Source organism: Ammodytes marinus (genome assembly GCF_949987685.1).
Source record: "Ammodytes marinus genome assembly, chromosome: 13".
In the NCBI taxonomy this organism is placed as follows: Eukaryota; Metazoa; Chordata; class Actinopteri; order Uranoscopiformes; family Ammodytidae; genus Ammodytes; species Ammodytes marinus.
This window is the reverse complement of record NC_137217.1, coordinates 11,980,602-12,052,491: the sequence shown is the minus strand read 5'-3', so window position 1 is coordinate 12,052,491 and position 71,890 is coordinate 11,980,602. Positions and strand designations below refer to the sequence as shown.

The following is a 71,890-nucleotide window of genomic DNA, read 5'->3' as shown; positions in this document are numbered from 1 at the left end:
TCAGCTTTTGTATTGTCTGAAATGTTTTAATAGACTGGAACTCAATAAAGGCTATACACTAGAGATTGTGTTTCTATTTTCCTTCCATATTTCTAGTATAAAAAAGGTTGTCCGTTTGCATCTGTATATTTCGCCATTACAACCATCTTTAACTGCTAACATTAGTTTTTATTTCAATACTCTGAACCAGAAATCCCAACTTCTCAAGCACTTCACCACATCAACTACACTTTCCAAAATCATTCTTAGCACTATTCTGAAGGTTATTACATGATTATTTATTATATGTTGTTAATTGTTAAATGAGTTATAATACATTTTGTTCTTAAAGACATGCCCAAAATGTAATTTTAAGACATCTACAAAGTATTGTTTGATTTATGAAATGAAAAAAACAGCTGGAAATTTGTTCTGGAAAAACTGTAATATGTTGTAAAAAATGTAATACAGATTTTAACTCTGGCTTTATCCAACATCTAAAATTAAAATAAACAAAAGAGATGCAAATGTATTCATAACGAGTAAGATATTACCAATTTGTACATTTATGCAAACTCTTCCGAACAAATTGTATAATAATTTGTATTTCTGTTTTAATGTAAGTATTCAACTGACAAAATTTCCTGATGATACGTTTATAAGTTAAAATTTGTTATTCTTTTTATCTGCAGTGTCTTGCATTATAAGAGACTCCAACACATTGTCACGACTCACGATGGACAGTTTGAGATAAAGGATCCAAATGGATGCAGCAGAACTAGAGGTATCGTCTTTTTATTACACTCATTCTTCTTTGGCCTCAAAACCTGGCACCTATATTACCCAGAATACAACACGAGCACAGACAGTTCAGTCTTATATTTGAGTGTGTTGTTACGCTCTTAGCGAATAGACTCACGCAGGAAAGAGGAGCGGGTTACAGAGGTCTGCTGAGCTAAATTCTTTCCAACTCCACACCCACTGATTTTTATTTTTTCAAGTTTTAAACGTATATTTTTCAGCCTCAACAGACTCAAGTAGCATCTCGTGAGCCAATTTATCAGATATTGATAGCCCCTCTGAAGCCCTAAAAAGTTTTATCTAACTTTTTGTCGCATGTGCAGCGATTCTCTCAAAGACCTGCAAACCATTTGATGTGTATAATCGGTGGAGCATCAGTCAGCTCTGCTAACCTTGATTCAAATCCCTACCCTCAGTCTTACAAGACAAACTAAAAATAAAATCCAAATAGGTGGAATAAAACTTTGGCCGCATTTTTTTTTGCAGAATTATTTTGTATTACATTTGGATGAACAGTTGGCTCCAACATTCATATATTGTGGTTTTGACAGAGGAGAGAGCAACTCGCTGATGCTATTTTTCATACTATACACCTGTATCTAACCAGTTTCTGTCACGCAGCTTTACTTCATTCCCCCACACAGGATATAGATTTTCTGCCCACTCTAGATGATAAATAGCCCCTATTGGAGTGCGTTTTATCAGACTGCCAAACAGTCAAATCCATTGCTGATGCAGCTCCAAAGAAATTTGAGAGGAGTTGGTTGCACAACATCTTGTTTGCTTCCACTGTATAAAAACCAAGCCAAGGTATAAGGAAAGTGGTAAAAAAAAATGGCACAGTCCTACACAACCGCGGAGGCTGATTGTTAGAGTTATTGCAGCAGGCAGTCCATCTCTCAGGTAGACAACACTTTGAGAAGGACTTCTTCACAGACTGGTTTGAGAGCCAACTGTGTTTGTAGGAAGCTGCCAATTCCAGGTTGAGGATTCTTTAGATCAGATTAACAGACATCCTACTGCAGCCTCCAAGGTAAACAGAACGCTGTGCTGTGATGAGGTGACACATCCAGTCCCTCTGTGCCAGGACAACAAGGCATGATGGGAAACGCTGGACAGGAAGTGGAAGAGATAGATATACAGCAGGGAGACAGGTAGGTATAGGGAGGAAGGTAGGAATGTATAGTTGACGGACACATTGATTGATTCTTCCCTCTGCTCACTGTGTAACATCATAAGATAATTCATAAATGTTGGAATTAGATATTTTGATGTCGAGTCAAACAAATGCAAAGCAAAAACAACAATACACACTCATTATACAATGCAAATACATCAAATACACAACAAGCTGATTAAGAGAAAAAGAAAACAATTGAAACATTTAGACAGCGATGTAGAATGGCTGCAATTAAAATGAAAGTACAATATAGCCTAATTAAAACTGATAGAGGAAGAGTTCGGCAGATTTAAGATAATATGTCTGAATGTGTTAAAGGATATAAAGGTTTGTATTTGAATTTGTTGCTCTAAATTATTCTAGGTCAGTCAGAAGCACTGATTTTGAAATCTAATTGATGTTATTTTTGTTATTTATAGAGCGCTTTCTAGGATACTCAAATATGCTTTAAATGACAAATGACATGGTTCACATGGTAATAAAAATGCTACCGTTTTCTTTTTACACTTTTTATGCATCTTGTCACTATATTTGCTTCACAGACAATACAAAATGAATAAGAATAAATGTAGAAAGACAGACAAATAAAACACTTTATTTGCCTATAATTTCTACTATCTTTTTCCAATGAGATTTGTGCACATGTTGTTAATTGTCTGAGTTATGATACATTTCACATACAAAGGCAGAGGCAATCAAATTCATTTAAACACAATAGACGTTAATGGACGTACTTGAATGTGATGTTTAAGAATATTTTAAGAGAGATTTTAGTTACAAAGTTTTTTTAGACTAATTTAGTTCGGTTTTCCAAGCTTGGTGTGAATATTTGGTAGAGCTAAAGTTGTAGTAAAATCTCCTGTGACAGGACATCATAAAATCCTTTATTTAAAGAAAGCCAACATTACATTCATTTCATAATTTAACCTGAGCTAAACTTGCCATCTGCTGTTTTCCCCCATTTCCAATACAGGTGCAGTTTTAGGAACTGCATGTTTATGGAAGATTTTCAACACCTAAATGGAAATAAAATTTAATACAATTAAAAGTATTTATTTTGATATTTATGATTTAAAACATCAGTTAAATGCCAATTATTTAGCATTTTCTTTAAAAACTGAATGAGTCATTTTTCATCGTGACTTCTTCCACGTTTGAAATCAAATCAAAACTCAAAAAAACTAAATACGCCTGTGTATTTAATTTCAGTTTTTCCAGCACAAATGTATTGGCTACTTAAATGTCGATCGTAGGCTAACACAGGTTCCTGTCCCCACCCACTACTCCTCCACAAAAGCTGTGATTGGACAGTTGATTGTTTTTTTATTTTGTAATTGACATTGTGTTATCATTGTAACCAAAGTCCCTTCCACTTTCTTATTAAACCTTATAACAGTGCTTAACAGGTGTATGCTGCTCTCTGCTGGACAACAATGACATGATACATCTCTTCACTTCTTTGAGATTTTGTGCGTTGTGATTTTATTTTACTGTGGAATGGAAAGGTCATATTGTGAGGAATACATTTCTTTGTTATTAAAAGGAAAAGGCTAAACAACTGTTGATTTCCTTATGAAGAGAGATTAAATGCAGACTATTGTGCAATGCTTCACATTTGATGTATTTATCGTTTGTGCATTTGCTTTCATTTGGGCATTACAAATGATCTATAAATTGGAGCTAAAACACTGTTTTTGAGAGCACAACTTGATGTAAGCTGTACAGTCTCCAGCAGAGTTACTTAGCCAGCCCAAAGTATTCAAGCCTTCACCCTTACCTTCAAGCGGTCCCTTTGGCTACCGTTGCCTTCCACCATTTCCTTGCTTTGACAGAACGTTTGGAAAATACTGGAAATGCTTCAGCCCCAGGCGCACACTATGTGTAAGTGATGACAGGGTTATAAATCTAACTAAAGATGGCTTTTGCTGTATTTCATCCCCTATCCTTCCCCATCGTATCCTTTTACTTTCCACCATGTACTTCCTTAAAAGACAGATACGCCATAAAAAATAATTGTTATAATGAATGTTTTAACTTTGGCTAAAACCTGGCACTCTGGGCTCTCCATCCAGACGTTGTGGTTTACTGATGCTAAGCAGCACTTGGCATGAGTGTAACATTGCGATTAGTGCCCCTTTAAACACTTATAATTCACAGCTTATGAAAATATTATCAGAGAGGGCCAGCTCTCTGCCTGAGGGGGTCAGGAGGTTGTTTTAATGGTACCATGGGCTCAGTGTGTTGAACTGTTCAAGCTCACTGCATTAGAGTTGTCTTAAATCACTTCCAGGGGGTTGAGAATGTGAAGAGAAACTACCGGAGATATAATCATATGTGTACGAAGTAATGTAAACGTGAAAATTAGGCATAATGCTCTGGCTATTGAAACCTTGACAGAACTGCAACATATGGAAATTATTTTAAAAATGTTGAATAGCAATGACAAATGGTTTGTTTTTCCAATGTTGTGTATCAGCGAAAGGCTGGATTCTCATATGCTCACATCTGCACACACCCCCACACACCTCCGCTCAGACCGAAATTTCCTGTTAAGTGGTGGTAGGAGGTGTATTATGAAAGATTTGTCATCTGGCTATAGTGGCTCATTTCAGCTGACAGTTTATATAAGGAAGTTTCAATATCAATAAATACTCTGTTCTGCTACACAGATGCTTTCCGTTTCCAAGATATGATCTATGGTGTGCTGATGAAAGAAATAATGAAAAATAACCATGAGCAGTTGGCTTTATGAATGAAGTGCAGTGCAACAAAAATAGTGCAACGGTTTTTACTAAGTTCATTCCATAACAGATTAATAACAAACTGTCATAGTCTGCAAACGTATCTGCTAAACTTTGGTTAAATATGTTTTTTTCTGTTCTTAATTCCTACGAACTCCCAAATGTGAAGTATAATCTGTTTACAGTCTGTTTTGTCAAAGTTTAAAAAGTGTTTTAACCCACCGATGATGAAGCGATCCCACATTGGACACACAGCAGGGTGTCCAAGAGGAGACCAAGTGGAGTTTGGGAGGAGGAAAAGTCTATTAAATAAAAACAAAAAGTGCACAGTTATGAAAACGTTAAAATACAGCTATCTTTTTGAAGCTTTTAAATGATTACACAAACATAACGACGCTCACAGATAGGCCTATTCTTTCAATGTGTTTCCTAATAGCCCAAACAACAGAGAATTATCCATACCTTTTACGTCAAACCCGGTAAATGATTTACATTTTATTCATATTCACATATGAAATAGATATGGTAGTTAATAAATGCATTACTACGAGACACTGGCTTTTTAAAATGTATTCTTAAACTATTCTCAGATAGATAAAATACTAATACACACAAATATTTCAACTGAAAGTGAATAAAGGCAAGTTCACCCCCTGTTGCACATACAGGAAATTACACGAGTAGTGCATTTATTTATTTATTTCCACTTTCACAGTGATAGTGTTGTCATACAAATATACAGTTGACATATTTATATTTTTTGACACTGGGCAAAACTAGGGAATATTAATAAAAATACCCATCATCATCAACCTGTTATCATACTTAAACCAGGGTTCTCAAAGCCCAATGTGCAATTAATATGTTTCATGAATTTCAACTTCCTGTGAAGCTGCTTCACTTTACTAGAAGGGAAACGGTTATTTAGCATAGCTTTTGCTTTCATAGGAAATGGATCTGCAAAGGCTATGGATCAAGTGATTGTTCTGTAATAGCAGATGTGTCCTAGTGCCTCCTGGTATTGTACCCAGCACAACTCTCACCAAGTGTTCCATATTGCCTGTACACTTCCCTGCAGCGCTTGTTCAGAACTATTTAGTATTACAACAGGGCCTCTTTGCAGTGCTGTTACCCAGTGAGACCATACATAATGATAGGTTCAGCGTCTAATGTCCCAACTGATTTTTGCAACTATTTCCAATCTTTGCCAATCTGAAGACTTTCCCGAACATTCCATGGATAAACTAAAAGGTTTTCACTGCGCTGAGCAAAACAAACAGGAGAGTTCCACTGTGAGAATAAACAAGAACAGGTCCTCCAGAAAACCATCTCAAAACTTCATCTATGCCTCATCGAGTATAAACTTTGCTGACAGTCAACAGAAACAGTCAAAACAATCAACATTAGTGTCACAACAAGACAAAGGGTTGGTTGCCCTTTTACAGTTTTTCTCTATTGCTTAAAACACAAAACCCAGTACTCTAAACCAAATGACCAGTTGCCTAAACACATTTGGTAAAACTACCCCCCCATTTGCCACAACCACAAACACAATTCACCTGTAGACACTGTTCACAAAACCCATCCCCTTTTTCTCAAAACTCGAAACACATTTTGCCTTGCTAAAACACATTTTGCATATATCTCTGCTCCAATATGCATTGTGAAGCTCATGCGATGCAAAATGCCACCCACACTCAGCAAAACTTGAACACAATGAACATACCTGGTGTCATTCAGTAAACACAACGACTCGTAATTGAAAACACTTGTTGCAAATTATGTGACCACACCTATATAAGTCAGTGCAGTTTGCTGAAGGTTCCAAACAAAATTGGATGATCAAGGCAGAAGAAGAGGAGTTTGTGTCAGAGGAGCAGGGAGAGGAGCAGGCCAAGTAGGGAGAGGAGCAGGCCAAGTAGGGAGAGGAGCAGGCCAAGGAGGGAGAGGAGCAGGCTGAGGAGGGAGAGGAGCAGGCCAAGGAGGGAGAGGAGCAGGCCAAGGAGGGAGAGGAGCAGGTAAAGGAGGGAGAGGAGCAGGCCAAGGAGGGAGAGGAGCAGGCCAAGGAGGGAGAGGAGCAGGTAAAGGAGGGAGAGGAGCAGGCTGAGGAGGGAGAGGAGCAGGCCAAGGAGGGAGAGGAGCAGGCCAAGGAGGGAGAGGAGCAGGTAAAGGAGGGAGAGGAGCAGGCCAAGGAGGGAGAGGAGCAGGCCAAGGAGGGATAGGAGCAGGCCAAGGAGGGAGAGGAGCAGGTAAAGGAGGGAGAGGAGCAGGCCAAGGAGGGAGAGGAGCAGGCCAAGGAGGGAGAGGAGCAGGTAAAGGAGGGAGAGGAGCAGGCCAAGGAGGGAGAGGAGCAGGCCAAGGAGGGAGAGGAGCAGGTAAAGGAGGGAGAGGAGCAGGTAAAGGAGGGAGAGGAGCAGGCCAAGGAGGGAGAGGAGCAGGCCAAGGAGGGAGAGGAGCAGGCCAAGGAGGGAGAGGAGCGGGCCGAGGAGTGGGCCAAAGAGGGCGAGAAGCAGTCCAAAGAGGAGCAGGCCAAGGAGGGAGAGGAGAAGGAGGGCGAGCAAGACAACGTATTTTCATTACAGATGAAATGAGAGCAACAGTCATTGACCACGTCATTGTCCACGGCATGACAATGACCGAAGCGGGACAACGAGTCCAACCAAACCTCAGCAGATTCTCAGTGGCCACCATTATTCGGGTCTTCAGAGAACACAACAGGTACTGTATGTAGTAGTTTTTTAGTCACTACACTAGATGTTTACAGTATACAGTAGTAGTGGAGTGCACCTACATACAGACAAGTGCAATCATGGTTACAGTAAAAGTGTGTACTGCAAGGACCATTTCTGACCAAATTACTGAATGTTTGTTTCTCTAGAGTTGAAAGATTGCCATGTGCAGGTGGGAGGGCTTCCAGATTCACACCAGCCCAAGACGTCCTCATTGTGGATATGGTTCGGGAGAACAATGTGATGAGACTGTGGGAGATACGGGAGAGGATCATTGGTGACAATTTGAACTTTCCGACCATTGACACTGTCAGCCTGACAACCATAGACAGAGTCCTCAAGCTCCAGAGAGTACGCATGAAGCAGGCCTATAGGTACCCTTTGAGCGCAACTCTGACAGAATAAAACACTTCCGTCACCAGTATGTGCAAGTAAGTACAGTACAATCCATGTACACGGTGGCCTACAGTACTTTACATACAATACTATACTATCATACTGTAATGTGCTGTATTGACTGTCTTTCTGAACACCTGAAAACGCTATTTGTTTCCACAGAGGATCTTCGAGTTGGAGTCCATGGCCAGACCCCATGAATTTATATTTGTGGATGAGGCTGGCTTCAACCTCACAAAAAGGAGGAGGAGAGGCCATAACATCATAGGACGGAGAGCTATCGTTTATGTGCCCGGCCAACGTGGAGGAAACATCACTCTCTGCGCTGCCATGAATTCTAGAGGGCTTCTCCACCGGCATGCTGAACTACAACACTGAGCGTCTGCTCACCTTCCTAGGAGAGCTCAGAGGTGTTTTGCATGACCATGACCATGACCACCCGAATGCTGGGCCAGCTGATCACCACGACCAGCAGAATCCTGGGCCAGCTGATCTTCCCATATATGTCATCCTCTGGGACAATGTTAGTTTCCATCGCAGCATCCAGGTCAGAGCGTGGTTTAGTTTAGTTTAGTTTATTTATTTAGCACACATTAACAATTAATGGTGCAAGGAGAGTTCCACCCCTATCAATAATCACAATGAATTCATATTCAGGCTAACAAATAAACTCTAGAAATTAAGGAGACAAGGTACATAAATACTCAAAATAATCTAAATTAGATGGAAAAAGATAATGAAATAAATTAGAAAGAAAAAGAAAAAAGCAATGGAGAGGACAGGAGGTGATTAGAAGATTCACAGAAAGATAAGATGTTTTTTAAGCTGTTTTTTAAAGAGTGAGTGGGATGATATGGATCTTAAAAGGGGAGGTAAAACATTCCATAAAGCCGGGCCTCTATAATATATATATACTAAATTGATGATGTGATGTGCGGGAAAAGGGTAAAGATAAGTTGTTATTGTTGCTCTGTCTAGTGCGATGTGAATGTATGTTACAGTAAATTAATAAGTAAACAAAGTCTGAAAGCTTTCCGGGAGATCTTGGTTTCTGTAAATAAACTTGTGAATGAATAAACATATGTGATAGATATTCAATTTGTGAATTGGAAAAATATAAAAATTTATAAAAAATTTAACATCAACCAGCAATTTATTAAGGTGTGTCTGCCACCCTACTCTCCATTCCTAAACCCAATAGAAGACAAGAGATCTTCTCATCATGGCGGTGGAAGGTCTATGACCGCCAACCTTACACCAGAGAGAACCTTCTCAGAGCTATGGACCTGGCCTGTGATGATGTGGCTGTGGAGGCGTTCCAAGGCTGGGTGCGGCATGCCAGGGCATTCTTCCCACGTTGTTTGGCTATGGACAATATTGCCTGTAATGTTGATGAGGTCCTGTGGCCCGACCCAGCCGGACGACGTGATGCCGCCCAATGATTTCAGTGTCAACATACTGTACAACATACTGTGTCAATTTACATGTACAACATACTGTAATAAAAGAAACCACACCCTGAACATTGTGTTTTCAATTGTTACAGTACTGTAGTATCTATTGTGTGTAATGGATCCTCCATGGAGTTTACAGTACTAATTTTTGCATTGAGTTGTGATATAACTGCATTATGTAACTATTCCCATGAAACGCACAAATCTAGGCCTATATTAAATGCCCAATACATATTTGAGAATAAATAAGGGTTGCTCAAATGCATCTTGGCAGTTGTGAGACTGTAAAAAGAACAGTCTCACACTCTGAAAATTGTGTTTTCAATTTTTTTGGTAATGTGGTTAATGATGCTCAGTAGTGTTTACATTTTTGCAGGCCTTGAGCGGTATTGTGGCGTCAGAGTTTGCTTTTGAGCATATGAGCAACTGTTTGTGTGATGGGTTGGTTTTGAAAAGAGACTGTGAGGCTGTGTGTACGTAGCTTTAGAAAGGTGAGGGCAGTATCATGAAATGTGTTTAAGCAATAGAGTGAAACTGTACTTCATACTTGTTCCTCTTGATTTTTTTCAAGGCAATATCGGTGTGCAGATTAGTATTTTGTCCAGGAGATGGCGCCATAGTATAACTTCTGATTCTGAGTTGGCCCAATTTTGGTAAAATCATACAGATTGGATAGACAAATATTAAAAGGTTTCGAATTGCAATTCAAATCAACCAAATTCATAATAACTGAATACTTGGGTTTTATTTTTGTTGTGATACCAGCAACATCCACAGTACGAGCAAAAATGTAAAAACTATCATGATGTTTTCTTTATACGCTTAACCTGGCCTATACGTTTTGCGCATTCATGCTATGATAGGCAACATGTTGGCTATAGATTTATAGAAAAAATCCTGCCTGAGGATTTATTTATCGTGTATAGATAGCCAAGATAGACCTAGAGAGTGAGCGCTGTTAGTGTCACACACGTCTCCATACTGAGAAAGCATGTCTGTTGTACACTGGCAATGAATAAGGAGACCTAAAATTGTCTGCGTATTAAAATGCATCTTCTTAAAAAAAATGTTTTAACTGTATCAGTAGCTGTGTATCTGTGTATCTGAATCTTATGGCAGTGGGGGGCGGGACCTGATAAGCATTTATATAGGCGTATGAATATATGCAAAGAGAAAATTGTGAATTGTGTGTAATTGTTCGGAAGAATAATAATAAATAAATACTAGGCTGCGAGTAAGAATGATTTATATTGAAGTGGGCTAGGAATTATTAAATCAAACCAGTTTGAGATTAAACAGGAATTCATGAAACTACTGCAGCGATATCTAGACTTTATTTTGGACCACTCCCACTGGCTGCGAAGAGGACCAGATTGCTAGAACATAGCCTAATCCTGGATTTACAATGCAGAAATCAAACGCCATTCAGAGATGACGAAATGCAATACGGGAAGTGCAGTGCGTTTTGCAAAGCATGTTGGTCAACGGGCGTTGTAGCCTGCTGCACTCAGGGACCTATTGACTGCACTGCAGGGATTTCCCATGTTACTAGTGTACGCATCCTCCCCCACGTAGCCTTGTTCTCAGCCTGACACGTGGCACTGTGACAGGAGAGGAATAGAAAATATTATAATGAGGTTTTATCAAAATATTATAGACCTAGCCTACCATTCTTATTTGTAGGCTATTGAGATAGGCTATATGTCGACATCATTTCATATTGTGCTACAACAAGCATTCATTTCATCAAGCCAGTGTGGCGTGAAATGTGTAGGCCTCTTTCATAACATAAGGCCTAGGCCTCCTGCATCTAGGCTATCCATATGGGTACACACACACACACACACACACACACACACTCACACACACACACACAGACTGAATCTATAAGCGCTCCAGTTCGCAGTCCCTTATAGATCAGTCAGTGCACATTGAAAGGATGGTTATAAAACATTTGCCTGCATAGACCAGTGCATTCCATGCACAGTGACGAGCTTATTAGACTATATTGGTCCTGTGTTATTTTTGTGTGTATTGTATACACATATTTTATCATAGACTGTAGGCTAGGTTTTCATAGTATCCTACATCTGCTGGTTGCACATGCACGTGATCCCCTCGGTGCATGTTGGGAATGGGACAAAATGCTTCATCATTCCCCATCATGAATTCCACGTTGGCATCCTGCCAGTCTCTCTCACGTTCTCTCTTATATCACCTCAGTCTGTGTCTGTCTCAGGTAAATATGATCTTTAATTGCTAAACATCCCTCGGCTGTATGGTATTAGTAAGGTGTGTGAATACTATTACTTCATTAACCAGTCAGACTATTCATCCCTCCAGTTACCGTGACCAGACCCTCGTTCTGAATGGATCCCAGCTGCAAAGGATGATGTGACGTCACGTCGCCATGGCGACCAGGCTCCCCGAGGCACGTGCCCTGTATAAAATAAGAAGGCGGCGCCGTGTACTGCGCACAGACTGAAGAAGCATCAGAACTGAGGTAAGCTGCTAGACCGCTCTAACCCTTCACAGGCTTTGTAACAGTTAGACTACATAATTCGACTAAATTAGTCAAATACGGACGTTTAACATGTTTCACACGATTGGGGCTTTATCACAGTTTCAAATGTTAGCTTATCTGCCGCTGCACAAATGTCGGCATGCCACACATCGACTCTGTTCATCAATTCAAGTTAGCTTACACCGTTTTAAATTACAGATGTACCTCTTAACTGTTAAATTCGTTGTATTTTCCTAAGCCTGGCCTTGCTAAAAAGCCCTACACGACTTGTTGCGGAAGCCAGTGCCACACTGTAGCCTGCGTGGTGAAAAGCCTACACAACAGCACCAGCTTTTTTTTTTTATCACTTATCCGTTTAACGCGAGTGCACGAGAGAGAGAGAAGAAGATGAGGGAGCAGAAAAGCTCATTTAGCAAAGGGACAGGCTATTTAAAGCAGCGTCCGTCGCTGGATGCACGTTTTATTAGCACAGTAAAAGAAACGCGAGGATGGGAGGGGGTGCGGCCATTGCCTTGCAGACTGAAGAGAGGCTGCTCGTAATGCTCTCTGTCTGAGTCGTGTCGTCGCATCACCTACACACTTAATCCATTAAACTCCCCGAAGCGAAAAATAAACGGGACGACGCCACCTTGTTACAAACATCTGCATATTAATTCTGATCCATTCATAATACAATTCATTCATCTGAAGCCAAACTGTCTATGTGCGGGTGACGTGACATTGGCAGTTCCCCTTGCTGCATCTTTGCGGAAGTGGATTAGTAGTCTCCATGTTATGTAACCCAATACATAAAATGGACATTTCCGCGTTTATCACATCAAAATAGCTTAACCTACGGTTAACTTTGGAATTGAAATAGAGTTGATTTCAAACCTGACTGTAATACGTTACTCTTGCATTATTGTACGAAGCTGTAATGAAGCTGGTACGGGTTGAATGGGTGTAGGCCTACGTGATCGGAGGTGAGGCTACGTGCCTTCCCTAGTATTTGTGATGAAGGCTGCCCTCATTGCAATAGATTTCAGAGATGAATAGTGCTCACGGAAAGTCACAGTGATGCAATAACCGAAACGGAAGGAATGAGTAGGCGTGCTTCTTTTAATCTATCTCGAAAGATGGAAGAGTCGTGCTGAAAGGCTTTCCCGTGATGCCTTTCAAGGACGGAGTGTAGGAGTGTCGCAGTCGCCTGATTCTGCCGCAGTTCAACTCCACACTCGACGGACCTGTTGCAGTTTGCAAAGAGGCCTACCTGCGTTTGCAGCAATAGCACACAGTTAGCCTAAAGCTCATCTCTAATTTATCAAGTCACATAACCAGCCATACATGCAGTTACACGGTATTTAGAGAAGTCTTTTTAAATTGAGAATAGTGATTTAAGAGCCTATATCTGTGTATTAGTACTTGAGGCATTTTGCTATATTTCTTTGAGTTATTTGATACAGCTCATGTAGGTGTGGTACATGCAGCAGCCATGTCTGGTCATGTCTGGCTGCTGAAGGTCGTCACTATAGCTGAGGAAGGTCATAGCAGGCCCACTCTGCTGTACGGATGCTGAGCGGTCCGATGCTTATCTTTATTTTCAAACTTAAACCTTTTAAACCGTATTAATTTAAAGATTTATTCTGCTCACTGTACTCACTAATCACAGGCCCACTGCTGCCAGGGAGATGCTGAGTGTTATAGTTAAAGCTGGTGTGTAACCAATCTTCAACTTCCCTATGCTCTTAATTAATTTACTTTGGAAGAAAACTAGCAGTTATTTGTCATGCTTCAGCCAATGGTTTTGCAAATTTTTTTATTTAGCATTCGTAATGATTAAATCCCCCCCCCCTCTAGAGTAATTTCTCCAACCGATGTTCAGTGTACTTTTCACGGCCAATACCCAGTGAAGTGAAATGTATTATAAAGTTCAGATATTGTGAAATGATGTCAAAATGAAATGACTTGCCATTAATTTCATTATTGCATTTGTCAAATGCTACACGTATTCATTATGACAAGCCTAATGATATGCAAGTTCCGAGTTGTATTATTACTTTATACAAGAATAGCATTTTGTATATATTATAGCATTTTTCCCATCCGTCTTGTACCCTCTCTGACATGCAACACAAACTAGTTAAGTGCATTCCATTGAATAATCTATGCTACTAAATGTCAAACTTGACATGACTAATCAATACCCTGAGTTATGACTACTAATTTCAGGATTATCAGCGGTTTTCCACCCAAAGATAGTGTGGTTGTTTCTAGGCATGAGTGTCTCTTTAGTCATTTTGTCCAGGATGTGTGTAAAGAGAGAAGGAACTCAGCAGTGACTCAGCACTCTGCACGTAGCCATACTAAATTCAAGGAAATCAACCTTTACAGTAGGTAAAGACACACAAAGGCCCCTCACTTGTAGGCCGTTCTATTGCAGTTATAGTATAGCTGGTATGATATACAAAAGGTAGCAAACACAGGAGACAACTATAACTGTACTGTAGCTTAAGCTGGGAGAGGAGGTGACTGACAGGCTCTGAGCCTCAAGGATATCTGCCTGCTGACACAAGCTCATACATCAAGTGTGTGTGTGTGGTTCAGCATTACCTCTGCACAGTAGTCACATGTCTCTTGCCTATTGAATCCTCTGTAGTTTGATACCGCACACCTTTTACTAATGCATGATAGTTGGTGTGTGTCTCTGTGTACATTTCTATTTTAGTCTTTTTTCCGACTGCAATAAAGAGTAAATGCATATAAAGCAACCCTCCCTATCATAATTTGATTTATACAGATATCTGATTGTAGTATTTGATAACGGGAACGCATACTAGTTAATTGCACTGTAACTTCACTGTCTGCTTTTAATGGTAATTTTTCACTGAAAGTGAAACCTCCTTTCAGCAGGAGATTGTGCCCGCTGAGATGGAGACACAGCCTGCAGTGTTACGTGTGCATGTCTCTGACTGGTTGATGTGATGGTGTTGGACATTTAACTGACTAGTTTACAACACAAAGTGACATTGCCTCATTAATGAAACTATAAAAAATGAGGAGGTGCGCATACTGCTTAAGAAATGATGAGCAGAAGAAAAGTTCCTCAGGCTGCAGACAACACATTTCAGGCTCCACTCCCTTAGTGTGTGCATGTAAAGGCATATCACTGGCATGTGTTGCTCAGTCTCTAATGTATTTGATTCATAGAGATGTGGGCAAGATGAGAACACATATCCTGATTGGATAGTTTGTCTGGCGTCTAGCCAATCAATGCGCTGCAGCGGAAAAATACTGGTGAAAAAGAGGGTGTGACAGGGGGATGGAACGCTGGAGGAAGGTTTGAATAGGCAAGACACACTAGGGCTGGGGGAGTGGCAGAGTGGACAGGAAAAGGAAGTTCAGAGTCAGAGGGTTCATTCACTCACTGAAGAATTTCCAATAAATGCTCACACCGAAGCAGCCCGACGGGCTGTACTCTTTCAAGTTGTAGTTTGATTCTTACCGCCACTCTATACTAAGTCCATATAAGGGTTACTAGGAACTGACTGGAGCCTACTTACTGTCCAAATGCTCTCCTACTATTGAAACATTACAGTGACAAGGAGAATCAGTGTAGCCGAATGTTGATGGTAGATATCATGGAAGGTGTTGGCACAAGTAAAATGCTGTGTCATGCTCTCTCCTGATTCCTGTCCCCTCCCGTCCGTTTCTGTTCCATGTGTCCAACTGATTTGTCTCAATTTGAGATTATACCAGCTGATGCAGCTTGTTTGTTGCCTTTGTCCTGTCCTGGCCGGCTGGTTGTGAGTCATCTCTCGCCCAGCTGCCAGGGCACATTTAAAGCCAGACACAAGGTGGGCGACGCCATCCTGCAAACCCCCTCTGGTTAGACTCTGCGTCGGTGTGAGGAAAATGGGTCGCAGCTCAGAGGGAGGGCACGGCTGTACTGAATGAGGGGGACTAGACGGACAAAGAGTGGCAAGGACAGGGAGCTGGAGGGAGGCTGCTGAATTTAAATGATTAGTCTGGCTGGTGGGGGGAGGGGAGGGGAGATGGGATACTAGTGAAGCCAAAAGAAAAGCCAGGACAAGGACTGTTAGACGGAACAGGTGGACCAAAAAAGGAGGCCAATAAACTGAACATTCTGACTGAGATTAAGGATTTCAGAAATCTGAATGGTGGAAATCACTCACGATATTGCAGATTTTACAGCTAAATCAATTGAGATGCAGACACTATCCCTTAAGTGAGAGCTCACTTTGACCAAATTAATATTCACTGTGATTGCTATGTGCTAAATTGGGTCTTGACCAAAAGTAATCTGCATTCCTTTTAGAAAGCCCCTACTGAGTTGCTGTTCCAAATAATTTATTTTCAATTAGTAATGTCCACGGTAAACCTGTGAAAAACCCCAGTCTAGTAAATCTGCAGTGGGTAGTACATTGTCAGAAGAATATCAAAGGAAGCTTGTCCACTTCACATGTCTGGCTACTTGTCTGCATCCTACATTTAAATAAGTTGCAGCAACATGTGACTAATTGCTCTGCACAATTCTGCCCCTGTGAGCTGGGATGTGCGAGTGCTGTCATAGAGTGTGTGCTGAATACCAGATCGGGACTGATTGGCCTACATAGTCAGAATGTGCCAGTACTTTGTGGTGAAGAAGTGGGAAGAGCTGTTAGCTCTCAGGAGTGGATTTTTCCCTAAAATGGCATTTGAAATATTACACAGCACATGAAAAGCCTTGTTAATCGACATAGAAACATGGGAGAATTAAACTAGCAGTGCACTCTAACCAAACCAGTAGTCATGCCTAGTCTAGTAACTCTTACTTTTTTCAGTTTGTCTTTTTCACCAACTGCCCCCCCCCTCCTCTCCCACTAATTGTGCAAAGCCCCAAACTGTTGCTATGCAACAGTAATGGACATGAAAGGGGGGTGTCACCAAGTGCATACAAGCAGCCTGACACACACCTTTCCCCTGTGCCATTACTTGCCTTAGATATGTTATTTTTTTTATATAACTTCCACATTTGGAACCCTATCATCACTTGGTTTGAGTCCCACAAGATCTCTCACATGGCTCCACTAGTCTTTGTACAGTCCAAGTGTCAGTCTGCTTTAGTGAAGCAAAATAGATCACTCTGTTTAGTTCAAGTGTTCAGTGGAGCAACCATTTCTGTTGGAAAACCAAGGGCAACTGCTCAGTTTAGAGAAAATGGAGAAGTTATTATTTAGAGAGAGAAAGCCAACGAGTGAGACAAGTGCACAGGCATCACAGGGAAGGAGAGTTCAAAAGAGAGGAAAGAGTCGTGAATGCACAATAGGTAATGGAGAGAATCAAGTACAAAGCAGAGGACAGACCTAGACATGTGAGAACCAGACGGTCACACTGTATGCACCGGCACCCTCTCTCTTTTTCCTCGCGACCTCTCTCTCCTCTTTCCTTGTGTCATGGACACTAGCAGCAGAGGACAAAATGGCTGCTTCTGAAAGGAAGGTGCTAGAAAAAAAAGGCTCCAAACAAATGTACACTAAAATGAACCTGTTAAACCTTGCAGACTGGTCAATAAATGGATTCTGGCAGGCATCAAACAGAGTTACAGTTTCAGTGGGACAGATCGTCTGTTTGGGTTTAGTAACAAGAGAATAAATCCAAGTTAAAGGCGTTTGTATCTGACATTGTTCATTTTTCTCAAATGTATAAAAGGGGTGATTTCTCCTAATCTGGTCTCCCTTTAGTCTATTAAAATAATCCCACAATGCATTTCACCAGATCAACAGCCTGTCCTACATGCTCCCCACTGAGACACACACATCAACTCCTGCGAACACACACACACACACACACACAACAGATTAGGAGATTACAGTAGTCTATAATGACAACTAACCAGTTCAAGGACAATTTGTGTTGCCCTTCCTTACTCTACACACACATTCATTAGCTTTTGGCCAGGCTAGTACCTAGTCAATACCACCACCAGAGTTACCATAGCTGTTCACCTGTATGAGGAAGTTTTTGGGTATATTGAGACCCAATTCACGCACAACATTTTAAATGCAGTTTCAGGTAGATTTATGTTCCAAAGGGCAAGTCACATGACCTGGTATAGGTTTTTTGGAAGATGAATGTGACATCAGAGTGTGTATCTCTTCTAACAGGGACAGACCAAGGGCAGCTAAGGACAGGAAGAGGTGGAGTTAGTGAGTGGATGGAGGAGGTGAAGAGGAAGAGGGGATTGGTTGGCCTGGAGAAGGGGGAGGGGAGGAGAGGACAGAACAGAGGAATGGTGGAGAGGAGGAACAGGCAGATGAATGTTCACCACAGTATGAAAAGGCAATGAAAGCAGAGGGAAAGGAGGTCACATAGTTGAGTGGAGGCTTTCTCTCTGTTGGGTAGGCAGACAAGTCTCTGTTTGTTGCATTACATACCTACCAACACTCCCCCCTCCCTTCTTAGCCCATTGTTTTCTAAACATGTCCCTGCATGTTGTAACACCGCCCTGCTCCTGCAGAATATGCACCCTTGCACGCCAGGCTTCAGTCATTCGTTTTAATTTACATTTCAGAGTATCCAGCTCACCATGACATAATTCCATGAGCACACCAGCATACACTACCACCTTGGTGCTTTTTTCACCCTTTAGTGCTAATGCAACACTCTCCCTGTCTCCTGTACAGTGAGGCCACCGCTACCAGCCTTTTCTCCATTTTAGATTTGCATCGCTGTGCAGACCTTACAGCTGAATTTCAAAATGGGGTTTCACAAATAAAAAAAGCATCATTTTTAAACAGCCAGTGTATATGTCACTGTGGAATAAAGACGGAGCTGACAAATTCAGAAAAAATGGGAAATGTATCGATCATATGCTGTACAATAGCAAGTGAAATGAATGATCAGCTCAACACTCAATGAACAGAGGGTTCCCACTAAAATTATACTCCAATGGAACAACATACATACACTCTTTGCATTTTGCCAACAACATAAATTACTAACCCAATGAAAGCCCCCTAAATGCTGCTTTGTTAGAGTTGGACCATTTGCGTATACTTGTTTGTTGTCAAGTCTAACATTGCATCTTGTTGGCAATTGTATCCGCTAGAGGACATTACCAGATCAATATTGTAAATAAGAAACTGTTCTTAATGTTATCTGGAAAAATAAAGGTTAAATATTAAGTAAAATTGTATATCCTGCATTTCCTTGTTTATCATCAGTAGTTGTATTTCTAATGTTGTTCTTTTGTATTGTTTTTCAGGTAACATTCCCCCAAAGCAGCAACAATCATGTCAGAACTCTGTGTTGGAATCAATGGGTAAGTTGGAAACACACATTTTATAAACAGGAAGGTTACAGACTGACTTAATGATGATTAGGATAGGATGTCACAGAGGCATATTTTGAGGATGGGCTTTTTACAATGTCAATGCAGCTGTCTCACAATAAAAGTAAAAGCTTTCTAGGTGTTAGCCATAGAAAAGCCTATAACAAACAAGGCAAATAAATAAACAACAAGGTGTTTAGCTTGCGATAATTGTAGCTGAAACGCAGTGGATCTTTTAATGAATTGTATATGCTGAGCTTGTCTCCTCTATGGTAGTCTGAGGCTGTCTTGGAAGGTCCCAGGAGTGGGATGACATCCTGAGGAAGTTTCCCACCATCTTCCAAAAACAACTTTCCTTAATGTCTCTCGCTCTCTCTTTCTCTCTCTCTGCAGCTTCGGTCGTATTGGCCGTCTGGTCTTGAGGGCTTGCCTTCAGAAAGGCATCAATGTTGTGGCCGTCAATGACCCCTTCATTGACTTGCAGTACATGGTGAGAAAACTTTCAACTTGCATATTATTAACAATCGCTCACTTAATTGGGAAGAAAATATATTGAAGTTTGCAGTGTATGTATATTGTTGTAAGAGTGTGGTTTATAAAATCACAAACAGAAAAACTTAATTGACCCATAGTTTAAACATTTAGTAAAATACTTACGAGTTTACATCAATTTTGTTCTGCAAATGTGGCCTTTTTTGTCATTTATTTGTAATCCTTTAGTTCGATGACTAGCTTAGATTCAAACACAATCCCTCGTCACTGGTGTATGAAATAAGATAATGTAGCGTTAATCTAAGGTTTTATTTTGTGGTGAAACAACCAAAAAAACCCATTCTCCAAAGCCCTGCTCTTATAACCCCATAATTTGCCCTCCTGCCCTCCTAGGTCTACATGTTCAAGTATGACTCCACCCACGGCCGCTACAAGGGAGAGGTCTCCATGGAGGATGGCAAGCTCATGGTCGACGGCCACGCCATCTCTGTCTTCCAGTGGTGAGTGATGGTTCGGTTTAGAGACAGATATTAGATATCAACTGTGTTGATGGTGGCAACAACATGAAGTGACGCCAGCTGATTATTGAAGTGCCACTTCAGTACAGCTTTAAACCTTTATCTGGCAGCTTTGTTATAGAAGTAGACTAGAAGGAGCTCACTTTGAATTAGTATTTCTTTCATATTTCATTTCTAAGATGAGGTATTTCTTGCCAGTTTTACTTCCTGGTTTTTAGTATGGGAAGCTAATTCCACTCAATGGAAGGAGGCATTCTGCTGCCTAGGGCTTCACTGGTATAGCTGCTCTTCCACCCGTTGCACCGGCTGCTGTTTTAGTCCATTGAGCAAAGGGCCTCTCCACAAAAGGCAAAACCAACTAAAAGGAGGGACATTCCTGTTCTTCTGTGATCAGTAATTGGGGTGTAAATGATATGTTGTTCAGTGCCAGCATTAAATTATCTGAAGAAGCTATGTACACATTTATAAAGCACTGGATAACAAGTGTCCCTCCCTTTTCTCTTGTTCTATGTAACTTGCTCACTATAACTGTTTGTTATACAGTATAGTGTTTGTCTTCTATTGTCCCAAAGTTTAACCTTACTAAAGGTCAGTGATAATGATTTCATGTTGGACTGACTGTGTTCCTTCTCTGACTCTAGTATGAAGCCAGCAGAGATCCCCTGGGGCAAAGCTGGAGCCCAGTACGTTGTTGAGTCCACTGGAGTCTTCCTCTCCGTGGAAAAGGCCTCCGTATGTACACGCATACAAACATGTACACAAAATGACACAGAATAATGCCAGACGATGCTGTTTCTAACTCTGTCTCTCTTTACCAACCACAGGCCCATCTCCAGGGTGGAGCTCAGCGTGTGGTGGTGTCCGCCCCCTCACCTGATGCCCCCATGTTTGTCATGGGAGTTAACGAGGACAAATACGACCCATCCTCCATGACCATCGTCAGGTACTGTTTACCTTTTCAACTTTAACAAACACGTTTTTTTAGATTTGTAGATGGATTTGTTTAGCCATTCCATTACGTACTGGTAGTAAGTGACATTTGTCCTTCCTTCTGTTTATAGCAATGCCTCCTGCACCACCAACTGCCTGGCCCCCCTGGCTAAAGTCATCAACGATAACTTCGGCATTGAGGAGGCTCTCATGGTAAGTCACTTAAAAGCTGTGCTGTGCATTACTGAGTACCGTATAAGTATATAACAAATGTAGTGGTAACTCTTTTCAAAGATGGCGCTGCATATCAGCCTGAAATGTATGATTTATTGATGTTTCATGTAATACTACTCTCCTCCCTTTAGACCACAGTCCATGCCTACACAGCCACACAGAAGACAGTGGATGGGCCCAGTGCCAAGGCCTGGCGTGATGGCCGCACTGCTGCCGGCAACATCATTCCAGCCTCCACCGGTGCCGCCAAGGCAGTGGGCAAAGTCATTCCCGAACTCAACGGGTGAGGACAAACGCATGCATTATGAGCCTCAGAATCAGATGCATTTTCCCCTTATTGTAGCTAACAGGAGCTTACACCTGTCTGACATCTCTCCTCTCTCTCTAGTAAGCTGACAGGCATGGCGTTCAGGGTGCCAGTGGCTGATGTGTCAGTGGTGGATCTGACCTGCCGTCTGTCCAAGCCTGCATCTTACGCTGCCATCAAGGCTGCCTGCAAGAAGGCCGCAGAAGGGCCCATGAAGGGAGTTCTGGGTTACACCGAGGACCAGGTAACGGCCAACGTTATTTTACTGACACTGTCTAATGAATATATGGCTAGTAATAATGCCACAACTAAACCGGTAGCTTGGTGGAGTAAAGAGGTTTAGGAAAGGGTTTGGGTTTCTTGTCCATTTAGATAAATTCATGGATTTAAAACTAAGATTTATTCCTGCTCTTAATGAATTGTAATTAATGTAACTTCCAAAATGGAAAATGAAATGATACTTGTATTGCATTGTGTAAGCTGTGTCTTGTTACTTTAGAGTGAATCTGACACTGCTTTGTTTCCCTGCAGGTTGTGTCCTCTGACTTCATCGGCGACACCCACTCCTCCATCTTTGACGCTGGCGCCGGCATCGCCCTCAATGACAACTTCGTCAAACTCATTTCCTGGTTAGTTTTCCAAAAGTCTCTGTCAACTCCATGTGTAAGTCATAATCAAACTATTCAACTGACCTCATATTTTCCATGCCTCCCTCTGCAGGTATGACAATGAGTTCGGCTACAGCCACCGTGTCGCTGACCTGATGATGTACATGCACACCAAGGAGTAAGGCACTCCCTGTCCAAAAAGGAAGTCGGGAAAGGGACCACCCCGAGACCAATCCTCACACCCCTTTTCTTCTCTTTTACACACAGACCCCACCCATAGCAAAGTCATAGCATCACTGCCCTTAGCTCTACTACAGTATACGTAGGCAGCAGCAACAGTGTGTGTGTTGAGTGTTCTATCTGTGTTTTTCCTTTAATGACGAGACGATCGGTCAGTGACAGTATTTGTGTCCGTGTGCCCCCTCTCCGCCTGCTACTGTAGATGTGTCGTTATGCCTCAGTACTATGGTAACTACTGTATCCATCTCCATGTTGGTGTGTTTCAAAAGGCTAGATCACCAGTGGAAGGAGGAAGCTGAAAGGCAGAGCTAATGTAACTCCGCTCAACAGTAAATAAAAAATTTGGGAAAAAAACTCAAGTGGTTCTGTTTGAATTATTATCCTTATCTGTTCACTGCATCCTATGTAGAAACTGACAGAAGAAATGTTATCAGATTAACCGAAAATATAACAATGCGTCAATAAATTATTTAATTAGTTAGTTAAACAAAGTGGAACTGCAAAACTGAATGCTTTTAACCACTTATCGTTTTAAATATTTGAAATCTTACTTTTGCCATTTTTAGTTGTTGGCAGACAATCACTTGTTTAGCTGTATTTTATTTACCTCACTTTGCATTTTCCTAATTTAACAAACAATAGAAATATATTTCTTTTCATATTCACTAATGTCAAGGTGTCATTTATGGACCAAGAATGTACACTGAAATAATAAACGGGGCATTACTATAGTGAAGACACATGTACACCATGTAATGACAATTACCCGTTTCCCTCATTTTCCTGTTTGCACCTCTACTGTCATCTGTAAAATTATTTTAGGAAGTTAATTTTATAAATAAGCATGCATGTTAAGAACAAATGGTCTAAATAAATGAAGAGTGTACAGTCAGTTCAATTAAAGAGGGAGAAGTAAGATGAAGGGAAGTACTGATGATTTCCCGTTTTACTCTATGGACCCTGTACAGTAAGGATAATGCAACTTAATATAACCATCAGTAGAATAATCCACTCGGGATAAGAAGAGTGACTAATGCTGTTAGCCCCAGTCTCCTCCTAGTCATTCTCTGTTATAGGAGACATGAGAGGTTGATGGAGCAGCCACATGCAATAAGGTCCATCTTGTAGCCACTGAAGAAAAGCAGTAGGTAAGCACGTAGGTTTAATATTGATACATTCAGAAATAGATAGGGCTACATAACAAATGAAATACAACATTCTATAAAAATGCATATTAGAAGAGTAAGACAGCGTAAATAGAATTTAGGCAAATATCTGCCATACAGCTATAATAATCCAAATAGAGCTAGAAGCCCTTTTTCTCACATTATTAATTTTATGACATTTTAAATTGAGTTATTGATACATTCAGAAATGGATACATAGCCTGACCTTTCTTGCCACAGTAGTGAACCTTGGAGCCACCTGCTGTCTTTTTTAGGGTACTGCAGCAAGACTCAGGCTGCGTCCTAATATGGAGAAATAAAATACACTTCTACTTTTTCCTGCTTTGGCCAAACTCCCAATATGGTCAAAAGGAACCGAGAAAAAAAGCTTTGAAAATTGTCCTAAAGATTGTACCACAGTGCCTCCTACTGTTTCACTGAAGACACTGCAGTAGGAACAACACATTTCACATGTGTGTGTAATGGTGGTCACAAGTATGAACGTGTTCAAAAAGGAATACATATACTATTACAGCAGTGTATCCAAGCCACAAAATATATCCGCATCTTGTAAATTAAATTAAGATCAGTATTACTGATTTTAATTTAATTTCCCATTGCCCCCCCCCCAGTGGCATCAGTACATTGATGTATACTTTTACCTACGTAACCCATTTAAAGTCAGCTCAATTAATTGACTAGACACAAAAATATCCTTCTATAGTTTTTATGATACCGTGGGTTTACTTAACTGTATGTTTGATTTTTGTTAAGAATGATTGATAGTGCAGACTAAAATAAAGCCAGCCTCAAATAGTGCAATTTAATTATAAATAATTTAAATTAAATAGTGCGTACGGTATATAGTGTTTCTAAAACATACACAGCATCAATAAGGGGTAAACAAAGGCTGGTAAAAAACAAGGTTTATTAGTTGATCTGTCACTCAATACATTTCAATTAAACATGTTTTGATCGTTACTTTTTACCAAACAAAACAATAAGATGTTTTTTTTCTGTAGGATACATTTCTGTTCGTTTTCAATATTTAATTAAATTTTTCAGAGAAATCTGATTGAACCACAGGTTTTATTTAGAAGGAATCACATGTCCCTCACATTTCAGCAGATCTTAGTATATTTAAAAGAAGCAAAAAGACAAAGTTATTGAAGCATTTAATAGTGTTGCAATTTTCCAAAGAGTGGACCTTCTGTCCAGGCCTCAGCTCTTGTTATCATTTAGTAGATATTTTTTTGTTTAAATGGATAACATTGCTGAAACTAAGTTAAGTCGGGGTACTAGTCAAGTAGACAGAGGTCAGCACAAGGATGCGTTCATCACAGGGGAGGATCTGGAAAATGTTACATGGGGTGGCGAAGGGGGGGCAAGAGGTCTTGGCAGGGGGGCATGGGAGGACGGTAGCGGGAATCCCCATATATATTATATTGATCATCATTTCTGATAAAATAAGACATGTGTAGCCTATACCTTAAGCCTACATAGCTTACCCCATACACAACACATTGCTACAACAGAAAACAGGCAATCATTGAAACATGTTATTTTGAGTGACATGACATATCATTCTAGTCTAGTGGAATTTATATGGAAGGAGAATAACAATAGGCTACAGTAGTTTAGGCTGGGACTGCAGTCAGACCCTCTGCCTACCTTTCATCTGCCTGCTGATCACTACCTGCCTCTGTCTGAATATAAAACCTCCTCTTCATCCCTCACATTTATTTCTTCTTTTCCCTCTTTTCCTTCACTTATTTATTCATGTCTTTAACATATGATTATGTAACCTGGTTTAATTTGTGCAGCTCGTTTGCTGTGATATGTGAGAGTTTTTAGTAGGCTATGTTTGGCTGTTCAAACAAAAATTATCGATCTCCTAGCACTGTCAGTGTCACTGTAGTAACTTAATGCCTCAGAAACGGCAACTCTCTCTCTCTCTCTCTCTATCGAAACGGCGACCCACTGTTAAATTGTATGGATCCGAACATGCAAGTTTTTTAAATATTTGTATCAAACTCTTGCCTACAAATTAATAAAAGGGCAATATGCTCCTACAAGTCACAAGCGAGTGATTTCCCTTTTGGCCAACGATTAATGGGTGTGCTCTTATTGATGAATTAGCTACTTTTACATTGCATTCAGGGGTGGATTACTGCACGGGCACACCGGGCACAGGCCCAGGGGCCCAAGGGCTCAGGGGGGCCCTAAGCCAGAGATACTGATAGTAACTTTTCATGTCGCATAGTCAAAGAGCTCAGTCACTCATGTCAATAACAGGGTCCAAAAAGAAATAGCCTATAAAAATGTGGGGAACATCAAATAATCAAAGTTCATATTTCCTCTTTTCTCTGATTTGAAGCTTGTTGCTTAAATGTTTGATATCAGGGCAGAAAAAGATCAAATAAAGATTTTCTGAAGTCAACTCTGATTGTGTTTTATATTAATCCTTTAAAATGAACAATAATTGTAATACCTGATACTTTTAAAGCACTTTCTAGAACTCATATTTGGGGAATTTGATGAAATATTCTGTCGTGGTGTTGTCAGTGTATAGAGGTTGAGTCAATGTTCCTCTTTAGTTTCACCATCGTCTCCACAGAAAGAATATCAACAGAGTCTGGTTTAATAAGAGGAAATTACACAAATCACATCAAATCAGTTTTATTTCTAAAGTCAAGACACACACACACACACACACACACACACACACACACACACACACACACACTCAGTCCTTACCTTGGAGCGATGCAGGTGTTGGCCATGATGGGCATTACATTAATTACAAATTTAACTTTAAGTTAAATTGGTGTGTTTAAAATTCACAAGGGTGAACTGACTTCACCTTCAGATGCTCGGAGCTGGTCAGTTACTCTTCGCCGGGCTGCATGGCACAGCAGCGCGCTGACTCGCTGTGTGTGACAAACTGTGTGATCGCCGATATGCGCAATTGCACATATGATGCAAGTATTTGAGAGGCAGGGCATAAGATTGGATTCAAAATTATTTACTTTTGTTCAATTTATTGTTTGTTTCAATTATTTGAGTGGCTTGTTGACATAGTGGCGGTTTGTTCTAACAAGTACATTTTTGAGAATACAAAAGTTAGGGGGGCAGCTGGAGGGCAAGGCTCTTCAGTGGAGGGGGGGGGGCGGCTGCCCCCCCCCCCTTGCCCCCCTGTAGAACCGCCCCTGGTTCATCAGCATCTATTTGCTAAAATGATTCAAATCCAATCATTTGCCTGCAGCCTGATTTCCCCATCCAAGCATGGAGACTGGACAGTTTTGAATGGAGAACATTCAAATGTAACTCTCAGATGCAGAGGAGCAGAGCCTTTGACTGGAAATTTCCAGCATCATTTGTTTTTCGGTAAACCAGACACTGACATGAAAAACAAATTCAAACCAAGCCAACAACACTGAGGCTCATGTCTAGAGATTTCCCTTAAGCCTGGAGAAGACCAAATAGTGGAAAAGTGATCAGATACGAAGTGAATGAGGAGGAGAAGCATGAAGGAAGACAGATACAGTAGAGAGCATTGGTTGGATAAGATAATAAGGCTTTTTGGGAATCATGGACTATCATTATTCATAGCAACAACAAAAAACCAATCGATCAAACTGTAATGGAAACCAATACACTCATGAAAGTGTTGTGCACAAACTGTTAGTATTCCACTGCTAGAAAACCCATTGGCTGTGATGTGTCTATCCCTGCACATGAATACAAATAATAAACTAGTAACGGCCTACCATTAGGCTAGGTCTTTTTTCCCCTTATTTTCAGGAGGTATTCTTTGAAAGAAATCCAATATGTTAACCAACACAAAAAAAAAATGTTACTGGATGGGAAACACTGCAAATCGAAGGCAGAACAGTTTGAGCATTTGGGGAATCTAACATATAATTTTAAGTGGATATAGTGATACCATAAAAAAGTATTGCTGGGTTAGGGTTAAGGTTAGGGTTAGTTCATCTGGACTGTACTACAGTGCTGGATTGGTGTGGAGAGGCTATTCTGGTCAGCGGGATCTGGTGAGGTGTGTCTATGTGGGAGTGACCAGGTATCATGTACTGTAGTTGCTATAAGAGCAGAGTGAGAGCTCCTCACCAGCCACTGACCACACCACAGGCTCAACAGGCTAATATAAATTCTGCAGACAGAGACACCTTTGACTTGACAGAAAGAAAGACAGGAGCCTTCATGGGGAACAAGAGCTGCCCTCAGCTCACACTCTCCTTCCTGCTCATGGCTGCTGTTTGCCTGGAGGCAGTTTCCATAGAAATCACGGTCAACTTTGTCCCTAAGAAGAAGACCTGGGCAGAAGCTCAACTGAATTGCCAGAAGAACAAGCTTGACTTGGTTACCTTCAACACAGTGGACAGAGTTAACCTGGCTAAGTGGCTGTTGAAAGAAAACATCACAGATGTATGGATTGGTTTAATTAGGGACCCCACAAATGAGTCAGTCTGGAAGTGGATAGATTCAAAGTGAGTACCCCCCTTAAAATCGGTATTTGTGTTTATTTCAATATTTTTGACATATAAAAGGAGGTAAATGCTGTTGCTATAAGCGAGATATCGTCTGTTTTCATTTGTTTCAGACCTGGAGAAGTCTCAGAGAGCGTGGGACAGCGGGGCATGGGGTGTGCAGTTGTGTCTGATAAAGATGGAATGTGGTACAAGGAGAAATGTTCAGAGAGCTTTGCTTTCTACTGCTCAGAAGGGGACACAATTCAATATCACAAAAAGAAACTTAGCTGGAACGAGGCTTCTAATTACTGTCAAGAAAACTTTGGTGAGTTAGCCACTATCAACCAAACAAATGCAGATCAATTACACAAAGATGGCTGGATTGGACTGTACCAAAATAATGGTGAGACCTGGAGCTGGATGGGAAACTGGCAATCTAACTACAGTAACTGGGCCCCACAGGACATCCTCAGGGAAGGAAACTGTGCCTATTTTGATCCTGTCACTGATGCATGTTACAGCGATGTGTGCTCCAAAAAGCTTAAGTCTGCCTGCTACGATGACAACCTGATGGTGGTGAATGAGCAAAAGACATGGGAGGACGCTCTGGAACACTGCCTGAACATGGACACCCCATGCCCCTCCAAGGAGCAGTGCTACAGTCACAACCTCCTGACCCTCAAAGACAACGCTGACTACAATTACGTCAGAGACAGGATCTACAGATCCACCACCACTGATGAGGTTTGAGAACACTTAAAGGCCTACTTCACCGGTTGGAATATGAAGGTGTATTGAACTCGGAGATCCTACATTTCTCTTTCTGTGATGTCACAGAAAGAGAAATGTAGGGTTAGACAGTGAGACCATAAAACACTCTTTCTGCCTTTTCTCAGGCTAGGATGATCCGATTTCAATTTTTTTTGCACATTTATAATTCATAGGATCTCCGAGTTCAATACACCTTCATATTCCAACCGGTGAAGTAGGCCTTTAAGTTAACTAAAAGAAAAACTATTGGATTTCACTGTATACTGTCCTAAATTGAATGACATTGCTGAAAAGATTTCTTCATGCCTTTGAAGTAAGGTTGATTTTATTTTAACAGTTTTTTTTAAGCCGTACAACAATAAAGTCAAGTGTTTCTCAAAAATAATACAAAAAATAAATAACCACTGCAGACTAAATGTCCCATCTTGTAAATTATCTCACAGCCCCTCAGATATCTGAGGGGAAGATATATCTTGCAGTTCCCTGTGGAATGTAAGAGATTAATTCATTATTACATCTTTTGGATTTTATTTTAAAACAAATAAGTATTATTTGTATATATATATATATATATATATATATACAAATAATACTTATATATATATATATATATATATATACAGTCAAGTGCGAAAGTTTGTGAACCCCTTGAGCCTTTTGGAATTTTATTTATTTTAACCATTATTAATTCATTTTTATCAATACCAGTATTTTTTATATGAAATAACAGATGTTTGTTTATCAATTCAACATTTTTATTTTCCAGAAATCAATTGTTAAAACAGATAAAACAAATTATTTGACGAATGTTGTATGTGCAAAAGTTTGTGAACCCTGAGCTGCATTGCTTAAATCGAGCAAGGTAAACACAATCAGGTTGGCCAAATTGGTTGATGAAATAGACCAATGTAATGAGAGATCTTTAGGAAAGAAATTGGGCGGCACTAGATAAAACAGAGATAAAACCAGGTCAGTTTAGGCTCACCAAAGTGAACCCATACAGGTCAGACATGCTAAAAGGGAAACAAATCTCAGAGGATCTCAGGAATAGAGTTTTGATGTTACACATTTGTCTGTTATAAATTCATAAAAAAAAAATTGAGCTCAATCGGTCCACCGTGAGGCAAATCATCTACAAATGGAGAGCTTTAAGAGTGACTTAACATCTGCCTAGAAGTGGACTTCCTTCAAAAATATCCTCAAGCGCCACAAGAAAAGTGATTTTTCAGGTAAAAGCCAACCCAAACATTACACCTGGAGATTTGCAGACAATTTGAAACCACCATTATTCACTTGGGAGAAGGTTCTCTAGGTGGTAGGCAGAATTGCGTTTTTGCCCAAACATGGCGGTTTTGGTTATGACCAAACAGTTCAATTTTTGACTAATCTGTCCACAGAATAAGACTTCAGGTATCTCCAGGTGCTCTCTGGCAAAGTTGTGACAAGCAGTTTTGTTCTTTTTTGAGAGCAGAGGCTTCTTCAGCAACCATCCCATGAAAGCCATGTTGACTGAGTTTTCTTCTTATTGTGGAACCATGCACATCTGTCCCAGATGCTGCAAGAGAGGTCTGCAAATCACCAGATGTAATGTTTGGGTTGGCTTTTAACTGAAAAATCACTTATCTTGTGGCGCTTGTGGATATTTTTGAAGGAAGTCCACTTCTAGGCAGATGTTCAGTCACTCTTAAAGCTCTTCATTTGTAGATGATTTGCCTCACGGTGGACCGATGGAGCTCAAACTTTTTTTAAAATAATTTATAGCTGTCCCCAGACAAATGTGCAGCATCACAACTCTATTCCTGAGATCCTCTGAGATTGTTTCCCCTTTTAGCATGTCTGACCTGTATGGGTTCACTTTGGTGAGCCTAAACTGACCTGGTTTTATCTCTGTTGTATCTAGTGCCGCCCAATTTCTTCCCTAAAGATCTCTCACTACATTGGTCCATTTCATGACTCAATTTGGCCCATCTGATTGTGTTTACCTGCTCCATTTAAGCAATGCAGCTCAGGGTTCACAAACTTTTGCACATACAACATTCGTCAAATAATTTGTTTTATCTGTTTTAACAATTGATTTCTGGAAAAGAAAAATGTTGAATTGATAAACAAACATCTGTTATTTCATATAAAAAATACTGGTATTGATAAAAATGAATTAATGATGGTTACAATAAATAAAATTCCAAAATGTTCAAGGGGTTCACAAACTTTCACACTTGACTGTATATATATATATATTGTATTATATTCATTCAAAGAAAGACTGAGGAAATATAATCAGTAGTTCGCCTTATTTTAAGTTTTGTTATGAATGTTTGATTTAAATGAAAATTCCATTAGTCAAAGTGCTCAGTTTCCATTTCCATTGTGGCATCCAATGTGCAATGGACACACATACACAAAACCTTAACAAGAACCACACAAATAAAGATGTACTGTATCTAGGTTTTTTCATAACCCAAAATAACACCATATTTGCCTGGTTTGCTGTCATTAAATGAGCCGTACACTTTTAGAGAAAACTGTATTCAAGTTTTGCTAAAACATTTACTTGAAACGCTCCAATCTTGCTTTTTGTTACTCAGGTTTGGACGGGCCTGCGCTTCCTGGGAGGGAATTGGTGGTGGGTGAGTGGAGACCAGCTAGGACACCACCAGGGTCTGCCTGACTGTCCATCCCAGTGGAAACACTGTGGGGCCCTGTCCAAGTACGACACAAACAAGTGGATCATCAGGGACTGCACGGAAAGAAGAAACTTTGTTTGCGTCAGACAGAAAACAATTCAAGGGACTGAAACTGAAACCGTGACAAAGAAAAGAGATGATTAAAATGTATAACTCTGCAATGTTCCATTATTATTTTAACTGATTTTAATTCTATATTCTGTAGTGATTATGTTTTGGCTTGAAGTTGAGATAGAAGAGTAAGGTTATGAGTCGTATTCATGTTATTGCAATCAAAATGAGGTATCAAAATGTTCAAAAAACTCTTTCATGCATCGAGACCATTACTATTAACCTAAGCTTGTAACGGTGTCCTTTCTTTAGGGCTGTTCGTCATACAGGTTATCATCAAACATCTTAATAAAAAAATTAAACCTAAAATTTGAGACATTTCAGTTCATCAACCACCTGAAAGCAATTTGACTAGAGCCTGCAAACATGTGTAAAATACTTTTAGATACAAGCCCAATTTAATACTAATTCATTCTGCTGTTTTCATTGTTTAGATTTTCAAGTGACAAGCTCATTTATTCACTGATTAAAACAATGCATTGTAGGCCTAATTACTTTTAATTTGTAGCATTATAAAATAGTATGAAAAATAACACACATCCGTACATTTCAGAAAGAGAATAAAATAGCTTGTAGGCCTAATTGGGAGCTCAAAATATCCGTTTGTCTGTTTATCCTTTCGTGTGGTGGCTTTTGTGGGCTATAGAATTAATTGTTGTCCTGTTCTATGGGACAGAGAAGAACAGTTTGAGGAATATATAATTTTCCTACCGGTGATACTGTCGGAGGGATTTCGAGGTTGAACCAATCCCACTTCCGTCTGTCATTCAACCGGACAGTCGACCACGACCGACGGGCTGCTTCTTCTCAGCTTTTCACACACGGTAAGAACCAACGGCACTGTTTTATAGGTACGGCTGATACGCTGTCTTAATAAAAGCTTGATATGTGTTAAACTCGACAGAGACGAGTAGTATCTGAGTCTTGTTAGCTTCATGCAGCAGCGTGTTAACACCAACACTGCTGACGGGTTGTTACCATGGTTGTTACTTAGCTAGCTAATGTGCACATGACTAATTTCCTCAACGACATAACTGGCTCTATATCTCAGTTAATGGACTCGGAAAAATGACCGCTTCTACATGTAATGTGCCGTGACAGACTTGTTTTCACGTTTCAGAGGCTGTTAATCAGCCAGTTAGCACCAATGTAGCTCCGGGTTAAAATGGAATATCATCCAATACTGTTAATGGCTGTCTAATAAAGGGAATAATTGTGGAGACATACACACGTGAAATCGATTAATGAAATAGTAGTGAATATGTCTGTAAATACTTGTTATAATACAAGTGCCTGAATAATAAAGCAAAATCATCAGGCATTAGGCATCAATTAAGATAATTGATATGGCGGAGAGCGAGCTCATAGTAGATCCCCTGGATTACATTTTCTTTAGTGCCAACATTTGCTGATTTTCTTTACTATATCCCTTGTTGTCTGTGGTTGTTATTATTGGGACCGAACACGTCATTTGCAGGCGTCACCTCGGCCGTTGACATCTTGTGATGGACATAATTTCACATATGATGTGAGGGTTAAAAAATGTCTGTTAAAAAAAACAATCTGGTTTCAACACTCTGTAAAGTTCCATATTGTGTATCTCTCTTTCTCTTCAGGCAGCTGCATTCACTGACCAGACATCATGACCCTGTTTCACTTCGGGAACTGCTTTGCCCTGGCCTATTTCCCTTACTTCATTACATACAAGTGCAGCGGCCTGTAAGTGTCTGTGTGAATGTGTGATAAACTACATGGACGGGGAATGATGAGGCAAAAGCTGTGTAGTACTAGCATTATAAAATAATTGTGACTGCTGTTCATTATTACATGTTCTCATTTGTATTCTTATGTTGGAGCAGCATATGCTCAGAGCCTAAGAGGTCTTTTTATAATCTGCTTAGTAATGTCAGAGGTTTTGGGAGAGGGGGTCCACGTAATCTTCTTAAGAGCTGTGTGAGTGTGCTCTTGAATTTGGAAAGCACTTTTGCAGAACAACATTACTCTGTTTCTGTCACTTTTATTGAAACAATTTTATCTCAAGTTTTCATTTATTACAGTCTGACACTGTGTCTGTGTGTTCAATCTTTAGTTCAGAGTACAATGCCTTCTGGAGATGTGTCCAGGCCGGAGCGACCTACCTATTTGTCCAACTGTGTAAGGTGAGTGAGCTGTCTCTGGTGATTCAACTATCGGTCATCATTTTGAGGCTAGAAGTGCCTGGAATAAAAACATTAAAAAAAAAATAGGCATGGAAAAAGCCTAAACTATGATGTTATTATCCCCTTGTGTTATGTAGTGTGTGTGTGAACAGAGTTTTGCTTATTTTCTTGTGTGTCAGATGCTGTTCCTCGCAACGTTTTTCCCTACGTGGGAAGGAGGAGCCGGAGTTTATGACTTTGTTGGGGTGAGTGTTGAGACTTCATCACATCAGGAAAATATAAGAATTTTCATTGTCAGGTTTCGTGCCCTGTTATGAATGCAGAACCAAAATAAAGCAAGTAGAGTGTATGTAACCAGCTTGTGTATGAGATAGTAATGTGTCCGTTTGTTTTCCAGGAGTTTATGAAGTCAACCGTAGACCTGGCCGACCTGCTGGGCCTCCACCTGGTCATGTCTCGTAACGCTGGCAAAGGAGAGTACAAGATCATGGTGGCCGCCATGGGCTGGGCAACAGCAGAGCTCGTGATGTCTAGGTAATGCTATGTTACAGTGACAGTCTCCTGCTTCTTCCAATCATTTAACACATGCGATTGAATCTCACTGTTGTCTGTGTCTTGTCGTGTGTCCTCAGGTGTCTTCCTCTGTGGGTGGGAGCCAGGGGCATCGAGTTTGACTGGAAATACATCCAGATGAGCTTTGACTCCAACATTAGTTTGGTGAGTAGCTGTCTGATTTGCAACTTCTCTATTCTGTCTGTTCCTACAGCCACCTGTCTTCCACCTTCAGTATCTGTTGTATGTTAATCCTTTCCTGTTCCTCTCCCATCTCACCTCCTTCAACAGTATTTTTCTGAACAAAGTGTGAAAAATACAGTGAGACTTAGCAGCTAAAAAGTTTGATTTTGGAACAGATTAAAAATGAAAGTATGTGTGTGTGCTCTGATGTGTAGAGAACGTCTAACAGAGTATAATATAATTTTACAGTGAGCTGTCTAGATACCAAAGCCTTTGTGTGTGTGTGTATAGTGCCAATTAGAACTAGTCATAATGGGAGACTTTGTGGTCCCACGTGTAATGTAAGTGTTGTTTTTCACTACAATGCTGATCAATCCTCTGTTGGCAGAAGCACAGACAGTACATTTAGCTGTTAAGGGCTTCTCTCTCTTGTAAGCACAATAAAATCAATTTGCATAATAAGATATGAGATTTAGACCTAAAAATAAATAATCTAACGTAGACAGGTTCGCTGCAACAAAGTCACATTTAGAAAACAAAACTCATATTCAATTACCTCATTAACGGGGATGGTCTAAGAAAGCAGAATAATATGGTCTCGTCCTGGTATTCAGATGAACGTGGTTTTTGAAATGTTTAATTCTGATTTCTCTCTGTCTGTTCATAAGTCTGCTATATATTGATTATGTAACTATCACATGATTGAATGTTTAATATGATGGAAAGCCATTAAATATTTGTATGTGTTTGTAGATCCATTATATCGCCACGGCAGCAGTGGTGTGGATGTTCACACGATATGACCTGCCTAAGACCTTCAGGCTTCCTGTTACTGTGCTGCTGGCTCTCTGCGTCTACAAGGGCTTCTTAATGGAGTAAGTCTGACAACACCTGCTTTCACACACAAACACAGTCATACGCTCACTAGAAATATATACACACCTTTGACATACGACATGCACTATACAACAAGAAAGAATACCTTTGCTTCTTTTTCCTCTGGGAGATGACATTGCTTTTATTGTTAAAAAGTTGGACAATAAACAGTTGGAGCAGAGATTGAGTGTCTAACTCAGTCACACACTCTGTGTTGGAGGGGATTTTGTCACATTGATCTTAACTGCAGGAGATGAGAGAAATTAAAAATAAATCTATGTTAAATTGTGAGCTGTTAGAAGTGTTGGCAGTCAGATTCAGTTGCCTTTGGACGGAGCCAGGCTGACTGTTTCCTCCAGTTTCCAGTCTTTATGCTATGCTAAACTAGGCTGACTGCACCACGGTTCATAGCTTCCAAGAGGGCAAATTGAGGAAAAATTCATGTATTGGCTGCGCTTTACATTGTAAACCACATGATGGCACTAGATAACAGTGACAACACAAGCCATAATAATAGGTGCATTTTACTTCCAACGAACAACATTTGCAAGCAATTTAAAGTATTTATGAAAAAATATTTGAAAAAAACTGAAACTTACTCGCAGTTCAAAATAACTGTACTTCAAGTCAATTGAGTAAGCTCTTCCTAACTTTTTCTATTTTGCTTGAATTAAATTGTATTCATAGCATCCATGAAAAAGAACAAGAAAAATGTTGTGTAAAATATCTGAAATCTCTTGAATGAACTCGCCATTTAAAATACACCGCCCTGATGGAAGGTTTCATCAGTGCATTGTTTTCTAACCTTGTACCTTTCATTGTGTCTCTTCAGGTTGTTTGTCAGTGTCTTCCTGTTGGGCAGTTGGACAGTGCTGTTGGTGAAAGCAGTGTTGACCGGTGCCATCTCTCTCTGCTCACTGTTTCTCTTCGTCACTCTGGTTCACAGCAACTAAGCCAAACAAAGCACCCCAGGATAAGCCATCCACCCAGATCAGACATCGGGGGTTATGAATCGAGACGCTGACTCCTGATACCATCTCAGTCTTACTGTCGCCATACAATTCCAAAGACTACTGAAAAATGCTGTTTGACTGGTCCGATGTACAAAACGGGCTAACGTACAAGTAAAGTATGTCAGGCCATGGATGGGGTGGAAACGTGTACTCGAGGCAAAGCTGTGTTTGCTGAGTCCACCAAGAGGAGTTGTGACATCGGGGCTTGCGTATATGATTGGCTTATCAGAGCTGTGTAGGGTTAGTTTGAGAGTGAATTTTATATCAAAACGACCACAAATGAATTGAGACTTTCTAAATAACATAATTATTTTCTATGTGTTGTCTAATGAGCCAGTGTGAATGCTTAGATTAGACAGTAAAGTGAATTTATAATTACAAATGAATGACTGTGATAGTTCATTTTGGTGCCACAAACTTATCAATTTATTTATATACAAGTCAATATTAAAAGTAGTTCAAACATAACATTTTTGTAAGTACTAAAGAAATGGTCTTAGACATTTAAAATTTAAAAAGCTGAATGTGGCCCGCTGTGTGAATACACTGAGGTCCACTTAGAATTATGACCGCACTATGTTGAATTGTAAGCATCTGTGATTTTGACACGTAATAAATGTTTTTTTTTGTCTTATCTTGCCCTCAGAGTTTTGATTGATCAGTCTACATATTGTTAAAGGCTTGTCATGAATGCCCATTTGACATGTTTGCAAAAATAATTGTTATAGCTTTTCTTAAACCTTGCAGACAACTCAAGGACAGGTTTTCCAAGTGTGCAATATGATTTTAATCCTAAACCTGAAATGCAGAGGCCCCTTAGCTGCTGAAATACCCCTCTGATCTGATCTGTGTCCTCAGGGCAAAAACTGAGCATGGAAGTCCCCCCAAAAAGTGTGCTACAATGGTCAAAATAAAACATTTTATTTTCTGGCACCTAATACAGTAAAATGCCCCTTGTGTGACTTTAGGTTTAGGGCAAGTGTGGAATATTAAATACAGTGTTTTTATAAAGATTTTAAAAGGGGCTCACAGAACAAAAATGGCTGAGTCGGTTGGTAGTATCACTCAAGTAAAGAAAGTTAAAAATATTCAGGAAGTTAAAATACATTAGATATGTTTGTGCTCTGCTTATTTGTTCTTCCATTTATTTTTTCCACAACAGACTTCCTCTGTGATTACAGCTCGTGATTTTTCTGTTTCAGCCATTTCTGCCTCTCATTTCCTCCTCTCTCAGCTCGGACCTCTGGAGTCCAACCAAACTATCATTATTCAAATGCCACAATGGGCTTTACTGTTACCTTTTACACATAAGTAACTGAAAGCCCATGCACTGCTGCTGCGTGTGTGTGGCTGCTGAAAGAAATCACGCTTGTTAGAGAGTGCAGGATGCACAAGACACAATTCAATTAGCCAGACCTTGTGACTGTGTGGTCTGCATTAACGGGTCCACTGGAACCTTTTGTGTCAAGATACAGGTTACATTGATAAGGCTCAGTCTCTTCCTGGATACCCAGAGGCACACGTAGGGGTTTCTTGAGGAGTGATTGGAGGTGTTTGCATCCTTCTGAATGGTTTACAAATGCTGCCAGGTAGACCCATAATGCATCTCTACTTTGTGTGGCACTACAATGATCATTGTCTTCTCTCCAACTACAGTTCACCAAGTAGGTCCCAAAGAAATTCATCTCTTTAAAAAGAAAAGAAGGCTTGTGTAAGCAAAGGTGGATTTGTGCCACCCATCCTTTAAAGGTGAAGTCAGCGATTCTGGTGAACAATTGTCAAAATCACTTTTTTGTCAAATTCAGTAAATAACTCTTCACGATCAGCTACCTGTCTATACTGTGTGTGGGTGTGTGGGTTGAAAAAAATCTGGTGTTAATAACACAGCCTAGGCTCTGTAAACAAAATACCCCGATTACAGAGCCTAGGCTGTGTATTATCAAAGGTATTCTGCTCACACACAGTTTACGTACAGGATCTTGAGGAGACATTCACTGATTTTGTCAAAAAGTGATTTTAACAACAATCGTTCTATAGAATCGCTGACTCCATCTTTAAATCGGGTCCTCTTGTCCTTAAGGTTCCAACCCCTTTGTTAGAAAACAGCAGATTTGCACTACAGAGTTTACATTAAGAAAGTGGTTATTCAGCCCTGCCACCAAGAAAATATTGATGAGCTCAGGGAAAGGGGCCAGTATATAACAGGTAGAGGAGGGAGCAGCGTGCAGACTACAGATCTTTAGACCGGGCCCTACCATCATGTCCTCGTCCATGTTCATTCAGTACCACGGCCTCCCTGTGCCGCCTCTCAGTCACACCATGGAGAGTTTGGAGTTTGCCCAGAATTTCTCCGTGGAAGACACCGATGTGTTCGCAGTGACTTACCCCAAGTCAGGTACAGTGGATTCATTCTTATTTCTAGTCCCTGGGAAGGTGAACTACGATCTGCCAAGTTCTGCAATGCATTTTGTTTTTCCCATATGCTTACAAATACAGACAGGCAGCATAATGTATATCCAGGTACATTCAATATGAGATGACCTCAAAGCCCATGTTTTTGGTGCACTCTGAAGCCAAATGTAATAATGGTGGTATAGCCTAAAAACAGGCTATACAGGAAGACAGTTATTTCTAGATTAAACTGTGGTTGACATGAGGCGGACATTCCACAATAATGTGCAATAAGGTTAGGACTTGAACAATAGGAAAATGTTTGATGAGGTTGTTTGTCAATGTTTACTGATTGTGATTATTTTGAAGTCATCACTGCAGTCTGTAACATGTCACACAAGACACATTTATATTTTTAAATGTATAAATTGTAATATTTATGATTAATTAATTGTATAATTTTTTTAGGCTCATATGCTTTTGAACCATACAGTCCGTGTCAATGTACCTGCCTTTCAAAGTTGAAGTGTCCTTTATCATTTGACAGAGCCAAGTAATACATTCTTTCCCCATCTGACTAATAGTAGGTCTATGAAATTCACACTATCTATGTGTTGCCAACTGACACACACATTTATAGAAATAAAGTGGCATTGCAAATATATAATAATATAATTTGTAGCATAATTCGGCAGAGGTGTTGTTGTGTCGTTATACGGGAGTGGCCGCATGTTTGGGGTGTAGGCTAGGCTACTACACCTACCCAGTAGGCTAATTAACCTGAAACAGGTGCGACACCCGGTGTCCATGACAGACATGGAGTAAAACGAGCGAACTCACCCCACAGTAGCGTACCTGCTTGTTCTTATAGTTAGTGAAACACTGACCCTGCATTCCAATAGTAGTTGCACTTCCCCTTGTTCATTTACCCTCAGCCCTTGGCATGACGTAACAGCATACGTTGCACGGAGGGAACTTGGAGAGCGGAGGGAGACTGGGCGGGGGAGGAGCGGAGGATTTAAATGGAACCCACTTGCCCACTTGCCCTTGTAGTCGCAATGGACCGTCAGTTACATAGGTAAATCTGAATCCAAATAATACAGAATTATAACATTCTGCTAAAGTAGCCTATGTTGCAGAAAGCCATTTCCATAGCATAACAAACATTGAATTTCGACACGGTAACTCAGATTATCAAGATATTGTTACTTACACATGTAAATAGTTTGCTCCGACATATTTTCATATATACTTTCAACCAAAAACATTTGTTTTAAATAGTCCTCTAATTGGCAGCCATCGGCGTTATAGCAGCAATGTGTAAACTGCAATACATTCACTGGATTGTTCGTATGGAAATAGGATAGCCTAATTGAGGCGTTTTGGAATATATTTATATATATATTTGTCCTGCGGGTGGCCGCGATGTCCCTAAAAGCATACAGTCTACCGGAAAATAAAAGGAGAAGAAGAAGAAGACGAACTGCAATGCACTGTGGGTGATATCCACCTCGGAGTGACCATCCATGTTGACTTGATCACTCAGCCCTCCGAGGGTCTATCTCACGAAGTTCACTTCAGTTTCCAGACTATTGGAACGACACTTAAGATGGCAGCGGGGATTCCCCCGAGGGCAAGTGCCTAGGGCAAGTGAACGAGGGCCTGTTGAACGGGTATTGGAACGTACCCTGAGATTAGCTACGTGTTCATTTGATGTTTTGAGTGCTGCAAGTTATAGACTATAGCCGACTACAGTTACCCCTGTAGACACTTGGCACGAGGAAGTACCATGCTACGTTCAAGTCTCTTTCAGAAAGTTGGAATAAAGTTATTGTTGGAATACAATTATTAGTAATGTCCAGTAAGAGTATTGATCGGATAGACTATAGGCCTACTAATAACGAAAGAGATAGGCCTGAGCGGAATGTCGCCTACCGTCTGAAACTACCTTGGTCATACCTCGAAGAGACACTTTAGGCTAAATAATTAGGCTACATTTCTGCTTCAGTAACAGACTAGGCTTCTTGGAATTATTGCAGTAGGCTAGGCTACATTACAAAAACACGCTGCTGCTGCTGCTGCTGCAACAATAATAATAATAATAATAATTTTAAAAAAAACATGAGATGATTTTGGAAGCTCAAGATTGATGGTTGTGAATTCTTTCGTGTGCGCTTATCTTCAAGTTGCTGTTGTCCCATACTCGTGAATGCAGCAGCGGAGCACCTTGTTTTCGCGTTTCAACGATACTTCTCTATTATTCTCTCACAATAATGTCTCCTGGAGAGCTGTATCTGCAGAATAATGGACTGCTGCTTCCTAAAGAAACCCACTCCTTTGAGAGCTTGAAGTTTGCGCAGGAATTCACGTTTAAAGACAACGATGTCTTGGCTGTCACGTTTCCCAAGTCAGGTCAGTGTTTCTATGAAAGGCGCTGTCTTGAAACATATCGATACAACAACTTATCAATTTGACAAACGACTATTGTTTTTTGTTTGTTTTCTACTGGCTTATTTTGCTTCTGTTCCGGTGTCCTGCCTGTCTGTCTGTCATGAGATTCTGGGACAGTCAGTTGCAGGAGGGTTGCCTTCTGCAGCAATTTCCTCGAAAGTGTCAGCTGAGTTTAGAGGCATGAGTCAAATGCTGAGATTTCTCATCGTGTTTTATTATAAGTTGCCTCATAGTAGGCTAAACTATGCCTGTCTGTGACGAGGGTGTTTGCTGTAAAAGAGGAGAGACGGAAGAGGCTGCAGAAAGCTTTCTAAGACCCGCATATAAAACAACTTTAGAGGAACAGAAGCCTCATGCAGCAGATATATTTCAAGTGGAAATCATAATGGTTTTCTCCAAAAAAGGAAACCCTTTTGGGGCTGTGACATTGATATCACTATGTTCTTCACTCAGAACATGTACATCACTGCAGTAAGACTAATGCAGAATAAATCAACACATTATTTGTTCATTGCTGCAGCATCTTTTTATTATCTTTTATCTGAAACTCCCTGTTTTACTGCCTCGGTTTTTACCAAAATCCTACCAACCATTATTTAACTGGCTTAAAATGAGGCTTAACATTCATTAGATTAGAGCAAAAGAAGTGAAAGAGAGAGGATAGTCTTTTCATCATTTGGGGGTCACCAAACACACTGTGGCTTGGACACACATTGATGTTAAGAAAAAACATGAAGAATAGCTGTTTGCATAAGGATACCTGAAAGGTTACTACAACAAGTTTAAACCTGCATATTTCCACTCAAAACGGACCCTTGCAAATAGCATGTTTCTTAAGTAAACCTTTAAACCTGGTCTTCGAATAAGTGCAGACATTGTTTGCTCATAATTCACATTTCAGACTTGCCATAGAAGAGGAAACCAGCCCCAGTTGATGATTCTGATGGAATACTTTGGTCTGCACACTGACACACTGCTGTTGTTAGAAAAATAACTCTAATTTGTATGATAGTATGCCCCCCCCATTAATATGCATTTACTATTGTATAATCATTTAAACAATTTGTATATTCTTCACATTTGACTTTAATACATGTTCTCACTCAACATTTCTTGGTGCTGTGGAAACGAGGAGGTGAAACAGCTATAAAACCTAACCTGATTCCCCCATAGATAGCAACATTCCTGAGGCCTGATAACGCAAAGGCCTTTTCGGGCCAAGCAAGACTGGGGAGCTTAACCCAGTCACTAAAGGTCAGCAGGACGTCGGGAGAGAGAAGGGGATATTTCCAAACACACATGGCAACAATAAATTGCCACTTTGTTTAGAGATAATAAAACCCCTTGCTGTCAAGAAGGGGTTTCACTTTTTTGACTTCTCCTGTCCCTGAAGGCTGCATAACCTGTCCTGTGATATCACTTCATTAAACATCCTCTAAGAACTTGGAAACTTCTCTCCAGTCATCCTTTATTTTTGCCTTCCATATTTCCGAATAAACGAACACGTATTTTAACATCCTGTTAGTGTCCATTGACAAATACTAGAGTTATTTTTTGGGAGCAGAAACATCCACCTATCACAATCAGTTCTTAGAGAGAATAACCAAAATTGAAAAAAAAATGCAGACCGAGAACTGTTTCCATGGGTTATTACCTCGTTAGGCTAACACTAGCACATAGTGTTGTGTGGCTCACGAGCGCGATGTCTGCCTTACATTCAATGGTCTCTTTTGTTCATTCATTGATTTACTTTCTACAGCTCCTCATTGTTATTCAGAGTCATGGGGACTGAGGCCATCCCAGCGTGGAGTGGATTGAAAACTATGCTGCCTCAATCAGAAAAAAAAGACATTGTGCCGTATGAATGTATTTAATCTATGGAGGGAAAACTTCTAAACCGAATGCAAAGTTTTAAATACTTTAAATGAATAATCTAAATGTATGACACATGCCCATGAATCCAATTAGAGATTTTAGAGAAGTTGAACTTCAACTCCAAAAGTAGTTTGAGATCATAGACTGTATATAAAGAGTTTTTTCTTAAGTTTTCTTCACCATCAAAATAATAGTGATAGCTGTTTGTACATCCATAGTTGCAAACAGGAACGTCAAATAGCTATTTAATTTTGTATTAATATGACCACTTATGATTTAGTTTATCATTAATTAATTAAAATACTTTTGCCAGTTTGCAAACATTTAAAAGAATAAGAAAAACATGGCGGATGGGGTCCGGGGCAGTTGTTTCACTTAGGGCAACCTACCGTGTCTCTGAAGACCCCTGATTTAGACTGTGTTCTTTTGCTTTAATACTGTTTCATCTGCTCTTCTGTTCTTTTCTGCAGGTACAATCTGGATGCAGGAGATCCTCCCTCTGGTGCTTAACGGGGGGGACCTGACGCCGATTGAAACCATCCCTAACTGGGACAGGGTGCCCTGGCTGGAGGAGAAAAGATTAGCACTGGTTGTGGATCAGTTGCCTTCTCCACGGGCGCTGGTCACACATTTTCCTTACCACGTCATGCCCCCCTCCTTCCACAACTCTAAAGCAAAGGTGAATGGGATGGAGGAATATCATTATCACACACACATACAGACTGACTGACTGACTGACCGACCCATTCACTCACTCACTCACTCACTCACTCACTCACACACAAATAAAGAGCTATAATTGATAGATTTGGACAAAAAAACGAGTATCACACAAAGATTCAACCAATGTACCCATTTTACATATAATAATTTTTTATCTTTTTCTGGTCATGTCTATTCCCATATATGACTATTTAAAGAAGTTAATCCTTTATATTATTGAATTTATCTCTCTGGTCTCTGCCACAGGCGATCTATGTGATGAGGAATCCTAAGGACGTTGTGGTGTCTTCATACTACTTCAGCCAGATGGCTGGATTCCTGCCGGATCCAGGGACCTTTGAGGAGTTCGTAAACGATTTCTTGGAGGGCAAAGGTCAGAGGGCTCACCTCACATAAAGAGTTTAGTCTGAGAGAAGGAGGAGTTTGAGAAGTCAAGTGGTACAGATTTTGATGTGTACATTTTGATAGAAAATAATTGTGTGGTAAATTATTTGTGTTGTCTGCAGTAATGTTTGGAAAATGGACTGACCATGTGAAGAGTTGGGCAAACACGGAGCTGGGAGACAGAATAATGTTCCTCACATATGAAGACATGGTTAAGGTAAAATACTGATTTTGTCAAAAATTGCCAGGGTGTCTGCTACAGCTCCAAGAAACAAGATTTTTCATTTGGTATTACAGCCTGCATTGTGTATCCTCATGTGTCATTGTGTGTGTGTGTGTGTGTGTACTGTGTACACTTGTTTTTAATTACCTAAGGGCTACAACTTACACTGAAACATGTTATGCAACTTGCTAGCCTTGCATGTCTAGCCATCCCAAAATGCTAAGGTGTCAGGTTGCATGTGTAGCAACAGAGCCCTATACCAAGCCCCAACCTCAGCGATTTTTACCAGCATCCAATAAGGAAGTGACCACAACTGTAGTAACCAGGAAGTGCCACTGGGGGCTGGAAGCAGAAGACAGCCATCTCTCATTGACTCCAATGTTAAACATGCCGTTTTCACAGCATTATTAAACCTATTTACAGCCGGGCCACAAAACCATTTTAGCCTGTATGTCTAGGTCATATCTCCATGACAACACTGAGGGGGCTGAATTTTTTTGGACCACGCTAGTTTTTATTCTTTTGGAGGTTAAAATGTATTGGCGCGATCTCTTGAGTTGTCCCTCACTTTGCCTCGGAGGTATACGTCAGCTATCTCCCTCCCCCTCACAAAATGGTGACGCGCACAAACCAGGATAATTGGATGCCGTGTGAATAACTGAGGTCAGCCCAGATGCTACATCCATATTATTTACTATCTATGCCCTATACACAATCACTGTAGTTATACACACAAAACATAAGAAAATACAATTACGTCAATACGACCAGTTACGCAGCTTGTGTAGACAGATGAAAGATCTGTTCTGTCAGACATGCAAGAGCGAGGACTGATAAGCACATTCCTCCATAGAAATCATGTTGAAAGTTCTCCATTTGATAATGTCCATAAGATAAAGGCAAACTTTTGTTACTTCACAATCATTAACAAACATGTATCCATGGTCCCCTCTTCTAGGACCTCCCTGCAGCTCTCAGGAGAATTTCTGATTTCCTGGGTCGTAATCTGAGCGAGGAGGTCATCGAGAAGATAGCAGAGCATTGTTCCTTTAAGTCCATGAAGGCCAACAAGATGTCCAACTTCAGCCTGGTCCCCAAGGTCTTCATGGACAGTGACAGATCTCCATTCCTTAGGAAAGGTGAGGCTCCATACATGAAATGTCTGGCTGTGCTTTTAGATTCATATTAAAGCTATAGTGCGTAACTTGTGTCGCCCCCCATGAGGAATTCAACACTGTCTGCCCATCTACTGTACATGAGGTGAGCCTTGGGTGATCGCGCATTGATTTTATACTTTCTGCTGAAAGTCCATGTTTTCTCTTAGCAGTAGAATCAACAACTGAAACATTTTCTTGAGCTCCTGTGCCAGTGTCCGGGGGGCAACACCAGTTTGTAAACGCTGTCATACTGAGAAATACAGAGAGAGTGTGGAGCTGATAGGCTTAAGCAACTTTGTGTCAACTCGTTTGGCGATGGCTTGAATGTAACCGGCATTCATTTCTATGGCAAAATTATGCACTATAGCTTCAAATGGTTGATTTTTCTTTCACGTCACTACTATTTGTTTTGCTCATGTGTCTTTGTGTGTGTTTTTGTGTTAGGTGTTGTGGGAGACTGGAAAAACCATTTCAGTCCAGAGTTACTGGCCAGATTCCTATCGGTCATTGGAAAAGAGTTGGAGACTGAGAGCTTCTCTCTGCCTTGGAGCTTGGACTGACAACAGCCAGAGCAAAAACAGAGAGGAAAAAAACTGCAGGGATGAAAATCAAGGTCCATACATGTCGAGCACAACATTCCAGTAGACAGCCTTTCAACAGCCATCAACCTATAATGAAAAAAAGGGCTAAACTCACAGATAACCTACTCGTCTGTCACTCACTTTGGTGCGAATGTCTTACCTTTTGTAAGAAACTGAACTGAAGGCAAACATGTCCATACGTGTCTCCACCCCACAGACAACGACTGAAGGAGAGACAGATAACGGCAGAGAGACGTATACTTTCTGGCACATAGACACACACACCTGCACACACCCACACCCACTCACACAGAGGAACTGAAGTAAATCTGAATCATCACCTCACCTATCCCTTATTTACTTAACAACAGTGGGGTCTTTGCATTAGGGGCCGGTGGGCCCCCACCAGAGGGCGCTGCCGTGCAGGGCAGGATTATAAACTTAAAGACCTACTTCACCGGTTTGAATATGAAGGTGTATTGAATTCTGAGATCCTATGTAGTATAAATGTGCGAAAAAAATTGAAATCGGTTCATCCTAGCCTGAGAAAAGGCAGAAAAAGTGTTTTTTTAACCCTATATTTCTCTTTCTCGTGAAAAACTTACTTTGTAAATATTACTGTGATGTCTTTTACTGTGACATCACAGTAATATTTACAAAGTACGTTTTTTTAACCCTATATTTATCTTTCTGTGATGTCACGAGAAAGAGAAATATAGGGTTAAAAAAAACACTCTTTCTGCCTTTTCTCAGGCTAGGATGAACCGATTTTAATTTTTTTTTGCACATTTATTCTACATAGGATCTCAGAATTCAATACACCTTCATATTCAAACCGGTGAAGTAGGCCTTTAAGTTGTTGTTTTTTTGTCAAAAATGTCATTGAGCATAAGTTAATAATAAATTAATTGTTAATAATGAATTACATGTCCGCAGTTTTAATTTGATGAACGCAATTGTCTTACTTTTTGTAGTGTAGTAGTTGTGTGTGAAATAGTCCGTTGCTCCGTCTCGTCTGTTCCGCTCGGTGGGGCCCAGCAGAGATGGCCCTGCCTGCTGCATTGTAGCGGACTGTGGAGCTGTTGCGCGTGCGCAGCGCCCGCTTTAGTTTCGACAGTGGGGCCAGAAGCTGTGAGAATGTGAGATCTTGAACACATATTGAAATAATAGCCTAATATATGTCGTCAGATTCGCGTTTGAGTGATGGCATTATTCAGCTGCAATTTTGGTCCCCTCTGTCACTTACTACTTTGTTTTTGTTGTGATGGTAGTAATATGTGGTATTTCTGGATTGCGTTATAAGATTATTTTCCTGCATGGGCCCACCAGAGTTTCCAAACCAAAATCGCCACTGGCCATGAATATTACCTGACTGACAATATAGTTATTTTCTATATAGCATATTTTACTTATATTTTTTTAACTCATCTTACATTTATGGAATTCAAATGTATTTATTCCAAAAAACTAAATACAATTAAAAACACAAGGCAATGATAAAACAAGAGGACACATCTAAATGAATAATTCAATTCAATGAAAAGCAAAATAAACTGTCCAACACTAGGTTAACATGTTGGAAAAGGGCTGAGAATAATCACAATTTTTTTTAAATCTCACCCCTTCTCCATAACCCCTGCCTAAACCGAAAGTGTCTTGCGAGTGTGTCGAAATTGTCGCGTGTACATAAACGAGCCACTGAAGTGACTGTCTATACCGGTTCCGTTTTGTCTGAACATGTCAAAGCATCAAGCAACAAAGCAGCAACATTTTGCACAGTGAGCAGTTTTACTTTGATATGTGTGAGTATTCCTTATCAATTTTTCCATCAACACTGATTTATATGATTGACATTTTATTCATAATTGGTACACTGAAGTCGAAGTGTATAAGGCCGACCACTTTAAAAAAAAAATACTTCAAGCCTACACATTTGAAGGTGCTCCGAGGAACTTTCAGTTTGTGTTCATTCTAGCGCCCCCCTTTGAATAAAACCCCAAGTGTTTTTACCACGCCAGCTGTTGTTCCTGGGTGAGGGTATACCCATGACAAATGCATTAAGAAAACTATATAAAAATAGCATTATTTGCACTGATGGTCTAATTTGCTGTTACATATCATTTATGATCATCAGAGGAAAAATTAGACTGTTTCAGAAATATTTAAAAGTTCCTCATAGCACCTTTAAGATATAGAATCCAAAATATAGAATCAATTAATAAACAGCAATAAAGGAGAAAACATGCCATGGGATAATAGAAGAAAAATATGGTAAAAGTATACAATGATAAAACCCAAACATACAGTGAATTGTAGTAAACTCTTAAGATCTGTCACAGACTTAATTTCTCTCAAACTTTCTCTCAAACTGCTGCTTCTAACTCGCAGGAAATTTTCCCCAAAAACTGCCTGGCAAAACTCTTATCAAAGCCGCAAATTTTGATGTATTTTTTTGTGTGTGTGTGATCAATGGTGTGGGACTAGTTACGTGCCAACGTTTTTATGGAGAACAATTATTTTAAAGTTCTTCAAATAAAGAAGGAAAGTCCAGAGACTTTTACCTTTAAAACATGAATCTAATCATCATATTTATATCTAGCTGCTCTGTTCCACTGTCACACAGACCTTCATTGGTAATATCTTCAATTCCTCTAGAGAGCCAAAGTATGGAGACATCCTCTCAGTGAAAGTGTGTGTGAAGGTGTGTATGTGTGTGTTAGTATCAGCATCAGAGAACGACAGTTTTCCTCTGTTCCAGTCCAGATTCACTCTTATCCTCTGGAGCTTCTTCTTGAATGGGAGAACAGTGGATGGAGCTGATGGTGACCCTGCTGAGTATTCACCTTCATAGAACAGTATTCTCCATATTCCAGACAGTTTGTCTCCCTTCCTCTGTCCAGACTTTGCTGCCACACCCAGTACCCACCATGATCTGTGTCCAACCTGGACGTCCCAGCTGTGAGTCCCTGAGTTAAAGCCCTCAGAGCCCAGAACAATGGCGTAATAACCAAACCTCGCTGGATTATCAGGAAGCTGCTGTTCGCCTCCTAGTCTCACACTGGTCAGATCTTCAGACAGGATGAGATTTGGGTGAGCAGTGTTTGGGTCCAGAACCAGAGGAGTGTAGGAGACCATGTTCTTCATCTTGTTCCAGATGTTGAAGGTCAGGTTTCCCAGGTGTTTGGCCTCGTCTATCAGAGATCCTGAGAGCAGCTGTGGATCATCTGGCAGGGGGCGCTGCTGGACTCTTTCCACTGCAGCCTTGTAGTTGAGCAGGAATGAGACATCTTCAGATCTCAGCTGCTCCTCTGTGGCTCTGACTGTGTCTGAAAGAGCTGCTATCTCTCTGCTCAGAGCCTCCATCTTCTCCTTCATCATCTGACTCTTCTGCTCCTCTTCCTCCCACAGTGCAGCCAACCTGGCCACCTCTTCCTCTACTAGAAACTGGTGAAGCTTCTTAAACTGATCCTGAATCTGCGTCTCTGTGCGTCGGGCCTGGACCTTAATGTGTTCTGCTGTTTGATCAGACTCCACTTTAACTTGTTCAAAAAGCTTTAACTTCTCCTTTAAGAGCTCCAGAGTTTCCTCTAGTTTCTTCTTCGGATCTCTCTCCAGTAAGAAAGTCTCACACAGGTTCTTTAACACCAGGTTACATGGTGGTTTTACCCTTGAAGATCTTCTCTTACAAACTGGGCACTCACGTGTTGGTTTCACTCTCCACCAGTTCTTCAGACATTCTTTACAGAAGCTGTGGCTACATGACAGAACAACAGGATCTCTAAAGACATCTGTACAGACCGGACAGCAGAAATCCTCCTCTGATCTGGAAGCCATTTTGTCTGTGAGTGAAGCTGAAAACAGAGCAGACAGAAAGTACAGTCAGGAGTGGCTCCCTTCGCTCGATGGTGTTTTGTTCCCCTAACGGAGCTGCCTTGCTCTGTTGGGGGCACAAAACACCAAACACCGCTCCGACCCCTCTTCAACTAACTAAAACTTGTGTTTTTAGTCAAACTCACCTTCAGTGTGTGGAGTGTCACAGTGTTGTAGGAGCTGAACTCACTCAGAGGAAGTTGTTAGTTTGGTCTGAAGGTGAATCTCTGTGTCTCTTGGTGAGGCTCCTTTCTGACACCTTTTATTGCTTGTTATGTAAACTGACAGTGTTGTTGCAACAACATTAATGTTCAAGGGCAGTTGGAATGATGAGGATCGTATCGGAGTAGTAAAAATATAAAGTAAAATCCTGGGAATATTCTGGGATTGAGGAACCATAAAATATTGAGGAAAGCCGGTAACGTAAGATATAGTTTGTTTATGTATGTTTGGTTAGTTAAAATCAGTTTTTTAAACTATGAATTTATAAATGTTTCAATGTACGAGCTTTGGAGACGTTCCTGAACGCATCATGTTCACAGAAAGGGGCAGGGCTGTGCAGAAAGAGGAAAGTAATAATCATGAAAAATGTCCCTAAAATCCAGATTTTATCTGAAAATATACGCCTGTCTGGGTTTTACCCTTTTTTAAAGATTATTTTTGCTTTTATTAGATAAGTTGTAGAGACACAGTTGAAATCGGACAAGTAGGGGAAGACATGCAGAGAACTGACCAATAATAATAATAATAATAATAATAATAATAATAATAATAATAATAATAATAATAATAATAATAATACATTTTATTTGAGGACACCTTTTAGGACACTCAGTCACCTTACATGTCATGAACAAAATAAAATAAAAACTGTTAAAAAGATTCTAAGCATTCCAAGAGGTAGTTAGACAGTTACAGTGTTAGTTATAGAGAGTAGGCGAGTAAGACCAGGTGGTTTTGAGGGAAAGGTGGTGGAGGGCTTTGTATATGAGCAGAAGATTGTTGTAATCGATCCAGTTATGTACAGGGAGCCGTGTAGTTGAATTCCACTGTTCGGATCAGTTTGTGTGAGTAATGATGCGGGCAGACCAGTATTGCATGGTTCACCGATAGTAGGTAGTGTCTGTGCACTGATGCAGTTAAAGGCACTACGAGTAAGATGGCACGTTGGCGTCCCCTTTGGACAAAAGCGGTAGTATTTTTACGACGCCCGCTGTCGCAAATGCTCGTGCCAGGCGCGTGAGCGTGGACTGAGAAGGGCGCAATATAGTGCATGTTCGTGTGTTGAAAGTGTGAGGACTCTTTTCGGCTCCGTGAGAGTGGTTTTGACACTGCATCAACTAATGCCAGTCAGTACACACACCTGCTTGCAATGAGTTGATTCAGCAGCGTCACCTAACTACTCTCTCTCTCACGGAGCTGTGTCCTCACAGAAAGCGAATGAATGAGAGACGGCAGTTAGTAGACTATGGATCACGATGAGGTAATGTGTTTGTGTTGTTGATGTAAATAATGACTATTTCAGATAATGGTTATCTGATGATGGTGAAGCAAAGCAAACTTTGTGTTAGTACCAACCGCTCATTCATTTAGCAGTCTAGTTTCGCTCTCGTGAAATTGTATACACGTTGCTTGGCAACGTCCTCCCGCCCGCCTATCACTCACTCTCCCTTTTCGCTTTTCTTCATTGCATTCTCTTTTTTTTCTTTGATGGTTCAGCCCCGTTATCAGTCATTTATGACGACAAATAACTGTCTCAAACAAGGCTCCCGCTCCCCTTCCCTCACCTGGAGGGATAGGCTTCTCAAATCGCGTTGCAGCGCCACACTGAAATCTGCAACCAATACGGATATGTGACCATAGAGCCTGCACGAGCGAACCGAAAATCGGACTGGGTGTGCGACCAGACCAAAAGCAGTAATAAAAACTATATAAAAACGTCTTTCTTTGCATTGATGGTCTCGTTTGCTGTTAAAGGTAATTTATGATTATCAGAGGAAACATGAGGTTGTTTAAAAGATATTTAAATGTTACTCGTATCCGCTTTAAGGTGGGCGGGGTTTCTCTTACACACACACACACACACCTACACACCTACACACACACACACACACACACACACACACACATACACACACATTTCAGTGATTTTTAGGACAGAGGGAATGAATGAATGAATGATTTATTTCAAATATGCAACAACAATACAATAATAATAATGCATCAACAGGAGTCAGTCTGATAAGGCCGCCAAGCACTCTATAAAAATGCCACAACATATTTGAAAAGGGGTGGGAAGAAGTAAAAACTTGTTCAATCCCACCCCACTTCTTTAAACAATATTAACAGGTCAGAAATCAAAATCAAAACTCAAAATCAAAACTACACGTTTCCTTCAGACTAATTTCTCATTTTCATGATATCAATTCTATGTATCAACACTTGCATATCTGTACACCATACCGATACACATAGAGACACAAAAGCGTACAAACAAACACTTGCATATCCGTACACCATACCAGTACACATAGATGCACACAAACGTACCAATACATTTCCTGTATACCCATACACTTATACATAATCCTACACATACCCATGTTTCCTACTCACTGACACACTGAAAATGTCAGCCACTGCCAGCACCACAGCAACTGTGGAGTCAGCCATCGCAGAAGGCCGAGCCACCACAGCACGCGACACCCCCTTAAGACCAATAGCTTACTGCTGATCACACAGTTAACTAGTCATGTTAACAAGTACTGAGACGTCAAAGCCCTCCTTCATTACTGTAACTCTGGAAACCCATCTCTTTGTATATTCTTTTAATTTAAACTGTTTCATGCTTGGACATTGCTTGATCTCCATATTCAAACTGTTCCACTGCTTCACCTCAAATTGAAATGCAAAAGCCTTTCCTGGTTGTTCGAATGCTGAACCTGTCAAAATGTAGTTTCCCCCTCAAATTATAACTAAGCTGTCTTTCATTAAATAATTTTTGAATATTATTTGGGAGTTTGTTGTTTTTTGCTTTGTACATTACCTGAGCAGTTTGAAACGTCACAATGTCAGTGAATTTCATTATTTTTGACTGTAGAAATAATGAATGAGTATTGTCCAAATATCCAACCTTATGAATGACACAAATCGCTTTCTTCTGCTGGATAGTTACTGGTGCTAATGAGGTTTTGTAGTTGTTCCCCCAGGGAGAGACATGGCTTGTTGAAAAAGCAGACACAAAGGTTTCGCTCATGTTGCCTATAGTCACGGCCTGCAAATGGACATATGCAGGCCTGTCTGCAACACACACACTTACAGTTCATATGGAAACTATTCACAGCTCTTCACTTTTTCCACATTTCGTATGTTTCAGCCTGGAATAAAGCTGGATTAAATTAATTTTTTCCCCTCAAAATTCTACACATAATGAAAACTTAATAAAACGTTGGTTTAAGATTTTTGCAAATGTATTAAAAATAAAAAATGTAAATATAATACACTCCTGAATAAAATCTAAAGACTGGGGGAAAATTGCAAAGTATTTGCATTTTGCGGTGGTTGATCGCAACCAAGTTTTAAGTAGAGCTTTAAAATGGCAACAAGATCAACAGACAAAAAACTAATTAATCTATTTATTGAAACTTAAAGCCACTATGAGTAACTTTGTCCATTGGCGGCCCCTTTGGACAAAAGCTGTAGTATTTTTACGATGCCAGCTGTCGTAAAGCTGTTTTCTAGCTCGTGCCGGGCATGCTAGAGTCAAATGAATAGGACGCAATATAGTGCATGTCCGTGTGTTGAAAGTGTGAGGGCACCGGACTCTTTTCGGCTCCGTGAGAGTGGTTTGACTCTGCATCAACTAATGCCAGTCAGTGTCACACACACCTGATTGCAATGAGTTGATGCGGGTATACTAACCACTCGCACAGAGCTGAAGGATTCCGTGTCCTCACAGAAAGCGAATGAACGAGAGACAGTGGTTTGTATGGATCACGATGAGGTAATGTGTTTATGTTGTTGTAAATAATGACTATTTCAGATTTCAGATCAATATTGGTCGTCTGATGATCTTTGTTTTTGTACCGCTCATTCATTTAGGATTAAAACACTGCAGTCTAGTTCGCTCCCGTGAAATTGTGTATACGTTGCTTGGCAACGCCCTCGTCCCGCCTGTCTATCACTCTCGCTTTTCTTCATTGCATTTTCTTTTTTTTCTTTGATGGTTCAGCCCCGTTATCAGTCATTATGACGACAAATAACTGTCTCAAACAAAGCTCCCGCTCCCCTTCCCTCACCTGGAGGGATAGGCTTCTCAAATCGCGTTGCTGAGCTACACTGAAATCTGCGACCAATACCAATATGTGACCATAGAGCCTGCATGCGCGAGCCGAAAATCGGACTGGGTGTGCGACCAGACCAAAAGCAGCAATAAAAACTATATAAAAATGTCTTTCTTTGCACTAATGGTCTCGTTTGCTGTTAAAGGTAATTTATGATTATAAGGGGAAACATTAGGCAGTTTAAAAGATATTTAAATGTTACTCGTAGCTGCTTTAATTTAAACTGAATTTAAGCTCAAACAGGCTGTTCATCATCTGATCAAAAGTTAGAGATCATAGCCTTTAAAGCTCAAAATCTGGCTTTCAATCTGTCAGACATTCACACTGTCGTGACCTCCTGTTGCCGAAGGCAAAAAGGTGTTCTGTCTTTGAACGTGGCAGAATTGTTGAAAGCAAGGCCTCTCACAACATGCCACGGTGCAGAGGTTGGACGCAGTAAGACAGTCATTTCACATTTCTTAAAAGATCCTGAGGGTTATGGGACAAAAAAAGGCAAGTGGTAGACCCAAAAACAATGCGCTGAGCCGGAGGACCCAAGGTGTAGTCCGTGAAGACCCAGGCCGATCCTCGACCCTTAAGGCCCTAACTGGTGCTGAGTGAAGCTCAATAACCATCAGACGGCATCTGAGAGAGAAGGACTTTAAGAACAAAAAAACAGATTCAAAGACCATGTCTCCTCCCAAACCACAAACCCGCTTTGACTCTTTACAGAACCTCTGGAGCTCCATCAGGTTGGATGGGGAGCGTCGGTGCACAGCCATTTTCAGATCACACCGTTTGAGTGATGGCATTATTCAGCTGCAATTTTGGTCCCCTCTGTCACTTGCTACTTTGTTTTTGTTGTGATGGTTGTAATATGTGGTATTTCTGGATTGCGTTCTAAGATTTTCCTGCATGGCCCCACCAGAGTTTCCAAACCAAAATCGCTACTGCTTAACATGTATCTGATTCAACCAATAGATGACAGTCAAACACCATTTCCGTTTCTGCACACTGGGTTCACTCATATACCTGTAGTAGTCAGTCCAAAAATACAAACACAGTCCCTCAAGGCCCAGGCCGTCTTGCGAACATGGACTGACACATTCAAACTTCATAATAACAGTGAAACTTTCTTTATAGAGTCTTTTTACACTCAAATATGTGTGTTCCTTATAGCCTTCCTTTAGCCATGTAACAGAAGTCACATTTGTCATTAATCTTGCTTCGGCACTATTTTAAATATACATAGTTATTTATATATAAATGCTTTGCATATATACATATTTAACTTGGTTTAGCCAACCTGATTAATGTCAGAACTAGTTTTTATTGCTGACTTAAATATTGTGTATGCAACTGTGCTTTAAAACTAGTAAGCATGACCATTTGATTTTATAAATAATCCCGATACAATTCTTATACACTTGGCTCTAAATGGCTCTGTATTCACATTCTTTTCTTTTTTTTTGGAATTTTCAATCCTTTATTTATGGGGCTGAGAGACAGAGATGAAATGGGGCAGAAGTAAGATGCAGAGAACGGACCATGGGTCCGATTCGAACCGGGTCTGCTGCGAGGACTAAGCCTCACGGGGGGAGGCTCTAACCACTACCCCATGAGCCCCCACATTATTGACCTTATATTGAGTATCGAACTGACAAACACTAGATAGTGGAATAACTGAAACAATATAAAAAGTCAATCGGTCTTAGTGGTTTTCTGTCTATTTTAATTGTTTCAACAAATAAAGAGCATCAGAGAAATAATCCTACGTTGACATTTCAAAAATTACTAGTTTGACTAAAGCACTGAACCACTGGATGAAAACTAGAACATAATTGTTTTTGTCAATTATTTTAAATTGAACCATGTACAGTAAATATAATATTTGATTTTGAAGTAGTTAACATGTAAGAATAGCTTTTTCTGCGCTTGTGTTTGTGTGTCCCTCCCATCTCTCCGTCCCCTGAGTTCTGACACTACCTCAATTATGCGGTGGCCTTTTGTGCCCCGGGAGGCTCTGAGAGAGAGTGTGTGTGTGTGTGTGTGTGTGTGTGTGTGTGTGTGTGTGTGTGTGTGTGTGTGTGTGTGTGTGTGTGTGTGTGTGTGTGTGTGTGTGTGTGTGTGTGTGTGTGTGTGTGTGTGTGTGTGTGTGTGTGTGTGTGTGTGTGTGTGTGTGTGTGTGTGTGTGTGTGTGTGTGTGTGTGTGTGTGTGTGTGTGTGTGTGTGTGTGTGTGTGTGTGTGTGTGTGTGTGTGTGTGTGTGTGTGTGTGTGTGTGTGTGAGAGAGAGAGAGAGAGAGAGAAAAGGAAAGAGTGAGTCAGACGGTGCGGTGCCTGCTTCAGGACACCCACCTCGCTGCCGCCTTGTGCCCAGTGGTCCTGCCCTGGGCTGCCCACAGGATGCTAGCCTGCTTTGATTCCCTCTTCTCATCAACATAGGGTAGACATACACACTTACACAAGATAGCTAATAACTCCTCAGAAGATCCCGTAATCTTTTTAAAGTCTGTAACACTCCGTCAGCCAAGTCCTCTGTTGACCTCCTCCGCCCCGAGCAGTTCTCACATTTATCCGATCAAGCCCCTCTGTCATGGATAACCGAATGTTTTTGATCAGATGCACAGTTGAAATATGTCCAAGTTCAATGAACATCCACATATCTTAAGTATTCTGCCTCATGAAACTCAACCTCTTTAAACAATCTTCCTGTAACGGTTTCCCTCTGAAGAAGCTTATCAACTTGCTAACTGAAAATTGTTTAGAGAAAGTGGCTTTGACTATTTGGATCCCAATAAACATTTGAAAACACTTGGAGACACACTTGGAGACAGACATGCAAGTGTGTGTTCAAAGAAGGTTGGCGATTCAAATAACCATCCCAGCTAGGATAGAGAGTCAACTCCAAACTGGCGGCAACACTGGGTTGTTTTCTTGACCAGTTACATTCTCTGTTTTTTTATGTCATCATATTTTTAATAATAATTTGTCATTTTTTGATATAAGTCTATTCACATGTTAGAAGTAACAATATCTAACCTTTCAATGAAGATCACTGTGAGCCCTAAACCCTATAACAGGCAAATAGCTTTTTTTCTGGATTATACAACCAAGGGCCATATTTTGTTATCCTCAGCTAGTGGTGTTCACAGTTTCCAGTCTTTTCACTGGCTACACTGGGTTGGCTGCTGACTCCAGCTTCATTTTACTGGACAGGATTAATGGATGAGTGATAACAATCTTTTCATCTAACTCTTGGCAAGAGAGTGAATAAGAATGCAGCCGTAAAAGCCAATCCAGTCCTTTTAGTTGTGATGGAATTAGTTTTCAGTCACATACAAACATGACTGTAACCCTTGTGTCACTTTTGAGACCCTCTAGTACTGTTCGGGTCAAATTGACCCGGGCCATTATTGGAATCGTTGAATTGAAAGCACTGTATAAATGATTTTTTTTAAACATTAAAATCTATAACATATATGGCCTTTATCTCAATTCCAGACAATATAGATACATATTGTGAATCATGTTAGCAATAATTTTTTTCTAAATCGCATTTAAAGGCCCTACAAATCAGCCATAATTTTAATGGCAAAGCTGGATTGTTTTCATCGAACCTCCAAGCCCTGAAGCGGAGTATTTTACTCACGTTTCTGTATCATTTGTATAGCTAAATTGTCCATGCTTGATGTATTTGTTGGAAGCATAGCTATAGGCTGCTACGGGCCCTCCCCTGGGTCATATAGCCGGCTGTAGACATCTGCTGATGGACCAGTGATAACATACAGTGCGACATCCAAACATCCTCTCCTCCCTTTTTGTATCACACAGGAAAGTCATCAGGAACGCTAATGCTCCATCACCCTTGTATGCCCTCTTGTTATATATATTTATACAGTAGATGGCATTGTAGTGAATAACACTGAGTCTGTGTTTTTCCATGCTATTTAAGAAAACATACAGTAAATATCCTGACACACACTTGTTGTATTAAGATACAGGAATGTGCTTACTTTTCTTAAAGGTTCAGTAAGCAAAATGGTACTTTTAGCTAACTTCCTGTCAGTCCCTGCAGTTAGCAGTCCCCTCCCTCATCCCTACACCACCACATTAATGCAGTGCGGTCTTTTTTTTTTATATATTTTTTTGGCATTTTTATGCTTTATCGATAGTGTAGAGACAGAGTTGAAATGCATGGGGCAGAGAGGGGAGTGACATGCAGAGAACAACCGCGGGCTGGAATCGAACCCGGGTCCGCTGCTGGCCGAGGCCCATGGGGGGGATGCCCTATCAACTGAGCTAAGGGCGCCCCCCCCCAGTGCGGTCTTTAACCAGGGAGTCATCCAGCATCATCTCAGATCCGTAAGTGCAATAAAACATCATATAAACCATAAAAACAGATATTGTATTTTTACCTGCTCCGCCATTGTAGGCACATAAACATTCACCCCTCTGTCGCTCTCTGCTCGTGCACCGGCAGTGAGACGTGCCGGTTTGTAGCGTTCTCTCTTCTGATTTGATATCAGGTTGTGGGATACTCGAAAAGTTTATTTGCAGATTACATGCAGAGCGGGTGACTGAGAGACCTTTGTTATGAAGCGCGTACACTATATACGTACAGTAAGTGATCACTGTATAAATATAGAGCGATTTAACATGTATATCAACATAAATATATCGCTCACTTAATCATTTGGACTTTCGACACTCCGGGATATTAACGTATCGACTGTTGCTTTGTACTTCATTCCATAAAACAATTTAACAATACATGAATCTCTGTGACACATACTGTAAATCAATATTAAATGCTTGTGAATCTCAGATAAAACACACTATGGTCTTTCATAGAATAAAACTGATTTTCCATATTAGTCTGATAGACCTAGACAACATATACATTTTGTCCTGCTACTATCTCTTCCATCCATCCCTCCCTACTAACCCCTCATCCTCTCTTTAGTTTACTATGAACACACCAAGAGCACATCAACCATATGTTTCTCCAGAAAAGGGGACGTATACAGTGATAAATCAAGCCACTTCAACAGGTAGGTAACATTTGTGGAAATGTGAATAAATACAATCACACACACACACACACACACACATACACGCAAAAACAGACACACACACTCTTCAGTCACGCCCCACCCAGGGTGTCTGCACAGTTCCGGGCCGTGGGGCAATTAGCAGTAATGGCAGGAAACTAGTTAGTGTTATCTGCTGCCATGCGGCCTCCTCTCGCACTGACCAACCCTGGACCAGTCACGTAGAGATTCAGACAGTCAGACAGAGAGCCGGGGGGGAGGGGGGCATGGAGCCCCACGGCAAAAGGCCTGAGAGCACATCCATATAGTATTCACCTGCTGACTTGTCTTTCTTTCTGTTTTCAATTCTTGATTAATGTCTCTCAGTGTAGTAGTTATCCAGGACCAAAGTTGTCCTGCCAAAACATTCACATGCACAACAAAAAAAGCAATTAGTAAACGGGCACTAATGATCCCTGCGGTGACGATGTCATTTGATGTACTTTGGGTAACAAAGACGTCTTAGTGTCCCGTCTGTCCCTCTGATCCATCATCGCCTGCGTCTGAACTGTGGTTCCTGGCTGCAGTTTCCATGTCCCTCTATTGTTTCAGCAGCATGTCTCTCTTCCTGCATGACACTAAACACATGCCTAGGAGCGAGTGGCTGGGTGGACGTGTTTTTGGGGGCGATAGCACGGTAAGGGGATGTTGTCATTGTGGCCCAAAAAAAGACTAAACAAAATAAACAGCAGAAATCCCTGAAAGAGGTCTCAGACACAACAACAGTCACGTAGGTTTGACCAGTTCCAGGTCACATCATCAGACAGGCAGACGCACATGAATGGTATGAGTTCAGGGTCCACCGTGATTTTATTTATACAACATTTATATCAACATTCAGCAAAATTATAGTAGTGTAAAATATTATTTTATTTATTAAGATGCAACTGATAAATAAATCCGGTTTCTTACCTACAATCTGCAGGCTTTATCTTACAAGTCTGAAAACTTATTTTTGCAAGTTAATGCATTCGGCTCCAAGCTTAAGCTTTCTTCTACAAGTTATCAAGCAAAGAAACAAGTGCAGGTGTGTCACAGACTTGCACATTTTCTACTGCTATTGTTCCACAAAGTTGGCCACACAATTCATGCTGGTGTCATCTGCATGAAGATGCATTTGAGCTTGACATCCACTTACAGCAGAAATAATATAATTGATATAGATAGTAAATGGATCTTAAATGGACCCCTGTGGAAAACCTTTTGATATTTATAGAAAATAAAAACTCAGAGTAAGCACCTTCTAATTTTACACATTGAAATCTTTCAGATGAATGATGATCGAACCAGGCATACCTTTTAGCTCACTGGATAGGGTGTTTACCATTAAAGGTGGGGTATGTGTTATCCAGAGGACCTTTATTTAAATGTATACTAACCACCACGGCAATATTTGATGCTCAGAGCGAGTGCTCCATCCGTCCAGACCGTCAACCATCAGAGTCCCCGAGCTTCAATCCCCGACTAGCTGGGGTGTGGCCTGCCCCGAGCCACTGCATTTACAGTAGATAGCCATTTACAGAGCCTCGGCTGTGTACATACACCTGACTTTTTTTCAGCATGCACACACGACTGACAGGTAGCGGATGGCAGTGTTGGGAAAGTTCTTTTTCTACGTGAACTAGTTCAAAGTTCAGTTCACACACTTTAAAATGAACTAGTTCAGTTCATAGTTCATAATTCAAAATTCTGAACTAAGTTCACAGTTCAAAAATGAACTAGTTCATAGTTCTTTTTTTTCAATATGTTGCTGCAGGCTGCTATTTTTCTAAATAATTGCCACATACCATATAGAACCACAGACAGAAATTATTTCAATAACATTCAGTCCACACTAGAAGCCAGCTGCAGCTTTTACCCCTACAGTATATATTCTCAAAAACATGAGGAAAAAGTTGCTGTTTGATGGTCTTTTTAATGAGGAATTATTCAAACAAAAACAGTTAAGGTGCAAAAGTTTTTCCATTTTTATAATTTTCCAAACCTGGAAACAATTCACATGAAATTTCATTCAAAGAAAGCAATACTGAAAAATATACAGGGGCAGGTTCTACTTTACAAACAAATTAGCCTACAACTTAAACTAGTAAAACCCTCAAGGAGACCATTCTAAACTGCAGTGTAGACTGTTAACAACAAAGTCCAGAAGATGTGTTGACATACTTATCAACACAAACACAATCTGAGGTAGGTAACAATCATACGAAGGAGAGGTAGAACCTGAGGCTAGGTCCATAGTCTGAGTCATGGGTCTGAGTAAGCGCTGCTGCATTAATTTGTTTTTGTTTTTTTCCCGCGGTGTTTCGCATTTTGATGACAAAGCGGCGGTGGTGCGACGCTGTGGTGGCATGTGTTGCCAGATTGGGTGTTTTTCAGCTACATATTAAGGGCTGTTTACGATGTCTTTTAGCGGGGGTTTTCTATGGAAATCTGGCACTCGATGAACGATTGAACGACTGTAAGAGCGCCGTTCACAAACGCCAGAATGAGCGCGTTCGCAAAAACGTTCATGAGGCATAAATACATACGTTCAGTTCACGTTCGCCCCCAATATGAACGAGTTCATGAACGAACGTTCATTGAACGCGTTCAGGCACAACACTGGCGGATGGTGCGTAGATATTAGCTGATTTTTATTCAAAGTGTTCTGAATGACATAACTGAGTATGCCTTTGAGGCTGAGTCCTTGTTCCATGCAGCTCGGCTTTAACTTCCGCTCAGTCCGTTTGCTGCACGTCATCCCCCTTTCTTTCTCCCCATTTCAACTCAACACTGATCCATCAAATAAAGGAGAAAAACATCTTGAAAAATAAGTATTCAATTTAAATAAAGCGGAATATCATTTTATTAGTTAATCTTTTGGTGCATTTATTACAATTATTTTAACAACAATGGCCGCGTTTCCCAGATGCGATCGTTCTTTGGGGCCAAAGAAGGGTCGAAAGAAGGGTTCGCCAAAGAAAGAAGGGTTCGCCAAAGAAGGAGCGTTAAGATACGGGTGTTTCCCAGATGGCTTCTTAAGTCCCTTCTTTGGAGAGCCGTAAGATGAAGCGAAAGAAGCATCGAAAGAAGTACTTTGGTGGGAGCTGTCCACCGCGGTCGTGCTGAAACTGAATAAATCGATGCCAGGCAAATCGATCACCCACCTCTTTATCAGCGCATAAGTCACACACAGCGCCCCGTGGTCCCCCGCACAGGTTCAATTAGTTTAAGTATGTAGCGTTTGTGTGGGTGCGAGTGTGTGTGTGTGTGTGTGTGTGCCAACAGGTGTATCCAAGTAGTAATCAGGCCCATTAGCGCATATATACCCCCGTGGATATAGGCACACATATGTGAGAATGGAAAGAACCGGCGTCAAAAGAAGCAAGCGGGCACCGGCGTTTACCGCAGAGGAGATGGGCGTCTTGGTGGACGAGGTCTGGCAGCACCAGGATATCTTATTCGGGGGAACAAAGGGCAAAAAAAATATCACCGTCAAGAACCATGTTTGGAAGGCCATAGCCCAAAAGATGTCCCCCTCCAGCCCATGTGGTCTGCGTGACTGGGGCGCTATCCGAAAGAAGTGGCAGGAGTTCCAGAGCCAGACTAAGAGGAAGAGTGCCAAGGTGAGGAGCGAAGCCATGGGCACGGGTGGTGGAGCACCGGGTGGGACGACCCTCACTCCCGACGAGGAGAAAGTCCTCTCAATTATCGGGAAGACGGCCTCTGAAGGCATTAGTGGGGGCATCGATGTGCTGGGGGACGAGGGGCTCTCATTAAGTGAGGATGAAGAGGAGCCATCCGGGAGCAGAGCAGGGACGTGCACGCCACCAGGAGAGGACGACCCCCAACAACCATGGCCTGTCCCTGCGCGCCAACCAGCAGGGCCCGGTGTCCGTATGCGTGGAGGCTCACGATGGCGGCCCGCGATAACAACCTGCACCTGCAGTGAGACGCTGGTGCGCCTGGAGAGGGAGAAGCTGGAGGTGCTGCGGGGGATGGAGGGCCACCTCCAAAGACAAACTGCCCTGCAGGAAGAGGTGGTCCGGATGAAGCAGGAGAGGTTGGAGCTGCACCGGAGACAGCTGGCGCTTGCAGAGGCCCAGTTCAACCGTCCCTCCATCTCGGTGCCAATCATCTTTCCCCAGGATTCAGGTATGGGTATTTCAATGTTTTATCTGCATTACCCAATGTATCCCGTTCAATTTCACTAATCAATCTCCCTTCATTGCAGGTGATGCAGAGGCCCAGCAGTAAATGCAGCGCGGAGCCCCCCCCCCCCCCCATCATATGGTTTCAATAAACTACTTTGGTTTCCTTTTCAACCATGTATTGTGTGGATCATTTTGCATTGAAATGAGGGTGTCAAATAGCAACAAAAAGTCCCAGGCAATTTGTAATTTATCTAAGCGTAGGTTCATGACATGTGCGTATTGTGCGCCCTTTCAGCACAGCATGTTTTGCGCTAATTTCCCACTTGTTACATGGTCACCTCAGAAATGTGGGCACTATACTCCCACATACTGTATGCAACAATATTTCCTTAACAATCCAGTGCCATACTTTCAGGTAAAGCACCCGGACACTGAAGCAATTAATCAGTGTGCAGGACGTTACATGTAGCCTACATCTGCTGGTTCTGTTTATTTATTTCAGCCTTCAGGCCTGACAGTGGTTGTGGGTTTATGGTTGTGGGTTTATGGTTGTGGGTTTATGGTTGTGGGTTTATGGTTGTGGGTTTATTAGTGATCAGTGCTTGGCGACTTGTGGTGAAGGGGTAGGGGCTGGGGTTGTTGGACCTCAGAAGAGGTGGATAAGTTCCTGTCTGGTCTGGGCTCCGGCCTGATGCAGTACTGCTCGCACATTGCGGGGGGCGGGGTTCGGGGCTTCGTCCTCTGAATGTTGCTCTTCAACAGGAGGCGGCTCATCTGCGCCAACGCGCACTGCAATGTTGTGCAGCATGGCGGTGACAACAATCACTTGGCAACACTTGATTGGTGACAAGCGCAGCCCCCCCGACGAACGATGAATGCACCTGAAGCGGGACTTCCAAATGCCAAACACCCGTTCGATCTTCGTCCTGGTGCTTGTGTGGGCCTCATTGAATCTCTCCTCCTGTGGTGTTGCTGGGTTGGTTACCGGCGTGACGAGGTAACTCCGGAGAGGGTAGCCACTGTCCCCTAGGATGATGCCCCGGCCAAACACTCCTCTGCCAGCCTTCTGCCCCACAGCTGAGTTGGCCCACATGAAACTGTCGTGAGTGCTGCCTGGCCACCTGGCGACGATGTCAGTGATGAGGCCATTGTGATCCACCACCACCTGCGTGTTTATGGCCGCGTAGTGCTTGCGACCAATCCAGCACGGATCCACCAGGGAGGGATTGTGGATTGGAATAAGGGTGCCATCTACCAGACCGATCACCCGGGGGATCCCAGCCACTGCGTGGAACCCTTGGTGGACCATGCGGACCTCGTCCCGTGTGGTGGCCATCTTGATATGGGTCCGGGCATGGCGCAGGAGAATTGGTGTCACAGCTGCCACACTCCGTGACACCGATGCCTTGCTGAGGCCGGTGCCGTCCCCCACCACCTCCAGGAAGCTCCCCACTGCGTAAAAACGCAGAGCAGCCAGGAGCTGCACCTCCGGGCTGAGGGCAAAATTGCAGCGGGTTGCTCTCTGGATGTGTGGAGACACCAGAGTTATTAGTCGTTGGATCTCCGCACGGGGCAGCCGGTACTTTGCCTGGACGGCCCGGTCTGACAGCACGTCCAGTGGGGAGAAGTTCTGACGCACGTAGGCGTTAATGTAAACCGTCTGGCTTCGCGCACGGCGACGCGGCTGGTTGGCAGCGAGAATTTGCTGTATTGCAGCCATGGTTTCTCACACGCGCGGACTTTGGCAACGCCTTTATATAGAGTAGCAGGTGGATCCGCTCTCAATGAGGTTCAGCTGAATTCAATTCAATCTGTTTCCTTGATATCTGTGAAATGCCACAGGGTTGTTGATGTTTTTTTATGTGTAGTACTATAAACTCTTGTGTGTGGAAAACGTAAACCTGTAATTCATTAAAAAAAAAAATTCTCTATTAGTTTATGTTTATTGCGCCAGGTCCGCATTGAGCATTGTTTTATTATTTCGAAAAGTGGAGGAAATAAATTTCCCTACGCGGCATGATCACTGACGATTTGGTCGCTAAGAAGGTTGAAAGAGTGGGTCAGCTCCGTCGTACAGTTCCATCTTAGTGAAAGTACTACTTTCGCTAAGAAGGAATCTGGGAAACGCATTCTTCTTTCACAGCGTTCTTAAGTGCGCTCCAAAGAAGAACTCTGCCCAAAGAGGCTCTTTGGGATTCTGGGAAACGCGGCCAATGTGCTAATCAAGTTATGCGCCTGATTTGGGAGCTCAAGTTCAAGTTTCCATGCCACTCTCCACCTGCCTCTGTTCCTGCACAGACTTGGCCTGTGGGCTGCCATACGCGTATTTATGGGAGTGCTGTAGAGCGAGAGAGAAGGGTTTACTGTAGGAGCTTATGTAAGAAATCTTCCCTTTTTCCCCTCAACAATTCCCCACAGCAACAGCTCAGCAAAAGAAAAGAGATCTCGGTCAACACTTGATGCTAAGATAAGACCCATTAACAAGTAACTTACGGTAATGCAGCGTAGAGAGGTTACGTGCCAGTTTGCCCAACACTGTGTCACTGAACCTCTACAAGTTCTGCTCAGTCGACCCAATTCTCACTATCTTCTTGCATGTAAATCCTGTACTCGCAAGATCCCTTCTCGATAAACGGTAATCCGTATACTATACTTTGTTTTTCCTCATTCTCTCAACATCAGACCTAAAATCCTAAGCGTATTCAAGGCAGTCGGTTTTAATGATGTCTGCTAAGTGATGTTCTTGGCATGTGTTTGGAAGAATACATCCTCAACGGAAGCTCTAGTCAAATATCAGCTGGTGGCAAAGCGTTCACAGCCCGCTGCAGTGTTTGGACATGAATTCATTCACTCATGTGATGGCATGCAAAATAAACTGTTAGTCAAATAAACAGGACTCCATTCTAGAAAAGTATTGTTTGTATTGTTAAGCTGAGATGCGGTCAACAACTTCCCCTTCAGGCTGAAATGTCAATGAAGACTTTGAGTGAAGTGCCATGTTGTTACAGAGGTATGCTATTTATGTAATGGAAGACAAGTAGAGTTTGAATCCTGGCTGAGAGAGTTTATCGGTCTAAATCTATTTAACCAGCCACATGTAAGGAAAAAAGATTTGGCTCTATCTGAATCCAATTTTTCATTGGTGGGGGCCAAACCAAGGACTGATAGGAGCTTGTTTCATTAGATTACGCTGCTTTGTTCGGCTACAAAACACAGTTGACTTGTGCCAAGATATTTTGTTTGCCTTCTGTCTTCCTACTATTGTTGTTACTGATTGTATTTTGAAAAGTGAGCATGGCAAACGGCTCTAGATTTAACCAGCAAACACTTGGGACATAGCTTCTGAAACTGTACTGTCCCTCATCCCGATGTTGTGCCTTCACAAATATATCTACATATAGGTATATAGTTCATTTTCCTACAGTAATTCCACTTTATGTAAAATGGCGTCATGGCTAAAGTGTGCTTTGTACTCCTTATTTCTCACACTCTGGTGTATGGTGTGTTACAGGCTGTGTTTTAAGTCAAGCGCTGGAACATCAGCAACATATCTGCAGCTGGATCTGCTAGAGTGGGTTTGGATGTTCAGATGAAAGATATGATGAGAGATTTAATGGCGACTTTCAAGATTGTTTAGACTGGCCAGCCGTTTGATGAGGGACATGGCTTTGGCAAAGAAAATCCTTGAAACTTTTCTTCCTGCTCATCATTCTGCGGGCATAGGATTTTTCACTGGGGTCCACCCTGACCTTTGGCTTTCATAGCCATAGTTTCTTAGACATGAAATCACAAAAGCTCAGAGCAAACCATGCAGACAGACAGGTTAGTTGGAAGACCATGTCCATCACCTGTCTGTGTCCTCTTCTAACCCACTATGAGTTTCCTGTATGGCACAAGAGCCCAGGAATAGAGGAGCGTAGAGCAGGAAATAGTCCAGGTCACTCCCATTATTAGCTGGTGCAGGGTCCAGAATAGACATGACAGCGGTAAAACACAGGCATTGCACGTACATATGGTGCACAGGAGGTGATGACACTGTATTGTTTGTTTATCTGCTGTTTATGTGACAACAATGGTTGGCGTAAACAGAGGTTTTGATGACCTTATGGCGTGTCTTCTACAATCTGCGCTGTGTCTAAATATAAATCGGATAAATATAGCAAGCAGTCACATTGCTGTCACTTTCACATTGATAACAATAAGAAGAATAGAGAAGGGAAGTTTTTCTTTAGTTGAGAGTCTGGTCTGCCTTTATTTTAGTAACAATAATGCTGCCATAGATGTGAGCACAAACCACGGAGGAATGAGGAGTTCTTGGATTCTTGGATTCTTGATTCTTGACGCTGCAAAGTTATAATTTTCCAAAATTCATAATTTTTCTCACTTCCAATGACAGAACCGGCTAAGCTCACGGTTTCTGTAATATAGCTAAAATTCTTTATCATTAAAATATGTGACAATAATATTGAGAATAAAACACAAAGAGCAATCACTAACCAACCTTTCTTCCTAAATACGAGGACTTGGACATACTGTACAATCCTTCACACAAACATTCAAACTTGGGCTAGGGTTAGAAAAAATAGTCTTACAGTTTCATTTTTTATACATACAATCATATGAAAAAGTTTGGGAACCCCTCTCAGCCGGCATTATAATTGACTCTGCTTTCACACAAAAAAGATAAAAGTGGTATGTCTTTAATTTACCAGGAACAGCTAAGTACTGGGATGTTTTCCAAACAAAGATTTTTTGAAAATCAGTATTTGGTTGTATGAAATAAAATAAAATGTGAAAAACTGGCTGTGCAAAAATATGGGTACCCTTGTGGTTTTGTTGATTTTAATGCCTGTAACAGCATGTAAAACTGATGACTTTAAACGCAAAGTTGGTTGGATTATGTTGTTAAGCCTTGAACCTCATAGAATTGTCTGTTTAATCATGAGAAAATGTATTTTAGGTGCCTAAATGCAAGTTGCACTTCTCTTTGACTTTCTGCTGAAGTGAAACAGAATGGGATCATCAAAACAGCTCCCAGAAGATTGTCTATTCAGCAGAGAGTCAAAGAGAAGTGCAACTTGCATTTAGGCACCTAAAATACATTTTCTCATGATTAAACAGACAATTATATGAGGTTCAAGGCTTAACAACATAATCCAACCAACTTTGTGCTAAAGTCATCAGTTTTACATGCTGTTACAGGCATTAAAATCAACAAAACCACAAGGGTACCCACATTTTTGCACAGCCAGTTTTTCACATTTTATTTTATTTCATACAACCAAATACTGATTTTCAAAAAATCTTTGTTTGGAAAACATCCCAGTACTTAGCTGTTCCTGGTAAATTAAAGACATACCACTTTTATCTTTTTTTTGTGAAAGCAGAGTCAATTATAATGCCGGCTGAGAGGGGTTCCCAAACTTTTTCATATGACTGTATCAGTTTTTGTGCCAGCGGTTTTTTTTGTATGCAGTTTAAAAGAATAAGTATTATCTAAATGTAGTGTATTTTAACTTTCTTGTCCACAAGACACTGCTAGCTCATCTTGCTGGAGCTAACTTTTCCCAAGGATGGAGAAGACACAAGAGAGGAGAAACAGGCCAAATAGAAGGAAGACTGCTGCAGGAATGGGTGAGTATCAGGTCATTAGTGTGAGATTGTAAGTCAATCCCTCAGCAAGGTCCAAGGAACTCTGGGCAGCACAGGATCCAGCAGGAGAAGAGCCATTAACAACAACATGGCGGCAGTAGAGAAAGTGTCTAAATCGGGTGGACAAGGGGCAATGTGTCCAACCCAAACCACCCAATGACTCCAGGTTACAATACTGCTGATGTGTGCAAGTATACATCTGTAGATGGGGAATGGAAATATTCTTTTATGCAATTACTTTAATTTTTTGTTCTTGTTTTTGGCTCCAAAATATACACATGTGCAGTATTTTCCTGTATTTAAGGAGAAAGGTATACTACTGTTAGAATTTGACTCTATTTATTTTCTTTTTTTACAGCAATGTATTACAATGTGTGTGCGGATCCCTACGTGACATATTTTGGCTCTACTGTTTGAGTTTTATTTCCAAATGCAAAACAAAGAGATTTGCATTCATTGAACCAGTGTGGTGGCACTGTTCTTTAGTTTACACCAACCAAACTTTTAGCTGGGTGGAGATGACGTGTCTGGCAGAGGGCATTGCAAACATACGTCGGCAAATGCACACACACACTGATTATTATCTTTGCGCGTGAGCACTAAGTACTTCCTGCATCTCGATGTTACAGTAATGCTATGGAGTAATGACGTGCAAGCAGTGTAAAGGAAATGATGGCATGACTGCTCCTCATTTGGAGTCATTTTCTATTACAGTTTTTTACAATTGCTTATACACATTTCCTGATAGACTACCTCACTTTTTCAAAACCCTAAACACAAATTTCAAAACTCAAACACAAAATGCAAAATCCTTCACTTCTCTTGCAAAAGCACACTTTACCCTCAAAACAGTGTTAACTCTTCACTAAATGGTGTTTTATTTTCAAATGACAAACACATACATCATATGACTAGACATTTCTAGCACTCATTGAACACTGGTGTGCAAAATGGGAAAACACTATAGTATAAATGCAAACCACTATATGAATGCTTTATCAGTAGAATTATGCCTTTGCATGTTCAAACACTTTCACCTACAGTAACAACAAATACTTTACGGTTTTTGCCAAATGCTAACACACATGTTGCAGAATAGTTTATTTTGCCATTTCAAACAAACACAATGAGTAGGTAGGACTGCAGTTCAAGCAATTCAGTTTGTCAGTATAAACTACAGTGAGAAAAAATTACAGTAAAATTAGGGAACAACAGTAAAAGAAACAGCGTTGTAAGGAATTGGGTGGTTGGATTATGAATCCTTTTATGGATACCGCCTCCTGCTTGCGTCTGGCCACATCGCCTCATCAACATCACACTCAATGTCATCTTTTGAGAAGCAACAGGGAAATGATCACCTGATATCCAGTCTAAATCTCCTAATTATGGAGCGACTCAGGTTGGGCTGCACTCTCTGTCCAGGCTCCCTCATTTATAGGCCATGATCTATAACATGGTCCAATAGTGTCCCTGTTGTATGTGTCTCCGTCTGTTGCCTTCTTTGTCCTCATCCTCCTGTCGTTCTCTCTCCTCCTCTTTCCTTGACTCTTACCGTCTCAGAAAGGAGCTGAGCTCACCTGGGGTCTATTTGTAGTTCTAAGGTTTAGACTGATTGGTATTCAATTCGTTTTTTTTTCAAGAAGTGTGTTGGAGAATTTCAAACACAGTGCAACGCATAAATCGTGTTTGTAGGGTTGGTGCTTTGGTTTAGGGCATAGTTACAAAAGTTAGAGGTTGTGATGTGGTCATAGCAGTCACTTTTAGTGTTTACAGTATTCGGCAAAAACTGTATTTGTACCAAAATGTGCAGTCTACTGTAAATCACAGCAAACAGGAGCTCATCTCTGACCCTTCTATAGCTAACTGCACAAAAGCCATTTGAGTTTAGAAATTTGATTGGCAGTGTGTTCTGTGTGAATACCATGAGAGAGAATTCAGGAAGAGTGTACAAGATATAGAGAATTGTGTGTAGTGTTGTGAACAATTTGTGTTTAGGAATGAAAATATGAGTCTAAGGAAGGAAATGTGTTTGGAGTTCAGCAGAATTGGTTAAGCAGTTGGTAAATTAGTTTCAGATTGTACACATTGTGTCTGATGTTCCAAAAAATGTGTTTAAACAATTGTGAAAAACTGTAATATTCCCATTTTTAAATATTATGTATTGCCCTTAAATTGGTGACATGGAGGCTCTGGAAAGATTTCAATAATGGAGATATCAATATGTGTTGTCCACAAGTGAATGTTATTTCCGGTTTGCAGGCACGTAGTTTCTCCTTTGATCAACCCAATGAATCTGAGTCTGCCCATTCGTACAAGACAAAATTACAAACACAGCTGTGATGAGTCAACCTGTGACGAACAACGTGTGTTCAGTCCAGAAATATCCAATATATCCTAGTTGGACTGGAGTCACCACAGTGCATGCTGGTGCTCAATGCAGCTGTCTTTATCTCCCAAACATAATCTCTCAGGGTGAAAGTTAAACTACAACAACCGCGAGGGGAATTTTTTTTTATCTTTGTAGAATATGTACAATGTTTTGTATCCCTTTTACTAAATTGTGAACTAGTTTTAGACACTTCTAATGACT

The 71,890-nt window shown here is 41.0% G+C and overlaps 5 protein-coding genes across 5 annotated transcripts; 3 read left to right on the top strand and 2 right to left on the bottom strand.

Annotated features, from left to right (window-relative positions):
• Positions 1-11,731: 11,731 nt before the first annotated feature.
• gapdhs (glyceraldehyde-3-phosphate dehydrogenase, spermatogenic) lies at positions 11,732-22,796 on the top strand. Its single transcript, XM_080038978.1, has 11 exons — positions 11,732-11,783; positions 19,048-19,104; positions 19,507-19,603; positions 19,999-20,105; positions 20,765-20,855; positions 20,948-21,066; positions 21,185-21,266; positions 21,419-21,570; positions 21,676-21,838; positions 22,126-22,223; positions 22,315-22,796. The coding sequence occupies exons 2-11, from the start codon at positions 19,076-19,078 to the stop codon at positions 22,382-22,384; spliced, it is 1,008 nt and encodes a 335-aa protein (XP_079895104.1). The 5' UTR covers positions 11,732-11,783; positions 19,048-19,075; the 3' UTR covers positions 22,385-22,796.
• Positions 22,797-32,398: 9,602 nt separating this feature from the next.
• On the top strand, positions 32,399-37,081 carry tmem147 (transmembrane protein 147). Its single transcript, XM_080040037.1, has 8 exons — positions 32,399-32,488; positions 33,281-33,383; positions 33,754-33,823; positions 34,003-34,068; positions 34,221-34,357; positions 34,456-34,540; positions 35,312-35,433; positions 36,267-37,081. Exons 2-8 carry the CDS (start codon positions 33,307-33,309, stop codon positions 36,385-36,387), a joined length of 678 nt encoding a protein of 225 aa, XP_079896163.1. The 5' UTR covers positions 32,399-32,488; positions 33,281-33,306; the 3' UTR covers positions 36,388-37,081.
• Positions 37,082-41,046: 3,965 nt separating this feature from the next.
• Positions 41,047-46,816, top strand: sult2st3 (sulfotransferase family 2, cytosolic sulfotransferase 3). The gene is made up of 6 exons (XM_080040183.1): positions 41,047-41,250; positions 43,635-43,843; positions 44,134-44,260; positions 44,394-44,488; positions 45,453-45,633; positions 46,096-46,816. The coding sequence occupies exons 1-6, from the start codon at positions 41,112-41,114 to the stop codon at positions 46,209-46,211; spliced, it is 867 nt and encodes a 288-aa protein (XP_079896309.1). The 5' UTR covers positions 41,047-41,111; the 3' UTR covers positions 46,212-46,816.
• A 1,223-nt stretch (positions 46,817-48,039) lies between these two features.
• Positions 48,040-50,472, bottom strand: LOC307259482 (zinc-binding protein A33-like). Its single transcript, XM_080039346.1, has 2 exons — positions 50,249-50,472; positions 48,040-50,083 (listed from the first exon to the last, which is right to left on the bottom strand). Exon 2 carries the CDS (start codon positions 50,064-50,066, stop codon positions 48,828-48,830), a length of 1,239 nt encoding a protein of 412 aa, XP_079895472.1. The 5' UTR covers positions 50,067-50,083; positions 50,249-50,472; the 3' UTR covers positions 48,040-48,827.
• Positions 50,473-64,294: 13,822 nt separating this feature from the next.
• LOC307259125 (putative nuclease HARBI1) lies at positions 64,295-65,368 on the bottom strand (the record flags this gene model as incomplete). Its single annotated transcript, XM_080038859.1, has 2 exons — positions 64,295-65,168; positions 65,256-65,368. 2 exons carry the CDS (start codon positions 65,366-65,368, stop codon positions 64,295-64,297), a joined length of 987 nt encoding a protein of 328 aa, XP_079894985.1.
• Positions 65,369-71,890: the final 6,522 nt, after the last annotated feature.

Bases quoted from the DNA above. Each gene is read 5' to 3' on its own strand.
- gapdhs (XM_080038978.1), top strand. From the start codon at position 19,076: ATGTCAGAACTCTGTGTTGGAATCAATGG. The intron at 21,571-21,675 runs GTGAGGACAAAC...CTCTCTCTCTAG, and splicing joins GTCATTCCCGAACTCAACGG to TAAGCTGACAGGCATGGCGT. The intron at 22,224-22,314 runs GTTAGTTTTCCA...CTCCCTCTGCAG, and splicing joins TTCGTCAAACTCATTTCCTG to GTATGACAATGAGTTCGGCT.
- tmem147 (XM_080040037.1), top strand. From the start codon at position 33,307: ATGACCCTGTTTCACTTCGGGAACTGCTTTGCCCTGGCCTATTTCCCT. The intron at 33,824-34,002 runs GTGAGTGAGCTG...CTTGTGTGTCAG, and splicing joins TATTTGTCCAACTGTGTAAG to ATGCTGTTCCTCGCAACGTT. The intron at 35,434-36,266 runs GTAAGTCTGACA...GTGTCTCTTCAG, and splicing joins TACAAGGGCTTCTTAATGGA to GTTGTTTGTCAGTGTCTTCC.
- sult2st3 (XM_080040183.1), top strand. From the start codon at position 41,112: ATGTCTCCTGGAGAGCTGTATCTGCAGAATAATGGACTGCTGCTTCCT. The intron at 44,489-45,452 runs GTAAAATACTGA...CCCCTCTTCTAG, and splicing joins CATATGAAGACATGGTTAAG to GACCTCCCTGCAGCTCTCAG. The intron at 45,634-46,095 runs GTGAGGCTCCAT...TTTTTGTGTTAG, and splicing joins ATCTCCATTCCTTAGGAAAG to GTGTTGTGGGAGACTGGAAA.
- LOC307259482 (XM_080039346.1), bottom strand. From the start codon at position 50,066: ATGGCTTCCAGATCAGAGGAGGATTTCTGCTGTCCGGTCTGTACAGAT.